This window comes from Sturnira hondurensis, unplaced genomic scaffold (assembly GCF_014824575.4).
Source record: "Sturnira hondurensis isolate 20B ecotype Veracruz unplaced genomic scaffold, ASM1482457v3 Scaffold0015596, whole genome shotgun sequence".
Taxonomy (NCBI): Eukaryota; Metazoa; Chordata; class Mammalia; order Chiroptera; family Phyllostomidae; genus Sturnira; species Sturnira hondurensis.
The window spans coordinates 22,849,307-22,921,395 of record NW_028088227.1 but is presented as its reverse complement, the minus strand read 5'-3'; the positions used below and the strand labels follow the sequence as shown (position 1 = coordinate 22,921,395).

The 72,089-nt window shown below is 37.8% G+C and overlaps 1 long non-coding RNA gene across 1 annotated transcript; it reads right to left on the bottom strand.

Annotated features, from left to right (window-relative positions):
- Positions 1-24,282: 24,282 nt before the first annotated feature.
- On the bottom strand, positions 24,283-43,921 carry LOC119000317 (uncharacterized). Its single transcript, XR_005069292.1, has 3 exons — positions 43,839-43,921; positions 24,369-24,374; positions 24,283-24,293 (listed from the first exon to the last, which is right to left on the bottom strand). It is a non-coding gene; the product is annotated as an uncharacterized LOC119000317 (long non-coding RNA).
- Between the last annotated feature and the right edge of the window lie 28,168 nt (positions 43,922-72,089).

The window sequence follows — 72,089 nt, the reverse complement described above, 5'->3', positions numbered from 1 at the left end:
CATTGTGGGGTTATTATTCTATTCAACACAATTCACATTCTGGTCTCCCCAAATTTACCTTTTCTAAAATGCAAAATTCACTCCCTGAATCCAAGTTGCTCAAAAGTCTAACTCATTAATATATAAACTAAGTGTCCAAAAATCTCATCTAAGTCTCATCAGTTCAAAAGTCCCAAATACCATCATCTAAATGATCTTATTTAGGTATGGATGAAGCTCTGGGTATAATCTACCCTGGGGCACAATTTCTTTCCATTCATGAATCTGTGAAAATAAAGAAACATGCAATCTGTTCCTGAAATGGAATCACAGGACAGGCATAGGGTAACAGAGACATTCTGGTTTAAAAAGAAAGAAAATTAAACAAAAAAGAAGAAAAGGGAGGCACACTGGTTTCAATAATTTCTATACCCATTTGGGTAAACTCCATTAGGGTTCAAGGTCTGTGAATGACCCTCTGTGGTTTTCAGCTCCTTCCAGGCTCCTGGCTTCTTTCCTTTGAATCATCCTTCCCATTTCCTGAAATATGGGACGTGTTTGCAGCTGATTTTATCAGCTTGCTTCCTGCCAGTAAAATTTTAGGGGTCTGATAACCCCCTCTCATTTCATAGTTTATCCCTTTTGGTCCAAACTGGAAGTGTCCATTGTAGTATAAAATTTCCAAGAACCGTGTGGATCTCCCATGTGTGCCGTAGAGATTCACTCCACTGGATAAGAGGTTTCCACAGATATTTCTTAGATAGTTAGTTCTCTATTTTTGGCTTCTGTTGAGATAACTGAGGAACAACACTCTTAACCTTCTAGATGTTCTCTGTGATTGAGGGCATCCGAGAGTCACGCTCTCCACCTCTCCCAAGAGCTCTTCGTGGGACTGTTTGAGTGTTGTGACATTTTGAGCCGTTGGCAGGAGGTTCTTACAGCCACACCCTCAGCGCTGTCTTTAGATCATACATTACTGACAGTGTATCTCTTCATTTCAGCATCTTGCGCAATCTGGATAAGCTGAGAATTTCCCAAGTCATCACCCACCAACTGGTTTGTGTTGAATCGTTCTTCTCCCATTTTATCTCCTCCTTGCATTTTACTCAGCAATAAAAAGAAATCAGGCGGCTCCCTCACCCCTTTGCTTAGAGATCCCCTCAGCTAAATAACCTATGCAATCACTTATAAGTTTTGCCTTCCGCGTAGCGGCAGAAGGCGAGTCTGCTAAGATTCCTGCGACAATAGTGTCAGGAAAACCTTTCCTCCTGTTCTTAATGATGTGGAGCTTGTTTCCTTCCGAACCCTCTGCGACAGCCCCTGTTCCATCTCTATTTCCAGTAATAGTCTGTTTGCGATGATTTAGGCATTCTCTAAGGCAATCCATGCTTTCTCTCCCACGCACCTCACTCCCTTCTAGTCTTCACGAACAAAGCCACTAACATCCACATTTCTGCTAACAGCCTGCTTAAGGCAATCTAAGCTTTGTGAACAGGCTCCTCAAAATTCATTCGGGCTTACTCACTGCCCAATCCAAAGCTACTTTGACATCATCTGAAGTATTTGCTACAGCACTCTTTCGCTCTTTGTTGTGGCCCAAACAACTTGAAAACACACAAACATATTACCTTGCAGCCAGCAACACCCTCTTCCTAGCAAAGCTCCCTGAAGACTTTGTTCCCTTAAGGCTTCAGCTGATGCCCATGTTTTCTGAGGCACGGAATTAACAGTGACTTTTCTCTTCTCAAAATTCACGTTTTCTCATAGACTGCACACTATTCAGCATAACTTACCATACGTCCCGCTGTTTCATTATTTACCTTTATAATATATGTCCAGCTATTTTAAGGATACAATAAGGTATCTCAAGACAGGAACCTCTGGCATCCCTAGCACGTGTGACAGTGTTTTTGTAGGGCAGCCACCCTGACTCCCGTTGTGAACGAGGACGCAACGTGTGATAGCTAACAGGATAGAAATCAGGAGACCTTCCTTTGTGCCCTGGGAGCTTTAGAAAGCCACAATGCTTTCCTAACACGGAGCGACTATGTGTGTTTTAAGTAGTAACAGCACTACTCTCTGATTTATAAGCACAGCTATTATTTATAAAATAATCTTCTGATTGGAGGGTAGGTTGCAATAGATGCTTCTCTTTTATGAAAATGTACTGGAAATCTTAGCTTTTCCGACAGCATGGATGGATCTGGAGATTACTATGCTAAGGAAAATAAGTCCTTCAGAGAAAGAAAAATATTGTACAATCTCACCTGCAGGTGGGATCTAATCAACAGAATCAACTGACAAACAAAATAGAAACTGAGGCATGGATACATGAAGAAACTGACAGCTGTCAGATGGGAGAGGGTGGGCTGACTGGTTGAAAAGAAGGTGAAGGGATTAGTCAAAAACACACAGAACACGCAGACAGAGGGATGTGTGGTGATGGCCAGAGCGAAGGGCATTGGGCACTGGGTGGAGGTGGGCAAAGGTGGGGAAAATGGGGACATTTATAATAGTTATAAAACAAAAATAAAGTTAAAAAAAGAAAATGTGCTGGGTGGCCATAAGTCACCCACAGCAAACCCTTGCAGTTTTATTGCTTGATAATTAATACATTTGCATTCACTTCTACAAAATAATCTCTTGTGAATTTTTTTGCTAAGTCAACTATTGCCCTCAAGGAACAGATATTGTCTCCAGTTGGCTTTGCAGCCAAGCTATTTCTTAGAATCACATGCAGAAATGCACTGATGTGAGAGCCAGACTCCTAAAATCACCAGTGCTCCAGGGAATTGAGATGGGACACTTCTCTGAGATGATTTCTGGCACCACGAGACTCTCGATGCTGCCAGCATGGCTGTTATAAATAATTGCTTAACTGCACACCGTGTTCTCAACTGCTCTGTGCTTCCCATTCCAGAGTCAAAGTTCTAGGCAGGAACATCTGATTGGCCAAGCCTGTCAGGAGGTGAGGAGAGTAAATCTCTCAAAGGGAGGAAGTGTATTTGCCTGCTGATGAGCCAAAACACGACAATTGTCCATGAGACCAAGGTAGACTTTCTGCTGTGAAGTGAGGTCAACTCTCAAGTATCTGGACACATGCAGTTTTTTCCTTTTTTTTCTTTCATAAAATGAGCAGTTCCCCTTGATGGAAAGGCTTTTAAATGTTATCTAGTCTGATATTTCTCCATGCTTCAGTTGAATATGGAAGGGTAGTAATGACAAAGAATTTCCCTGGTGAATAGTCCATTTTAATTTTTTTTTTTTTTGCAGAGGGTACAGAGTGATGCAGATCCCTTTGTGAGTAAAGTGATTCTTGTATTGACCTTCTAGCCTTTCATACCACTTTGAGAGCTACAGAGGGAATAGACCCAATTATTCTAAACAGAACCTTCTCTTTAAAATGAAACATACGTGTGACTTTTTAAAAAGTCATTGTTTAAATGCTATTAGCTCTAGTTTGTTTAACAATTCTTCACTTGACATACTCTTGGCTCAATACTCCTGCTTCTGCTGTTCTCCTTTGACACATACAGACACACCAACATACACCGATGCCCCACCACAGACACAGGTTCACACACACACACACTGCTACCCAAACGATGCCTCCCCCCTGTCCCCCATTTGTGATACTGAGAAATGAAAATTTGTTCTGGTCTGACAAGTGAATGGTGTGGAGGGGCTAGCATCCCACATTTCTTTGGTACCCTATGACTACTCAGGTTTTTGGGGGGTCATATAATACTATTCAGTCATATGGAGATTTTTTCATATTTGGGGTTTTTTTTTGGTGGTGACTTTGAAAACTGTACTTGAACAAGAATTAAATAAAAATAAAAATTAAAAAAAATATTTTTAATTATATTTTTTTCCATGACCATTTAATCCTCTTCTATCCCCCTTTCCCTACAATCACCACACTGTTGTCCATGACCATGACCCCGTTCTCCTTTTTAGGGCTCAGTCCCTCCACCCCCTAACCTCCCCCACCGCCATAGCTGCCAGCCTGCTCTCTATCTGTGAGTCTGTCTCCGTTTTATCTGTTAGTTCAGTTTGTTCATTAGATTCCACATAGGAGTGAAATCATATGGTATTTGTCTTTCTCTAACTGGCTCATTTCACTTAGCATAATGCTCCCCAGGTCCATCCATGTTGTCACAAAGGGTAAAATTTTCTTCTTTGCGGTCAAGTAGTATTCCATCGTATAAATGGCCCATCGTTGTTTTACCCACTCATCTACTGATGGACACGTGGGCTGCTTCCATAACCTGGTGATTGTAAATAATGCGGCACTGAACATAGGGGTGCCTGTGTTCTTTCAAATTAGTGCTTTGGGTTTCTTCAGATAAATTCCCAGGAGTGGAATCACTGGGTCATAAGGCAGCTCCATTTTTGATTTGGCGAGACATCTCCATACTGCTGTCCTCAGTGGCGGCACCAGTCTGCGTTCCCATTTGTTCTGAAGTGTCGTCTTGTGAGATTGTGTCTCTCGTGGAATGACGTCTGAATCTCAGTGCATCACGTAGGCTGCACCTGTGAATTAGGTTTCTGGTGCGGGAGCTTTTGGGCGTGGGTCCTGAACCTGCAAACCAGCTGGGAGGCGTTCTTTCCTTAAACGTTATCATCGTTTAAGTGTGAAGTCCTGGGACGTCCTGGGAATCTCTCTCAGATGCTGGGATGACTCTGCAGGATGCGTCGGAAATGCAGATCTGTGATGCTTCGTGCAGGTCTCTCTCGCAGAGAAGCCGACATTCCTCCTTAAGGATTTGGACACACGTTTCCTTCACACCTTAGATGTCAGAGAACCATACTCAGAATCTCTGTGATTTATTTGGTGTAAGAAATGGCTTGGTCTAGGTCTTTTTTCTATTCAAATTTATTCATTAATTCATTCTAAATCCAACCTTGAAGTTCATATTATGTTGCTGGGAGGAGGGTCATCTTGTCACCAAATTAATACTTCTTTATGAAACTATAAAGGGGGATGAGAATTTTCCCTTAATTTAGAGCCAGGTAGATCTTGTAAAATAAATAAAATTAATATGTGCATTTACTTTTCATCTAAGGAAGTACTCTCATTTTTTTAAACCCAAGAGCCTGTCATTCTGTTCTATCTTGCTTTTGATAAATCATCCTCTACCAACTAATATTTCTCTACGTTCTAAAACTATGTATTTTACACATAAATGGCAGTTGACACTCAAGTTCAGGCATGGGGAGTATTAAGGAGTGGTGGGGACTGTGGTAAAGAGAAGAGTATAGTTTTTCCTTGTTGGAGAGCCATTACATATACTGAGCCAATTGTTGTCATATAAGAATGTGAGGCCAGTGTTGCTATATCTTTCAACTTTTTTTTCAGGGGAAGCCAGAAATCTGGGTTTTTATGTGAAATTTCCCAGTTTTAAATGTTCAGAACATTAAAAAAAAACATATAGGAGCCAAAAGAAACATACCTCTTGGCCAGGTTCAGCTTACAACAGTTTGCAACCTCTGTTCCAGAGACCTGGAGCTGGGGCCCAACAACAACAGTGATGGCTCAGTAACTGTTGCTCCCCCCCTACTGCCCCAGGGACCCGTGGCTCTTTACAGAAATGGAAGCTTGGTAACCCTCGTCTGGCAGCCTGCCCTCCTCTATCCAGATTCCAAAAGGGGAAGCCTATCATGGTCCCTGAAGGGGTCTCACCACATCCCTTTAACTATTAACTTTCCCACCGGGTCCTATGTTCCTTAAAAGACGGGGAAGTCTATTAAGGCAAATTATATAGTAACCAAGATGTGTTAATTGCCATGAATAAGCCCCACTTTACCAAGAATTCTTCTATAATAAAATTTCCTGTCCTGGCTGGTGTAGCTCAGTGGACTGAGTGCCAGCCTGCGAACTAGATGATTGCAGTTCGATTCCCAATCAGGGCACATGCCTGGGTTGCGGGCCAGTTCCCAGCAGGGGACGCATGAGAGGCAACCATACATTGATATTTCTGTCCTTCTCTCCTTCCTTTCTCCTCTAAAGATAAATAAATAAATAAAGAATCTCCAACATTTCCCCCCATATTCTAAGAGAAGACCCCTTCAAAACACTGACTAACTTTTTAAACATAAGGGAAAGATAATTTTTGATCTGGCTAAGCAATCCTTCTGACTCACTCAGAAGAGTTAGTTCTTTGCTGTTAGGAACACAGCACAGCAGAGCAGAGAACAAAAACAAACTGATAAGATGTTGCAAGATCGTGTAATGGATATTGAGTAACTACCACGTGACCCCCAAACTACAGATGCAAAAGTAAGCCTGCATGATGTGAGGAACAGCGTCTGTTAAAAATCCACACAGGAGTGTGGGACCTGGTCCCCCTGGGTGGCAGGCACCCCAGCTGTGCTTCCCTGGGTCTCCTGTGAGGGTGCTCCAGAGTCAGGTCTGCCTGTGCACCCCTGTCACTCCCAGGGTCTCTCTCTTTTTGTTTTCCAGTTTCAAATCTCTCCACTCATGCCATGCTCATAAATCCCAGAAAGGACTTTGGACCACGTATGTGCTTTAAAATAACATAGAAAGAGAAGAGTTACTGAATGCCTGGGAGTCGCTTATACAATGTAAGCTTCTAGAAATTATAATGTTGCACTGGTGTCATTTCAGGAAAGTGATTATAGAGTTACTGTAATAGTAATAGCTGCTATTTATGGAGTGGGGACTACATATATTAGGTATTATTCATGTGTTTCTCTGTTGAATCATCACAGAAAATGATCGAGGGATGATTAAATGTTTTGGATGCTTTACATGTGTTCCCAGTTGATTACTCACCAAAAAAATAACTAAATACAATAAAACAAGAAATGTATTATTGCTTTACCCAATATTGGGGGAAAATGAGACTTAAAGAGCCTTAACTACTTTGCTTAAATGTGTCTGGTTGGTAAGGCCTGGGCCTGAACTTGACACCCATGAAAGGTCATGCGTTTTCCATCACACCACTACATCTCTTTTGCTGGGATCGAAAACAGTTTCACTCAGTGATTGCTGTTTGAGGAATGTTTCACCAGTCTCCCAATTGCCTCGAATACTTATGTATAAATTAGAAATAATTTGATCACAGGTAATGATTTCTAACAGAAAGCCTCACAGTGGATTAAACAATGTTGCAATTTGTTTTTGGCTAGACACTACTCTGAGACAGAGACCAGCATCAGAGGTTCTCACAAGCAGCGTTCTGGAAATACCACCTTTGGGAATGTGAAGGAAACAGGAGTCTGGGTAGAGGGAATTGATGGAGGTTCAGATTCAGGAAGACCTCAGACAAGTCTGTGGGAAGCTCCGAGAAGGGGTGGCTCTTCAGAGTTATCTTGTGTTGAGGGGAGACCCCCAGGACCTTAACCCCCTCATAAACCAGTCTCTGGACACAGGCTTCCCCAGGAAGGGGACATATGCTTGGGTGAGAAGGGGTTCTTCTGCTGATGCTGTTCTGGAAGCGGGTTCTTGACAGCTTGAAGACACCAGCTCCTAATTTTTCTAGAAGCCGGAGGAGTAAATCCTGAAATCTGACTGGGGATGTTCAGCCATTTGATAATGTCGAGACTTCTGTATAACTGTTTCTCTCGGTCCTTCTTTATGACCGCAAATGGCAACTCTGACTCTAGGTGCCAAGCTCAGAGCAAGGGAGAAGGGCATGGTGTGGGCGATCATGGCTCCCTGTATCAGAAATGGTAAGGTCCTTCCCTGGACGTGGCTTTTTCATTCTTGTAGATTAGAATTGGTGTGAGGGCCAGGGAGATTGACACATTAATATCTGCCGAAATGACACAGGAGTATATTGATGAATTCAGATTAATTCTCTGAGGCTGGGAATATTACTTTCTGATGAGGCTTACTAATTAAGGAGAAGCAGAAAACGGATGTGTCATAAGCAAAACACCAGGATTGTCCACAAGCCATTTTATCCTTTTTTATTATTATTAAATTTATCGGGGTGACATTGGTTAATAAGCTCATATAGGTTTCAAGTGTATCCGTCGTCTGTGTATTGCGCACACCCCCAAAGTTGGATCGTCTTTCATCACCATATATCTGCCCCCCTTTACCCTTTGCTGAACTGCCGACCCCCTTCTCCCTGGTAACCACCGCACTATTGTCTGTGTCTATGACTTTCAGTTTATACCCCACATATGTGTGAAATCGTGTGGTGCTTAGCTTTTCTGTCTGACTTATTTTGCACAGTATTCTCAAAGTCCACCCATGTTATTGCAAATGGCGGTATTTCATTTTTCCATATGACTGAGTAGTATTCCATGGTTTGTATGTACCACATCTTCTTTATCCAATCACCTACCGAAGGACACTTTAGTTGTTTCCATGTCCTTGCAACTGTGTGTAGTGCTGCAATGAACAGAGGGGTGCATACACCTTTGTGAGTTAAAGGCCTTCAAGTTTTTCACATACATACCCAGAAGAAAGGTTCCTGGGTCATATGGTAGCTCTATTCTTAATTTTTTAATAAAGATTTTATTTATTTATCTTTAGAGGGGAAGGGAAGGAGAGAGGGAGAGAAATATCGATGTATGGTTGCCTCTTGTGTGTCCCCTGCTGGGAACTGGCCTGCAACCCAGGCATGTGCCCTGACAGGAAATTGAACTGTGATCCTTTGGTTTGCAGGCCCATGCTCAATCCACTGAGCTATGCCAGCCAGGGCTTATTCTTAATTTTTTGAGGAACTTCAGTACTGTTTTTCATAGTGGATGTACCAGTTCACATTCCCACCAGCAGTGAATGGGGTTTTCTTTCTCTCCACAACCTGTCCAACCCTGGTCTTTACCTGCTTGGTTGATAATAGCCATTCTAACATGTGTGAGGTGGTATCTCATGGTAGTTTTGACTTACATTTCCCTAATAGCTGGTGAAACTTTATTCTTCATTTGTAATCACATGGATCCTTAACCAGCATATGCTCTACAGCCTACACAGAGCACATGGGCATTTGAGTGAGGAGGACATGAGCTGAGGGTCGGAGGAGAGCAAGGAATACCCCTCACACTGGTGCTTTTCTCACCTCGGCCCTTCTGGATCTGCAGAACATGACGGAAGATGACGAATGAAGTGGAGATAACAATGGAATAAGGATAACACACTGATCTTCTGGGAATTCCCACCTTATAAGCAATAGGTAACTAAAAGAACGAAGAAATCTGGTTCTATCTAATGAGAACTAACCTCTGCCTTCATTTATGTCAATATCTGTTTGCACCATCAAAAACATTTAGCTTCTTATTAGCTGTTGCTCAGTGCTATTGCTTATTGGCATTGACATTGGACAAGAGTACATCTGCGGTAAATTATCCTAGTAAGTCTTGTAAATGGGGTTGTAGAGTCCTAGTAGTTCAGGGCTGGAGAGTCTTTAGAAATTATGTAATGCAAACTCATCCTTTTACACACAGGAAACTGAGATCAACAAGGGGTAAGTTGTCCAAAATAAATAGAGTTATGAACTTTCTTATAAATTATATTTAATTGATTACACTATTATAGTTACCCTCATTTTCCCCCTTTACCCCTCCTCCACTCGTCACCCCCTATTCCCTCAGGCATTCTCCACACTGTTGTTCAAGTCCATGGGTCATGTGTATAAATTCTTTGGCTACTCCACTTCCTATACTGTAATAGCCTATAATAGCCATGTCCTCATGGCTATTATCTAACTACCAATTTGTACTTCTTAATCCCCTCAGCTCTTCCCCCATTTCTCCACATTCCCCTCTCATCTGGTAACTATCAAAACATTTGCTCTCTTTATCCATGATTCTGTGTCTATTCTTCTTGTTTGCTTAGTTAATTTTTTAGATTCAATCATTGATAGATTTGTATTTTTTTGCCATTTTATTAGTCATGGTTTTGATCTTCTTCTTTTAAATAAGTCCCTTTAACATTTCATGTAATAATGATTTGGTGATGATGAACTCCTTTAGTTTCTCATATCTAGGCAGCTCTTTATCTGCCCTTTGATTCTAAATGATAGCTTTGCTGGGTAAAGCAATATTGGCTGTAGGTCCTTGCTTTTCATGACTTTGAACTGAATATTTCTTGCCAGTACTTTTGAACCTGCAAAGTTCCACTTGAGAAATCAGCTGACAGTCTTATGGGAACTCCCCTATAGGTCACTAACTGCTTTTCTTTTGCTGCTTTTAAGATTCTCTCTCTATCTTTAACCTTTGGCATTTTAATTATGATGTGTGTTGGAGAGGGCCTCTTTGCATCCATCTGTGCTTCTTGGTCTTGAATATCTATTTCCTTCACCAAATTAAAGAAGTTTTCTTTCATTCTTGTTTCAAAGAATTTCCAATTTCTTGCTCTTTCTATTCTACTTCTGGCACTCTTATGGTGAGGATGTTGGACCTCTTGAAGTTGTCCCAGAGGCTGCTTACACTATCTTTAAGGTTTTTTTGGATTTTTTATCCTCTTGTTATTCTGATTAGTTGTTTTGTGCTTCCTTATATTCCCTATCTTTGATTGATTCTCACCTGCATCCACTCTACTGTTGTTTCCCTATAAATTGCTTTTTTATTTCAATTAGTGTATCCTTCATTTCTGACTGGATCTTTTTTATGCTGTTGAGGTCCTCATTAAGTTCCTTAAGCATCCTTTTAACAAGTGTTTTGAACTCTGCATCTGATAGATTGCTTATCTCCATTTCATTTAGCTCTTTTTCTGGAGTTTTGATCTGTTCTTTCATTTGGGTCATGTTTCTTTGTCTCCTCTTTTTGGCAGACTCCCTGTGTTTGTTTCTATGTATTAGGGCTGGTTTCAATCTGTGTCTCGGTAGTGTGGCCTAATGTAGTAGGTGTCCTGTAGGGTCCAGTGGCACAGCCTCCTTTATCACCCAGGCTGGGTTCTTGAGGTGTGCCCTTTGTGTGAGCTGAGTATACCCTCCTCTTCTAGTGGCTGTTGTTGGCAGGTCAATGGCAGGGAGTTACCCAGGCCAGTCAGCTGCAGTGATTGGCTATGACCATCTACCACCAACCTCTGCCTTCTGTGGAAGATCAGCTAGCAGGGGCAGAGTGGTGGTGCTCTTACACGGTGTGTAGCTGTCCCCTGGGTGCACTGGCTCTAAAGTTTCCATGGTGATACAGGCCAAGGTCAGCCAGCCCTCACTCTGTTTTGCCCAGGGCCACCCTGCCTGAGCTACATAGCAATCCGACATGGCTGCTGCTTGTGCTAGGTCCAAGGCCACTTAACAAGAGGTACAGGGACTGGGACCAGGGAGCTCACTGAAGCCAGTTGCCGCTTGTTTGAGAGGATTTAGGAAGTTGTGGAGTATGAACCAAGACCAGCCATTCATATGGAAAAACAACTTGGGCAGGCCCAGAATTTGGGTGGGGCAGAGTCTCTGGGGATCTTCAAGGTGGGTCGAGCAGTGTTAGCCAGTTTGGTGCAATCTCAGGTATGGCACCAGCTTTCTGGTTCTGTGCCGAGAGGGTTTAGAAAAGGGACAATGGCTTCTGCTTCTTGATGCTATATATTTCAGTTTCTTCCTCTATGCCACTGGTGCCTTTCAAGCTGCTACCTTGGTACTGGAGCTCAAAGAGAGTGAGTCTGAGTAGCTGAGTTTGTATATGGATTCTTTAAGAGGAACTGCTTGGGGCTCTAGAAGTTTCTTCCACTGATTCCATGCCTACTGATATTTGCATCCAGAAGTTGTAGGAACTTATCTTCCTGGCACTGGAACCCTGGGCTGGGGGCCTGGTATATGGTTGGGATTCCTAGCTCCTGAGATATCCCTCCCAAATTTTTATCCACCACACGTGGGGGAGGGGCCAGCCTGCTCCATGTCTGTGCCCCTCCTACTATTCTGGACGGATGTCGTTTCTTTAATGCTGTAGTTGTCAGACTTCATTCAACTTGATTTCTGACAGTTCTGAGTGATGGTTGTTCTATATTTTAGTTGTAATTTTGATGTGGTTGTGCAAAGAAGTGAGCCATATTTAGGTATGAACTTTTAAAAAGTCCTCTATTTTCCTTTTCCATTAAGCAACAGTTATGTCTTTTGACGGTCTTAGACTTTTCTTTGGGCAGTTTGAGTGGAGTAATTGTAACACATGCAAAGAGTTGAAATGACTCATTTGTATTCAGGGAAAAGAAATAGAGATAGCTTAAGTGATTATTATGAGATTGAAGTCTACTTCATGAGCCAAAGAAATCAAACATTAGAACCACCACCTGTTTTTCTACAAAGTAATTATTTAAAAATAATACTTGGTGATTGTTGCTTTATTTACAGCACAATTAATATGTTTCTGAATCAGCAAAATACAATGGATATTTTAACAAGCATCTATTCAACTTGGTGATTTCCCAACAGTCCAAATCTAAACATAGATGTCAATGTGAAAGTTTGTTTAAGGGGAAAACCTATCCAAAGAGAAACATTTGTTTCATGTGTAGTGGGGAAATATTGATCTGCAATTAGGTTTGTGCAAAAAGCTAAGAGTTTTATAAAAGTTTCCACTGGCTGGTTGTCTCATGTGATCCAAGTGAAGGAACTATTTGAAAAAAAAAAACCAATGGGATGGGTTAATCACTTTTCAAAATGCTACTTTGGCCCCGGATGGTGTTGCTCAGTGGACTGAGTACCAGCCTGGGAACCACAGGGTCACTGGTCAGGGCACATGACTGGATTGCGAGCCAGGTCCCTAGTGAGGGGCACAGGAGAGGCAACCACACATTGATGTTTCTTTACCTCTCTTTCTCTTTCCCTTCCCCTCTGTCTAAAAATAAAATAAATAAAATGTTCTAAAAATGCTACTTTGGCAAAAAATTTTAGTTTTTGCTGGGGATTTAGTTTCAGAAGTAACATTTTCTATGGTTGGATGTGCTACATGGGGAGTATAAACAGAGTTTTAGCGTGAGTGAATTGGCTCAGGTGAATAGTGCGTTCTAAACAACAAAAGCGTGTGCAATAGTGATGCTTATCAGATGGACTCTTAACATGTGTGATATTTTTCTAGGTGCATTTTTAGCTTACAGTAATTAGCAAATTATCCAAATGATTGCTTTGTTTCTTTTTTCATTGCTAAAATGTGTATTTCACTGAGATTTAAGTTTACATCACAAAAGTGTGTGTTTAAGAGGGTACTTTGGTGAGATTGTTGGTTAAACTTCTTTATTTTACAAAGAAATGAAGGCCAAATGGGGATAAATGGCTGTCAAGATCACAGAGCTAGTTAGTGACAAGCTCCCCGATTTTTTCACTGAATTGAGTTAGTCTGTGAAGAGAGATGGGGCCTCCCTCAGGGAGACGGGTCCCCACTGTCTGATCATAGTCTACAAAATTAGATTCTTTGAACCAACATGGCTTTTTATTTTTTAGAACAGGATGGCGTATGAGGGGCAGACTAAGGAACAGCTATTAAAAATTACCATATGAGAGAGGACAGAAATGCTACAAAATAAGGAAGTTTAATATACTTGTTGGAGGAGCAAATAACATACATCAATGGACCTTAAGGACTGAGCTATCGATACATGAAACATTTTAGTAGTTGAAGCTCATATCGCCATTTTGAATTATCAAGTCATTTCAGTGTATGTATATCACATATTGCGTACACCCAAAATCTTCAGGGAAAGAAAGTCTACAGGGGAGATTGAAACCTGAATTGGACAAATTTTGCATACAAACTGGAGCACTTAGAAACAAAATGCAATTCAGCAATATGCAAAGATTTCTTGGGACTTCTGATAGAAAATACTGTATTGATATAATTAAAATCAATGCATTGTATAGCATATAGTTGAATTATATTTTATTAATTATCATATTCTGGCTCTTAGAAATTTAAAGTTTGCTACTTCTCTCTAACTCCAGTTAGAGGTGGGTTGATGATTACAGCAATGAACTATTAATTCAAGTAAGTATTTTCTTCCCTCTTTCAACTTATAACTAGAATGTGTTTTCAGTCATAAAGTCATTGTAGACATCTTCCATTACTCTGACTTAGGAATTTTCAGTGTAGGATATTTGTGATACTTGTTGCTTATAATCATTGTTTCATGGTAAAATACAATGTAGGCTCTGGTCAAACTTGACAAGTAGAAAACATGAGTGTCAAATTATTTTAAATGCAATATTTCATGATTTTTATGTAACTGATAAGTAAAACTCCATATAGCCATGGATTACAAAAAATACTCCTTAAGTCAATAGAGAACTAGAAAGGTTTATTTATTCTAATTGTCCTGCCTCCTTCCTTTCTCCAAATTAGACAAAGCTTGGCATGATTCATTTTTCTTGTGAGATAAAAGTTCAAACATGTAATCTTTGAATTGTTATAAATACTAATAATTCTGAGTTAAAAATGTTCCCTCAGTGGCCCTGGCTGGTGGAGGGATGGGGGGAGAGGAGAATAATGGGGGAAAGAACAGAAAGGGTCATCAAAGAAGATGTGTAAAGGACGCATGGACGAAGCCAAGGCAGGGTAGGATTGAGGGTGGGAGGTTGGGGTGGAGTGGTGGGGGAAGGTGGAGACAACTGTACTTGAACCACAATAAAAATAAATAAATAAAAATGTGCCCTCAAATCTTGAAACTGAGATTTCCAGAGTTGAGAAAAGCAGTGTTTGGAAGGATCCTTGTGATCCACCATGAATCCCTGACTAGACAATAAACATTGTTGTCGTGGGCACATAAATACTCGTAAATATCATTTGTTCCTTCAAGTGATTTAGAAATATGCACTCCTTTACTTTTGATTTTTTCTTTTATTTTTTAATTTATTTTATTTTATTTTTTAAAAAATTCTATTTATTTATCTTTAGAGGGGAAGAGAAGGAGAGAAATATCCATGTATGGTTGCCTCTCCTGAGTCCCCTGCCAGGAACTGGCCCGCAACCCAGGCATGTGCCCTGACTGGGAATCGAACCGCAATCATGTGGTTCGCAGGCCCGCACTCAATCCACTGAGCTACACCAGCCAGGGCTGATTTTTTCATTATAAAACAATTAGATCAGCCCTGGCTGGTGTAGCTCAGTGGATTGAGCGTGGGCCTGAAAACCAAATAACCACGGTTTGATTCCCAGTCAGGGCACATGCCTGGGTTGCAGGTCAGTTCCCAGCAGGGGATGCAGGAAAAGCAACCATACATTGATATTTCTCTCCCTCTCTCCTTTCCTTCCCCTCTGAAGATAAATAAATAAAATCTTTAAAAAATAAAAAAATAGCATGCATGTGCTAAAAAACCCCCAATTAGATCAATGCACTCTCATGCCATTCTCTGCTCCATTCTGTTAAATCCTTTCCCTGGTCATGTCTTCCATAGTGACACGCAGGATCAGAATGGAGAGAGGGGGAACCATTTCTTGTCTGTTACATTCTTTATGATTGGTCTCTGCTCTCAGTTGCATAAGACACAGTCACCTCAAACGCCTACCCTTGACATTAAAATAAAATGTTAAAACAGTCAGAAGTTCATTCTCTAATATTAGAGTTAGAACCTTGAGATTATTTGAATTGAGGGTTATACATGGAAACTGGTGTTACAGAAGCCTCGAAGGGTAGTGGACAGTCTATGAGCAACACAGCCATGTGACAAGCCCTCTGCCCACAGCAAAGCAGGCCAAGGCGTCAGATGGCTGCCACTTGGAATATAGCTCCCCGGTTCTCTGCATGTACCACCTATGAAAAGTAGAGCAGTGACAACAGAAAGGCAATGAAAAAAAGCTGAATTAGTGTACCCCTTAATTTAATGATTTGCATGTCTGAAATAATTTATTTAAAAAGGACACCTAATGTAAATAGATTTCCACTGAAGGCCTTAAGACTGATTTGTCAAGATTACTGTGTATACTGTAAAAATAACTTATACGTATTATGTATGCATACATTATTTTTATAGTATTCAGGTAAATTATCTATCTTTGGTCTCTCAGTAACTATTTTGAAAATCACTGCATTTATACCTCCTCGGAGAGAAGAGAATTAGAAATGGCTCTATCTACCCTGTGAAGGTTCTAGCATGGGCTATAAGCCATGGGATGACTTACTGCATATAAACAGGTGACCCAGGAATTTCCTGCAAACAATGCAGACTCAAACATGGATGTGTGGAATAATTTATTAAGATCTCTGGCATATTTATGTCTTCTGCCTTCTATTTTTGTAGGCCTGGTAAAATTCAGATGCTGTCGGATGTTGCTGTTGAGTTAATGTGGCCACAACAGGGTAAAACAACTGTGATGCCCCCCTCAAATGGAACAAATAAAATAGCTATGCATTATTAGAACTCAATAGTAATTTAGTTTCATGTTTTTTTCTCGCTTTTTAACTCACATTTACCTTAAATCCCCCTTTAAAAATTGGCAAGTTGATAGAAGATTAAATATTTAAAGAAAAAAGTGAAAAAAATGAGTGAAAGGATTATAAATCCTAAGCTTTACACTGTAGAATAAATAAAAAATGAAAATATCCAAAAAAGTAACATTGCTTTGCCGATCAATGGCCAGGCAGCCCCCTGCCCCACACCGTGCACACACTGTTCGGGCGGCATTCAGTGGGGAAACCTCCTGAGTTGCTCACTGATCCCAAAGTCATGCAAGGTCTGACAAGGTAAGAAAGTCAGGGTATCAGTCCCTGGGAGGTAAGTCCTGATCCCATGACCGTAAAGCTTCTAAGCTATAAGATCTCACAAGAGTCTGCCCTCTCCAATAGTCCTTTGACAGAACAGAAACTTAGCTCCACTTGTGCATTGTCAGCCTGTCCCTTGGCGTGGTCAGGATTGGGGGCTGTGCCTCTCAGACAACCGGAGTTGATGGCCTTAATCACAGCCCTGAACTTTGTGGGGCTGCAACCTTTGGTCTGTCAGGTCAAAGGGAAGGGCTCAGTTACAGAGAAGGTAAACTTTATCTATCAAACCTGTGTACCCATTATTCCACATGAATATGGACATGATCAATTATCTGTGATATTTCAGATAAATAATCTTCTTGTATAGTTTCTATCATTTCACTGAATGAATAATGTGGCTATTGTATCTGGTTTATGTTTCTGGAAGGAACTATGACTCAAATACAAAATTAATTGTTTTTTTAACAGATTATAAAATGAGGAAATGGTCATTTTAAGCCAATTAATTAAAGATATATTTTGCTTAAGACAATGTTTGAATTGTAGCAAATCTGGCTTAAAATTAAATTTCTGCTAAAGAAGTCTCATTTGTCTGTACTTGAGTCAGATACTAGCTATTTCACAAACTTTCTTCTTTTCCCTTTCTAAATGCCCAGCACGACTCCCCTATCCCGTCTCTCATGAAGCTGGGTGTGGCCCCACAACTGAGTTTGTCAAACAGAACGTAGATCTTCATCCTTGGTCCACAAGAATCTACCGCCCACCCTCATTTCTCTCCCTCTGCTGGAGCCGGCCAATCGGATGTCAATGCGTGGGGTGTCTTAGGATCCGTAAACTCTGTGTTGAAGGTGATAGAATTTCCTTCAAACTGAAGCCTGAGTCACTCTGGCACAGACCCTCTCCCTCAACTGCTGGGGGAAGTTTCAATGAGCAAAACATAAACTGCTTTCTAGGCCGAATCCCTGCCGTGTTGTTTATGTGTTACGGCAGCTGAGGTTACCTGAAATACCACATAGACGCCCTTGACAAAGTATGGGCTTTAGGTCATTATTTAAAATAAGTTAAAATATTTTAATGTGACAAACTTAGGGGGATAAGTTTCTAATAATGAGTTACTCTATTCAAATCACTAGTGGCATTCTATACTTCCTTATGGCTCATAACCTAGGAAAGGTTTTACATTCTTAAAGGATCGTTTAATATATATACATATGATTTCCTTTTACATAGACTTTGTCCTCTAGAAAAGTTTTAGGTTCACAGCCACATTAAGTGGGAAGTACAAAGAGTCGCCATAGACCCCTGCTCTCACACAGCCACAGCCTCCCTCCTTATCGACGTCCCCATCATTGTGATGTGTTTGCTGCATGTTGCACCTGCTTTAACCTCATCGCCCAGAGTCTACATTAGGATTCACTCTTGGCATTGGATTGTCTACAGGTGTTGACAAACCTGTGTTGAGCTGTGTCCATCAGTATCGTGGCCCACAGAGCCACATCACTGCCCTAAAATCCTCTGTGCTCCACCTACTCACCTCTATATCCCCACAGAGCCCTGGACATCACTGATCTTTTTACTGTTTCCACAGTTTTACTTTTGCCTGAATGTCGCTTATTTGGAATTATAAAATAGGTAGACTCTACAGATTGGCTTTTCTCATTAAGAAATGTGCATTTAGGTTCCTCCATGCCATTTCATGCCTAGATAGCTCATGCCTGTTTTACACAGCGTATTTATCACAGTTTACGTACCCACCTGCTGAAGGATATCTTGGTTTCATCCAGGTTTTGGCAAATACGAATAAAGCTGGTATAAACATTGTAGAGAGGTTTTTATGTGGACTCATGTGAGTTTTACTACTAAAGGCTAGTTTTTCTGTTCTAGGATTACATATATAATATTTATGAAATCCCTAATTTTTGTGTGCATTTGTGCCTGGTTTCTGCTTGGCATAGTGGTTTGAGATTCATCTATAAATCAGTTGCAAATGTCAACAGTTTGGTTTCTTATACCTAAGTAATATTCTATTATATGAATACATAAAATATATACAATTTGTTTATATCTTCACTTGGTGATGGACATTTGGGTTGCTTCCAGCTTGGAAATATTATGAAGAAAGATATTATAAACATTTTTTGTGGGTCTTTTGATGGATACATTTTTATTTCTTTGAAGTAAATGCCTCAGAATGGTATTACTGTCATGGGGTATGTTTATTATAACTTTTATTAAAAACTGTCAAATTGTTTTTCAAAGTGAAAATACCATTTTTCACTTACAATGGAAACATAAAAATTTCAGGTGCTAATCATCCTATCTAACAGAAAGGACTTATTCTCTGTTGAGTTATGGAAGATCTTTGAAATTTTTAGCCATTCTACTCACTATGTATGATATCTTTTTGTGATTTTTGAAAAAATCTCTTTCTTTCTTCCTTCCTCCCTCCCTCCCTCCCTCCCTCCCTCCCTCCCTCCCTCTCTCTCTTTCTTTCTTTCTTTCTTTCTTTCTTTCTTTCTTTCTTTCTTTCTTTCTTTCTTTCTTTCTTTCTTTCTTTCTTTCTCTCTCTCTCTCTCTCTCTCTCTTTCTTTCTTTCTTTCCTTCTAGGAGGGGAGAGAGAAAGAGAGGGAGAGAAACATCAATGTGTGGTTGCCTGTCACGTGGTCTGCACTGGGGACCTGGCCAGTGCATGTGCCCTGACTGGGAATTGAACCAGCAACCCTTTGGTTCAAAACCCGTGCTCAATCCACTTAGCTACACCAGCCAGGGCATTTTTTTTAATTTGTGATTTTTAAAAAATTTAACTTTTTGAGGTTTAATTTACATACAGTAAAATGCATCAGTTGGAGGGCCATTTGTTGACTTTTGTTAAATGCACATATATTAAAATCCCCACAATCAAGACACAGGATATTTTTATCTCTCTAAAATGTTTCTTTGTTCTTTTTTTCCCAGTATAACATCTCCACTCTTTAACCTAGACAACCACTGATCTGATTTCTGCCATTGGAGATTGCTTTTGTCATTCTAGATGCCATATAAATGGAATGATTTAATATAGTATGCTTTTCTGTATCTGTGTGGCTCCTTTTGCTTAGCATGATGCCTTTGAGGTTTATCTATGTCATTTGGAGTACCAGTAATCTATTCCTTTTTATTTCCAACTAGAGGTAATTGCATGATTGTATACTGTTTCTTTTCCCAAGGTGTTCAATTTTATCTTTCCACCAGCACTGTATGAGCATCCCCATTGCTCCGGTCTGAGAGCGAGATCGAGCCTCTAACACAGTTTGAAATGTACATTACCATAGTGATACTGATAGAGATGATCTTTCACAACAGCTCTCTAGAACTATTTAGCTTGCCTAACAGAAAATTTATATTCATTGAAGAATAATTTTCCATTTCCCCTTCCTGCTAGCCCCTGAGAACCACCATTATGCTCTCTCCTTCTATGAGTTTGACTATTTCAGACTTCTAATATAAATGGAATTATGCAGCATTTATCATTCTGTGTATATATTTCACTTAGCATAAAATGTCTTTATGGTAAATCTGTATTGTAACAAATGGCAAGATTTGTATATTGATCATGTACCCTGTACTCTTGGTAAATTTACATGTCAGTTGCAGGAGTTATTTAGTAGGTTATTGAGGGTTTCCTGTGTACACACTTATCATTTGCAAACAAATCTGTGTTATGCTCATTGGCTGATTGGTTGATTGATTTTTTACCTTATTTCACAGCCAGGTCTTTTAGTACAGTGCTGAGTGAAAATGGTAAGAATGGACATGGGTGCCTTGTTCCTAATCTTAAGCAGGATGGGGTCAGTCTTTCACCATTGAGTGTGATGTTAGCTGTAGTTTTTTTTGTAAACATACTTTATTGGGTTGACAAAATTCTGTACTCTTACTATCAATGCCATAAGTCTCCACAACAGCTTGTATTTTCCATAGTATTGTTTCTCTTTTAACTTGCTTCTCTACAGGTTTCAGGTGGAGTCTCTCAGGTAGTTGTGGCCAGACGGTGCCTGTGGTGAGAAGCAGGGGAGGCTCAACTGTGGCGCCAAAACGGCTTTGCTGCCCCTCCTTCCTGCGAGCCCTAGGGCATTTTCACACAGTCTCTCCAACGGGGCAGCTGGACGCCTTTCAGGGTGGCTCAGGGTTCCCAAGATCTCAAAACTGGAAACCAACAGGCTTTCTTAATGTATCAGTACAGAGTTGTCTCAACATTCTTTGTGGGTAGGCATTACACAGGAGTTCAAAGTTGGAGAGACTGGTTGTTGGGGACCACCTTAGAAGACAAGCTACCACAGCCTGCTAATGTGTGTTTAGTTAGTAGTATCTTCTCTTAGCTATTTCTGTAGTGTGAATTTCAGGAAATATCCTTTGTATATGACCTAACAACTCAAAGTTTGTAGATAATGAACTCTTCTACTTAGGTACATCTCACTGCTATTTCTTAAGTATTTTTTTAAATTTATGTATCGTTAGAGGGGAAGGGAAGGAGAGAAGGAGAGAAGTATCAATGTATGGTTACCTCTCGTGAGTCCCCTGCTGGGAACTGGCCTGAACCCAGGCATGTGCCCTGACTGGGAATATTTCTTAAGTATTTAAAACTAAATTACAAAAGATGTAAGATCATGGTTTTGTACTCCTTTAAGTTATATTTTAAAATATTAATGCAAACAGTAAAACTATAATGTCACCCTCCCACACCAATATTTGAAACAAATATCCAATTAATTAATTTATATAAAACTGTACATGCATTTGAAAGATAAATACTAAGATCCTCCAAAAAATAAAAGAAAAACTGGAGAATTAATTTAAAATGTTCAAGTCTACATGTGTGAACATGAAAAAGGTACAAAAATATGCCTAATTTTTAAGTAATGTTATATTTATAAAAATCACAAATGAACTGACAAAAAAGACAAGCAAGTATTTCCAAAGCAAGATTCTGGACTTAGCCTCACCCCACAGTGTGTTTCTGCAGGTGTTTGCCTTTAGGAAATGTGTGTGAAATAGACACCGCGTGTCACTGAAGGAATTCTTCCTAAGTGTATAATTGATCTCTGGTGAAGTAAATACAAGAGGATTATATAGATAAACAAACTCACATAATTGATGAATATCATATTTGCAGAAGTGAAATTTGGGACAAAAAGTAACTAAATTCATTTCTTAATTATTTAAAGATGATTATTCGATTGTGCATTAGTTTGACTGAGACCTGGCTCACCACTCCACCATTTCACCCCTGCCTGCTGTTCCCAGTCTCAGTGCTCGATTTATTTATGCGTTCTCTTCCCTTCTCCGGACATGTACATCAGATGTTGCCAAGCGTGAGTCAGAGCTCTCCGATAAAAGCTTCCTTGGGTATGTCGGTACATAGTCAGCTCTCCCTTCTTCTTGCTCTAATAACTGTCTGGTGTATCAATAACTTGGGGTTTTTAGTCATATTGCACTGTTATTTCATTGTTACTCTGGTACTGATATTTTCTCATCGAAATTCTTCATACCTATATTACTAGAGACCAAGCCTTGTATCTATCATGTCTCCCATATTTCAAATAGTAAATGCATGTTTTAAGGCTGTGATATTCATTTAATTAAACAGAATGTAATCTAAGCTTTTTATTTTCCCTTTTATGTTACCCCAGTTTTGACGTATTTTCACTATCTGCTCAATTAGAAGTCAGTAATTCAAAAAAATCATTTGCAAAATAATTTGAACATATCATGCAATCCTCTGATCTTCAAAGGTGCGGATGCTAGAGAATGTACACACACACGTACAAGCCACATCACAGATTCTTTACACTGGAAAACAATGCACTGCTCTGTGCATCACTTAACCAAACCATCCGTCATGCTCATCTTAAACCATGTTCTACAAAAGTACTGTGTTTAGACCCTCATCACAACAATAACATCTACTACTAGTTCTTAAGGACTCAGTCCCATTTGGCATCACTATATCATTCGGCTTCACAAACTCCGTGAATTTTCCAGGCTGAGCTGGCGAGAGCACTTACCTAGACTTAACAGGTGGCTTTGAGAGAGCAAAGGGCGTGTGTCTGAGCATCGCTGCACCTTTTCAGTTAGCAGGATCATTATCGAATGAGTGCTCTAGCAGATTTTGGGAGCCAACATCAGTGGCGTTCACTGGTCTGTTTGCATATGTGTACACACCCCGAAGTCATTTTCTCTACAATGGTCATGATGTTGACTGTTATCATAACTCAACAAAGTCGTTAAGTCAATGAATAAAATCTGACAAAATAAACTTCATTTTGATAACTTATTTAAAATATTTCTATAGAAAGGACTTCAAGTAACTCTTTATCTTTGAATGAAAAAAGAAACACTTCGCCAAAAACCTAAATATTCTTATAAGCAATAAAACAGTCTTGTTAAAAATATAAGGAGGTGAAGCTCGAAAAGTGGAGACCCCAAATGAAGCAGAAAGCACTTATAAGGTAAATATACAGCCATGTTTTTGCTTACAATTGTTTTAAACAAGCAGTTACAGTTTATAGCAGAAGAATGTCAAACCTACGCAATCATTAATGAGGTGCCGTGATGGTTTCGCAAACCTACTAGCAACTAATAAGGTCAAAAAAGAACATTTCTGGCAAAGACTCAAGGTCTGAATTTCAGTGATGAATTCGTTGCAGTGCCTTACCTTCGGGCCACGTAAATAGCAACACCCAATAAAAACAAAAGTTGGTTCATAGGAAGCCAGAAAATTAACATTGTTAAATGCAGCTCTACTCTTACTACAGAAAATCACTCTTTGTTGTTGTACCACTGACCTCCACTGGGAGCTTTCCATTTGTTATTCAACAATAACCTGCACTGAACTCAATTTTTGTCTTAGAAGGAAAAATCCGCACCGTGAACCAGCACATCTCTGGTTGCGGAGGGCAATCAAAAGTCCTTGATTAGGTTGCATGCCTTCAGTGTATGTGCGTGCATGTGTGTGTGTGCACACAATGCATTTGACCCAGACTTTTAAAGTATTGCTTTTGAGGTAGGAATTCAGATTTGGGGGGAATACGGTATTTTTGAATACATGTTTAACTATGTCTTAGATAAATTTAGAGAGTCAGGAGTCTTCAAAATGTTGACCTCTTATTTTTGGTTCTTCTCTCCCCTCCCACTGTATTTTTCTGCAATTCAGGGCATTTTAACCTTTCAATTTGATCTTATTTTCTTTTGAATGGATAGCACGGTACAGGTAAGCCATAAATTGCGTTATTGCACACTAATTACTTTTCTAAAGCATGGTAGGAACTAGCTATTGCAAGAACTATTATTTATCCTAATTGATCCCAGCTGAGCTTGGAAGGGAGCCTGGCCTGAGAGCCTTCAAAGACTCGCCAAGAGACTGTCAGATTTGATAACTCACACCACTCTGAACTTGGCTTAGGGAGGTCAGTTACAGAGTGAACACTAAGCTCTCCCCGATATTCAAGCCTGCTGAAAAATGCAGATATACTGCCAGCTGACTTGCAAGCCACTAGACTTTCAATGTTGTTTTAAGAGGCTCATGTGTTCTTGGAACTGGGGATGGGCTGCTTAACAACGAGTAGACATGTGGGGCTACAGAGCAGATGTGACTGCCCTGTGTGCTGCGAGGCATGAGCGTCTGCTAAGACATGGCTTATGCCTTGGTCTAAAGATTTAGGAGAACCTGGGACTATAACTAAGCCTTAAATTATGCTTCTTGATTGGATAACTGAATGCACCCATGAATTGGTATTTTCTTGTTTTATGTTACAGTCATCTTTTCTTACATAAAATTCCTCATGAACAGATTATACAAACACTGTTGTTGTTTTACATTATCTAAGCTCCAGATGAATGATCTTTTCCCTTGATTTATTACATTAAGGTGTAAGTACTTGAAGGAAAGAAAACAATATTTGTCTTTTCCCTGTTATGGCTTCTTTGCCTAACACAATCCCAGGATACATGATGGGCCCTCGAGAAATAAAGATTTGTTGGACAAATGAATACATAAACAATTGTATGAGTGAGGAAACGGGGCAAACTACTTGAAGGCTTTTTTTCTCTGAGTTCAATAAACTCCAGCAGTTGACGGGTGTGTTAGATAACTAACTTCCTTGCGCTAGTCACGTTGCCGTGTAGAAAACCGTGTTATACACCTGAAAGTTACACAGGGCTACGTGTCAATCATAACAATAAACCTGGGAAAAATTCAGTTGAAAGAGATATATAAACATTTTCACCATTGCCACTTTTAAAGACATTTTGGTAGAAATATATCATTTATATCAGATATTTCTGGCAGCTTATTCAATTCCTCCAGGTTTTTGAAATTTCATATTATTCATGCAGAATTTTTTAAGTATTAACTGAAATTGAGAAAATAGTATATTGAATGTTTCTTTTCCTTTTTCATTTCCAATTTATGGATATGTGCAGCTTCTTTGTATTTCTACCCTCGTATCTGAAATGTGGCCTTATTGTCATAATGGATTGCATTTTTTATTGTCATGATGGACCTGAAATTCTTTTCCCCTCCTTGAGAAGAAGGGGATATTTTCCTTCCCCTTGAACCTGGGTAGACCCAGTGATGCACTCTGACCAGTAGATTGCACCAAAATGACACCGTGTAACTTCCAAGCTTAGGCCTTAACACACTTGAAATTTGCTTTGTCACCTTTGTTTCTATGTCCCCTCTTGGAAGCCAGCTGCCGTGTAAGAAGGGCATGTGAACACCCTCTTGTGGGGAAAGGCCAGTCTTGGCAAATGGTGGGGAAGGACATAGGTAGGAGCTCATGGAAGCTAGAAAAATGAGTGAACTTCTTGGACCTCTGTGCAGAGTGAAGGGATGGAGCAAATGATATCAGTCACTTTCTTCCCAAACTCCTGATCCACAAACATGTGAGCAAATAAAGTGACTATTGTTTTAAGCCACTAAGTTTTGGGGTACTTTTTATATAGGGCAGTATACAACAACATGTACTTTCATCATTTAGAAGTCAGGGTCTGCCAAGAAGTTATCCAGTTATGTAATATGGAAAACAGAGACATTTATTGAAGAAGATAAAAGGTACAAGAAACACTGTACACAGAGCAATGATGTCCTAGTCTCCCTCCAAGCAGACACTTTGGGACCTCACACAGTTCCAGTCACCATCAGCTGCCATGTCTTATTTTCCTGACTCTCATCGATGGTCTGAAATCTCTTCCCTCTCAAAGGTGATTTTAGTTTTGGGAAAAGCTAGATGTCTCTGGGCACCAAATCTGGAGAGTAGGGGGCATGGAGTCACCTGGGTGAGTTGATGTTTCACCAAAAAACTCTGCAGGAGACGTGATGCATGAGCAGGTGCATGGTCATGATGAACCTGCCAATCACCAGTTTCCCATAGCTGTACCCTTCTGAACCATCTGAATAGCTTCCACAGAGGAATGTTCAAGCTTAACACAAAGTTTGATGCAGATTTGTTGCTCTACTCTCTCAGTCATTTTGAACGTGATGGCCACACAGTATACATGCTCACTCAACAATGTCTACTGCCCCCAGTGACTAGGACAGTGCAGTCATCCTTGTTCATGCATGTGCGTTGCAGTCCACTCTCCTTGGCTGCCAGGTCACATCGATGTTGTGCAAATTGTTCTCATTCTGTTAACAATGGCTGAACTTTTCCGGGATAAACCTTCATATTCCTTTCCTAAATAGAAGAGTTTAAGTAGGGTCACAATAATATTTTGAGGAAAATGAGAAAAAATTTATAGCATAATTTTTTTTGGTATGAGCCCTTGAGATAGATGCTTTATTCCAATCTATACCTTTAATGTTAACTTTTTACACTGATGATTAGAAATAGAACCGATCGAAGCTTTACCATGTCATTATAATACTTAACACTCAAAACTTCAACTNTTTCCCATGGCTGTACCCTTCTGAACCATCTGAATAGCTTCCACAGAGGAATGTTCAAGCTTAACACAAAGTTTGATGCAGATTTGTTGCTCTACTCTCTCAGTCATTTTGAATGTGATGGCCACACAGTATACATGCTCACTCAACAATGTCTACTGCCCCCAGTGACTAGGACAGTGCAGTCATCCTTGTTCATGCATGTGCATTGCAGTCCACTCTCCTTGGCTGCCAGGTCACATCGATGTTGTGCAAACTGTTCTCATTCTGTTAACAATGGCTGAACTTTTTCGGGATAAACCTTCATATTTCTTTCCTAAATAGAAGAGTTTAAGTAGGGTCATAATATATATTTTGAGGAAAATGAGAAAAAAATTTATAGCATAATTTTTTTTTGGTATGAGCCCTTGAGATAGATGCTTTATTCCAAACTATACCTTTAATGTTAACTTTTTACACTGATGATTAGAAATAGAACCGATCGAAGCTTTACCATGTCATTATAATACTTAACACTCAAAACTTCAACTTTACAATAAAATGACTTTCAAAGTAAGATGTTTATTAGAGTTTATGATATGAACATTTTAACTAGAATATAGTTATATCAGATTTCAATTGGTTATGCTCTCTTTACTGTAAAGAAGTACCCAAAGTTCCTGGGTTTTTGGAAAGGTGCAATTAAATACTTAATTAAGTAATGGGTAGAAATTCTTTGCTGCCAAATAACTGCAAAATATTTTTCATTATTTTCCTCTATGACTTTTTATAAAATAATTTGACAACTATTGACTTAGCAATTACTATAATACAGACAGGTTAGAATAAAGCTGTAAAAAATGTCATACTTCACCATGCTTTGTTTTCTTCTGCATAAGTTAGGATTTAAATTTGGTAGTGAGCAGGAATCCAAAAGGAATAAATTAAACATGATATAACTTAATTGCTGTCTCATAAAATTCCAAGCAACTTTCTGACAGCTCCATTCTACGAAGTCAAAAGGAGCCCAAGTTCCCTGTATCTGGTGGTACTTTATTACTTCCTAGGTTACTGTACTAATCTTCAGGATTCATTATATACCAGCAAAGAGAGCAAATGTTGAAAGGGTGTACTCTGGTGTACTATGTCCTCTAATGACACTACCCGGAAGGTGAGACCGTGACTTCCGCCTAGATCCCAGGGCGTCTAAGTCATACGGCCACACCTAGATGAAGGGCTTGAGATATGTTCTTTCTTCTGAATATGTATTTCTCAGGCTAATACCTTTACTACTATGGGGAAAGAAGTGTATAGATTTTTAGATACAGCTAGTGTCTGTCACCTTTTTCATCACTTATTCAATCTTCACGACTCTCTAGTCAAGGTGCCTTCATGGTCCTAGTCAAAATGCTGAGGCTAAATACTAATGAAACACTTTTGTTTAGTGAAAACCTCTCTGTTTCATGACCTCCTTCTGACTTTCGCCTTCTTGACTTTCTCCACTGACCCACACACTGCAGCGATGAGGCTCATTAATTGCACCTGGATAATGTTCAAGCTCCATCCTCTTGCTCCCACTCTCACATCAATTAGACCAAACAGATTAAACAAACTTATCATTTAATTGCTAAAGAATGTTTTACTTTATTAGGTGATATTAGGTAGAAAAAGGTTACTTTTTAAAAAAATAACCCTCTTTAAAGTTAAATTGTCAAGATAATGATAATAACTCAGACACTGTATTACACAAGGGACAGAGAGTTTTCGTTATAAAGAACCTTTGGCTTTCTTTAATTAGACCATATAGTAGATGTGTAATGCAGTGAGTCCTGTCAGTAACCCTTCCCCTTATCATCAAGAGCAATTCACTTTCATTTTGGATTCTTCTATCACCTATTTATCTGTCATCTATCTATCTATTATCTATCTGTATCCATCCATGTATTGCCCACCCATCCATCCATCCATCCTTATATCATCTATCTGTCCATCTCTGTCACCTATCTATCTACCTGTAGCCAAGGTGCTATGGGGAACGTCAATCTTCAGGACAGAAATCTTTTATCCATACTAGCCTGCTCTCAAGGTGAACCTCATGTCAAAGCCATGTTCATTTGCTACCCCAATGAGTTCTGCAGCATCGAGTCTGAGCTAAAAACCCAGCCTTCTACTCTCCCCTGCAGCAGTGAGGCAGCAGCTGTGCAGAGATTTTGGCGGAGAACTCCCACATCCCCTCCACTCCAGGGAGGGGAGGCACACTCACCTGGTGAAGCCTGTGGATGGTACTCTGCTCTCCATGTCTGCCGTTCCTCATGAGCAGGTGCCTTTTTTCCATGGACATGTGCAGGGATCTCTGAATTCCACTGTCCCCCTGTGGTAGTGAGGTGGCGGTATCCCTCCCTCTCCTAAGCTCATACTGAGGAGAGGGTGGGCATCGTCCCGTCACCTGAGTGACATACAAGTTGGGGGGTCCAGAAAGATCATTGTAGAGGATTTATAGATTAAATTGATGTTTGATCAACATACCACAAAAGTGAGCTAGAACATGCGTTTGGAACCTAAACAGGTTGACCACCAGCTTAAATAAAACATAAATACAGAAACCTTAATCTTATTACGTAATACTCAAGTTGTCCAAGATAAAGTCCAGAGTTACTCAACATACCAAAAACTATGAAAATCTCAAATGAGAAAAGACGAATCAATAGAATTTAACACCAAATGATACAAATGTTAGAATTGGACAGAGTTTTAAAGAAGACATCATAAAATATTTCAAATAGTAATTATATATACAGTTTAAAAATAAAAACAGACAACCTCAGTAAAAATAGAAGTTATATAAATTCAAATAAAAATTTTCTATATAATCAAAATAAAAATCTAATGAAATGGGCTATATACAAGAGTGAAAATGACAGGAAAGGATCAGTAAGATTAAAGATAGATTAATAGAAATATAAGCAACACAGGGAAAAAAGGCAACAACAAAAACAAACGGAACCTAAGGGACTTCTAGGACAATAAGGGCACCTAAGATTTGAATCATTGGAGTCCCCAAGTGACAGGAAAAGAATGCAAAGCTGAAAACTTTGCATCCTGTTTGAGAAATAATGACTGACAACATTCCAAATTTGACAAATCTACAGATAAAGAAACCAAACGAAGACCAAACAAAATAAACTTACAGAACTCCGTGCCCGGACATGACACTGACAAACCCAGGAAAATCAAAATGGACATTTCACTAATCATTACTTTTATTTGACCAGAGTGAGGCTAGACCAGGCTACCAACCATTCTTTAGTAGGCTAGAATCCCAGTAGAAAGACACAACCCAAAACAGCCTACACAACACATAGCAACTAAAAAAAAGCTATATTTTGGGTTTTGCTGGTTGACATTTGACCCAGCTGAATAGGGCAATCAATGCACAAAAGATGATTCTTTTATTTTTTAAGTCAGTTTGATATCATTACAATTATCTGTATTTACTCTTATTTTATAAGCAATATTATCTTTATGTTTCATACTTTGGTTTTACTTATTCTTATTAATCTTATTTTTTCAAATGTTCAAATACTTCTTTAATTGTTGAAACTCCTTCAACACTCTCTATCCAATTAATCCACATATTTCATGTTAGAGCTGTTGTCCTATTTTTATAATAATAGGTAATTTCATGAAAAGTATGGGTCAGTTTTTAAAAAATGTTTATACCTTCTTCAAACATATTTCAATTAATTAATAGAAAAGATTGAAAGACACTAAAACTAGATATGATTTTTGAAACAACATAAAAAGTAAATCATGGTGAGTATCAAAGAAACAGAAACCTTGAGACTTAATCAATATGATTCGAAAGTAAAAATTCATTTATTTTGCTAGTGATCATTATGAAACCAATCACCTCTTCTGTTGTAGGTAGAAAGTGCCTGTTCCACGGGTGCCTGAGAAACGCACTCCACGGGCCCACGTGTGGGAGGTTTCTACTTCAGGCCTATTATTAGTTTCATCATCCACGCAGATGACCTTCTCAGTGCACTGGCTCAGAGTCCTGTCGTTTCTGTGCAACCAAAGTCCCTCCATATTATTTGTCACCTACTGGCATATACGAAACCTTGATTGAAATTGTCTTTGCTTCATCTCGCTCCACAGCTTTGAATGTTAAAGTTTCTCTTCCTTGAAAATGAAGGATTACAAGAAAAGTAGTTCTTAACATCTATCCCGTGCCCATAAACCTAGTAACCCTGCTTTTTAAAATCTTAATTCTGACTCCTAGTACTATTCTATCCTCCAAGTCCAAAGCCTACTTCTGATTTTCATTTCCTTCATTGTTAGCCAAGAAGCCGAGAGCAGCCCTGTCATCTGCCACATGGAAGCCTCTAAAGGCAGACATTCAGGACGCGCCACTGTGATGATGTCGACAATTTTTGGTAACGTGTGCTGTCTGGTTTTACTACATCTGCGCTCAAAACTGCGTTGTTGAATTAAAAACAATGAAAAACATGCTGGCCATACTGCAAGTGACTGTTATCCTCATCATGCCTCATTACTTTAAAAATCATTACGTTCCTTTCAGCAGGTGTTTTCAAATGCTCTTCCAACTAACTGCCAACTCCCCCATTCCTAAGGAAGCCCATTTTCCTCATTCTCAAAAACAGTGAAATCCTATGACAAGAATCATTTTACCTCCGTTGATCCATTTCACAAACATATGCTGAGGAACTTGCGAGGGGTCAGGTGCTAGAGGTAGAATAAGATTGAGCCGGGGGTCGTCTATTACAAAGTTTTGACGTCTATTACTTTCCTCTGCAACGAGAAACGCATTGGTTTGATGCGTTTGAATCAAACACAGTGAGTTTGATTCAGTGTGATGAAGGTTACACCTGTGGTGGTTCTTTCTCCCCTTCCTACTTCTTTTCTTCTTCATCTGTATCTGCTTTCGCTTCCTTCCTTGGAGGAGCAAATGTCTCTGTTCTTTCCAATGGTTTCTTTTTTAAGTGACACATATATGCCATTATCATACAAGTACATGGCTATTTTGGCTCACTGTTTAAAAGGGTTTTCCGCCTTCACTGTGCTTTTTTTCCTCCCAATCTATAAACGTCAAGTATCAAGATGAAAATTGTCTTCCTTGGATATAATTATTTCTTGACAATGTAAGAATAATTTCCTCCGCTTTGGGTATAATTTGTTTTTTATATACTTAAAATCCACTTCTATCTTTACCACTGTAAAGTTTGCCTTACCAATTTCCAATCCAATTATCTTCATTCATTCTTCATCTTGCCAAAATACCTAACTTTCTGAGATTCTTTTCCATTCTTCTTTCAATGATTGCTCCTAGCAGGTAAAAAAATCTACTCATCTTTCACATAGTGATGTTAGTACTTTTCTTCTGTGAAAACATCTGACCCCTTCAGCCTCAGAATTAATGTTTAATTTCACTTACTGCTCGCTCATGCATTCTCATGTTTAATTCATAATTGTTTACACTTTAGGAAAATATCAGTAGTAGAGCAAACAAACTGAGACAAGTCTTTAGAGAACAATAAATCATCACGTGTGATATATGTGAGTTGCTGGGTATGACAGGTGAATCAGGGAAATGCAGAAGACTGGTTGATTACTGTTGAACTAAGGTCCTGGAAAGACACACAAGGCTTCTGAGCTCGAATCCTACTTGCAGTTCTTCATGGTGACAATACCAGCCCTCCCCCTTTTTTTTTTACCTTTCAGCAGAGAACTTTATTTATTTTTTGTTGTTCAAGTGCAGTCGTTTCCATTCTCCTCCCACTGCTCCCACCCCACCTGTCCCCATTCAGCAGAGAATTTTTGGTAGAGGCAAGGGTGAGCTGAACAGAGTTATTTGATCAAATGTTACATAATCAACTTCTGGAATACTTGATATTTGTAATACATTTACTATTTATTTCATTCTGCTGCTTATTACTATTTATTAGATTGTGTTACAATTTCTAATAACACTGAGCCGAATTATCTAACATATTTATCTCTACCCTACATGGATCCTGAGATAGCTGTAATCAATTTTAATAGCCTTCAGAACTTCACATATTCATGGCTGCCAGTAAGTGAAACTAATTTGCTGAGCACAGTTTAATGTCAGGATGACTACGAGTATCCTGAAGCTTCATCCATAGGAAATTTGAATGACGAGGATTACTTCCTTATGCACTATTTCTCTAGGAATGGTTGGCTAAATGAAGGAACAAATGTCAATGTCCTTTATTGTTATAGTTATAATCCTAAACAGCAACATATAACTATGGCTTAGGAAAAATTTCAAGTACATCATTAATTAAGCACCAGCCTTGTTGAATGCTAATCAACATTTATTTTATTTTTTCTTACGCTTAATATGTTTTAGAACATATTTTCCTTAGACCAAATTGAAAGTCTCTTTCCATACCTACTTGGACTATTCACCTGATTGGGGGAAAGGGTGAGATTACAGAAGTGATTCACTCTCTTCAAGCGCATGAGTAAATCTGTCGATGTCAAGAAAGACATACTACAATGGTCTTTTGGGCAGGAGGAAGCTTTTAGTGAATTACTTGCAACTGGATTTTATGAAGGTTTAAATCAGCCTTGCCTACCACATGTCTGGGCAACAGTCCGAGCTATATTCTGGATCACTGAAGATGGCTGGGAAGCAAGATGAAAGTTTATCATGGCAAAATTAGCAAAATAACACCGTAGGATGATGTCAGATGATGTCAGTATAAAGGTATTAAATTCAAGCTACTCTCATTGTAGCAATATACTTTGAGAGAGGGAAAAAAGGGGATTTCCTTAGGAAACTGTGAGCTGAGCTATCAGAACTAAAGTGAACCCATGTTCAGAGATGTCATAAAAATGCCCTGGCTTCTATAACAGGATAAATAGTAGCATTTTCTATACTGGTGACTGATAACACAGTTGACTTGAGTTTAAGTCTTAGAAAGTTCCATCGGCATTTTATATGGTCAAGATGACTCTATCCTGCAAAGCTACCATCTAGAATGGAAGGGCAGATGAAGTGCTTTTCAGACGAAGTAAAGCTAAAGGAGTTCATCATCACCAAGCCTTTATTACAGGAAATGTTAAAGGGACTGACTTCAGAAGAAGATAAAAACTACAAATATTAAAATGATAACCAGCTCATAACTATCAACAACTGGATCTAAAAAATAAAAATAAAAACAAAAACAAACTAAGCAAACAACCAGAACAGAAACAGACTCATATGTATGGGAATCATTTGGAGGATTATCAGCTGGGAGGGGGAATGGGGAAAGAAAGAGAATGAAGAGAAAGGGGGAAATGTGTAGGGAACAAGAAGCATGATTAGGAGGAACAAAATAGACAAGGAGAGGCTAAGAATAGTATAGGAAAGAGAGAAGCCAAAGAAATATGCACAACCTGTGGCATGAACTAAGTGGGGGGATCGCTGGAGGGAAAAGGAGTACCAGACAGAGGGGGGCAAAGGGAAAATTGGGACAACTGTAACAGCATAATCAATAAAATATACTTCAAAATAATTCTAAGATTCTATTCTAACTATATCTCACAAGTCACTGAAATGAAAATGAAATTCAGGAGAACTCTTTTCACCAGAATAGTTTATAGTCTGCTTAATTTGATGGGCCTCAATTGTTAAATGTCACCATCAGTCTACTGATAAAGTTTATTAAGCATATGACATTAAGGGAAATGGTCCTGAAAATACATTGAGAGTCAGTAATTCCAAGTGCTGTTTAGGATGTGGAGCAACTGGAACTTTCGAACATTGCTCAGGCAGAATGAATTTGTGTAATTACTCTTGAAAGGTTTATCCATTTCGTATAAAGTGAAACATACGTTTTACCCTGTGACCATGCAATTTCACTCCTGGGTGTTTACCCGAGAGAAATGCTAGTATTTGTCCCAAAAGGTCTTGTAGAAGAATGTGCACAGCAGTATTATGCAAAATAGCCCTACTGGGAATAATCTCGGTGTCTATCAACAAGGGAGTTAATAAACAGATTGTGGAATAATCCTCCATATTGAAAGGGCTGGCATCCTGATGCACAGAACAACGTAGATGACTCTTGTCAGTGTTGTGCTGGTAAGAAGAGGACGTTCACAGAAGAGGCAACAGTGAAAGGCCATCTTCGCGACATTTCAGAGTCGATCAGTGTTTTCCTGGTGCTGTTGGTGACAGTGAAAAGATTGAATACTAACTTTTATTGTATAGTGGGTATAATTGTATATGCATTTGTTGAAACACATCAGCTATACAACTATACTATCCATTTTATTGTATATCAACTATATATAATATTTTGAATGTAAATTGATTTATAGTATTAACACATTAATATGAAAACACAACAATAATGTTAGAGGAATCCTCTATGAACATTTCTTTTTTTATTGTATTTTTCCCACGGCCATTTGTCCCCCTTATACCCCATTTCCCCTGCAATCACCACACTGTTGACCATTTTAATAGGGGTTCAAAAGTTGAGAGAATTTTAATGATCATTTTGATTAAAAATCAAAACAAAACAAAAGAAAAACTATATAAATGTAACCCTAGAATGTTATTTTTAAAACTATGGCTAAGAATAACTGCATGAAACAATAGCCATATTTAATTATGAAATATAAAGGCTTTGCAACTGAAATTAGTTTTAAAGAAAAGAAGAAGGAATTCTATCACTAAGAAGGTGTGATATTTTGGTACTGGAAATAAATCATTATTTGAAGATGTTTTGATTAATCCTCGGGAACTCAAGCTGACTAACTAAAGCAAATAGGAGAATGCAGAGGGTTCAGTTAGGAAGACCAGGATAGACACGGAAACTACTTCTGTGCCCTGTGTAAAGGATAACTCAGAAGAAAACATCTCCATACAGATCGAACATGTAAAAAGAGTACATCTCTGCAGGACACATAATATATAAGACCTGTGCAAAAATTTATAAGAATTATATACATATATATTATCTTGTATACATAAAAAATATTTAAATAATTTATTGGAAGTGTAAATATTGTATTCCGTTTTCCCTAGATTAACTTACACCTTTGTGGCAGGCAGGCAGACAGCTGGAGTGTGAGGACTTCAGTGAGACAGCCGCAAGAAACTGATTCTGCCAAGAAGAGAAATGAGCTTGGAAAGGGATCTCTAGGGCCAGCAGAAAAAGCACCCTGCCGTCACCTTGACTTCAGCCTGAGTAGACAGCCCAGCCACAGTGGGCTGGACTTCTGACCTTCAGAACGGTGAGCTGCTAAGTTGGTGATGATAAATTACACAGCAATAGAAAACCATTGTGACATTTAAATATTCCTGGACAGAATCCTGACGGAGCATTTTCAATTTTGGTACAGTAAGTCTAGTAATTTGGAAGAATGAGCATTTTTTTTTAAGTTATGAACACCTAAGTAAAAGTTTGAACAGAAATAAATGACCCCCAAGATCTTATAGACATAATTAAATGTATTTTATTATCTCAATAATTCTTAAGTGTATTGTGAAAGAGATTAGAAAGCCCAAGGAGAACATCTGTTGTTCTAAGTTATTTTTAACTTTATTTTTATTGTTGACACTATTACAGATGTCACCATTTCCCCCCCTTTGCAAAAACCATCAAAATCAATAAGACAGACATTCATCACTCAAAAAAGTGCTAGGAAATTAATTAATTAATTGGTTCCTAATAATACAAAGATAAATCACAGTTTGATTCAGTATTTAAAACCCAAATAATTAAAACCCACAATAATCTAAGAGAAAATAAGCTTAGAAGTGGCAATGACCTTCTATGTGTAAAATAATGCAAGAAAAGGAGAACTTCCTACATGACAAAAAGATAGCATTAAAAAGACTAAAAGATACAAAATGTTTGCAGGGCACATGTCTTTAGTACAAAAGGAACTTTAGGGATTCATCGGTAGTCATGGGGATGTTAAGTACTGCATAGCAAATGTCGTCGGTAACACTATTAAATACTCATGGTGTAGCTGGGTAATGGAAGCATCAGGGGAAGACTTTGTAACGTATGTGATTGTCTAGCCACTATGCTATACATCTGGAACTAATACAAAATAATTTTGAATGTAAACTGTACTTGAAAAATATTTTAAAAAAATCATTGAGATCAATGGGGAAAAATGTGGATGGGCATAGAAACCTGCAAAGGTTTCTATGCAGTAGTAATGGAGATGCTTAGAAGTACATCAGTAATAAAAAAACTAAATAAAGCACACTAGTTTCCATTTATAAAATTGGAAAAATAATTTGAAAAGTAGTAATGCTGAAACAGATACACAGTATGCAACTTGAATCGAATGTTAAAGTATTCATATGATTTAAAGAAATAATCTAACTTCTGGGAAACCTATCATAAGAAAATAATCAGAAATGTGGAAAATTATTTATCTACATAATACTTAAACTAATAAGATACTGGAAAGCATCTAAATATTTCACAGTGGGAAAACTAGACTAATGAGTTATGGTATAACTACATGGCAGAATGTTGTGTCTAAGATATCTCAGAAAAAATTAATTACATGGGAAAATGACCATAGTTTTTAAGTAACAAAGTTAGATGTAAAATTCTGTATCTATTTGTCAATTATATCCAAACAAAAATAATGGGAAGACAAAGCCCCAAATATGAATTATGAATTCAGAATTTGAAGACTACAGGACTTTTATTTTCAAATTTTTCTTCTTTAGAGTCTTCTTTCTTTCCTAGGTTTTGTGGGAAAAATCCTTATTAACTTTTTAACCCATAACTGATCTACATACATTACTATGTCAGCTGTTGCTGCATCCTTGCTGCTAAGAGTGTGAGGTGGTCCATTGGCACGGGCATCACCTGGATGCTCCTTAGACATTCACGCCGGGGAACGTGCATTTCAAACTTAAATGGTCTTCGGGGGTCACGTGATCCCACTGAGATTCAGAGATTGCTTTGCCTCTTGCTTCCTCACACCACACGTTGTTCCTTGGTTTCTGCTATGCGTGTTAGTTTAATATCTTCGTGCTTTAATTATTCCCAGGTTTGAGCAGAACAAAACTTTTTTTTTAAAGAAAAAACATATCGCTGTTTTGGCCATGGCCTTTAGATAACAGTGGTCTTTTTTATGAGTTTCTTTTTTAAAATAGCAATGTTAATAGCATTATTAGTGGGCTTAATATTCTAAAAACTAATTTTGTTTTGAGTGGGAATATAAAATATGGTCTTCATAGGCTCACATAAAATTCATTTAGTGAGGAATTAAATGAAATGTCACAGTGTCTAAAACTTCATTTTCTGAAATGGAAAACTTTATAATTTACAAAGTTGAAAGACTCCATTAATTGTCAATTACTAAGGATCCATGATATTAAACTGTGTGTTAAAATTAATGTCTTTGATTATTCACTAGTGTGCTGTGTCCCTGGTTTTACAGAGATCTTAAAAATGAACTAATCTAATGACGCTGACCATAATGTTATGCAATCTAGCATAAACACAGTTTCTCAAAGTACATATCTTCCTGCTAGAAAAAAGTCTGCACAAATGAGGTTTTTATTTTCTATTATAAAACTCTGAGCATTGTTGAAAATAATACATGTTGTGCATTAGAACACATTTTATAGTTTTTTTAACTCAAAGCTAATTCAGGACTAAAAGCTCAGTAACGTACTCATTTTAGATGTCTTATACGCATACCATTCTTCGCCAACATGCCTTTGACCTTTTTTGTTTAACTTAAGCAGATTCCTGGTGTATAAAACGGGAAAAACCGTCCTTGGCATGGTGGGTTATAAGAATCAAATGAGATCACACATGTTCCTCATGAGCTCATAACTGTCAAAGCCACGGTAGCATTCTGTGTCTAGCAGCTACTATTGCTAAACAGGATTGACTTTTAAAGTATTTTAAAATATAAGTAGCAGAAAATTTTGGAAGTAGATGTAAATACAAATATTTCATAGAAGTTATTTTAGGGACTTCTTAAGGAATTTCCCTCTAAATATTATAATATGTTTTTAAGCATTCATAATATCTTGAGATTTAAGAACACTTATTAAAACAGGCCTATTAGTTTCTTGACCATTCATCTTAAAACTACTTATTTACAAGTTAATGATAAACCACAGATTGCATTTTAACCACGTGTAAGCCAAGGAGAATGAAAAAGCCTATGCGCACAGCGTGTCTCTAATTACGTGCTGCCACAGGGGCTGGAAGGGCAGGGTTCTTCAATGAACCAAGCCGTTAACTGTCTCAGAGACTTAATTCCCTCATCTGTACAAGACAGAATGACACCAGGTTCTTTCTAACCTTCTTCTGACTCAAAAATTTCCAAAAATGTTTTATATTCCTCTACTCTGAATTTGGCTCCTTATAGTCAAAAATAAGAATTTTTGTCTCTTTTATATTATTCAAAATTTATATTAAGAGGTTTAAAATACACTTGTAGTTTCAAAGCCCATGTCCTAATAAGTGTTCTTAAAGAATATTTTGGGAGAACCCAGCTATTCATGATCAACTGTTCCAGGAACACCCAATATTTTTCAAGCTTTGGTCAGTATCCTCAGAGGTATGTAGCTCACGTATGATCTTAGACCTGGTTTTCATTTAACCATTTTTCTTAAGAATCTGGGAACACTAAGGCAGTGTGACTCTAGGTGGGGGGTTTAGTCAAAAGCATAGAAAATCTTCAGTAGGAAGCTAGATTAAGTTCATCCAGGAAACTAGATTAAATTCGTAATCAGAAGCCTGGCTTCATGTTCATCTTTCATTAATTTTTATCTATCTATCTATCTATCTATCTATCTATCTATCTATCTATCATCTATCTATCTGTCTATCATCTATCTATGTATCTATCGTCTATCTACCGAATCTGTCATCATCATCTCCCTATGTTCCATCTGTTCATCTTAGTAGAGTACCTAATTTGTTAGAACACATACAGGCCAGTGCATTCTACAGAACTCATGTTCACAACAATAGCATGTGCTTCTGTTTTCTTGAAATAAAAATACTGAGATTGATATCATGGATCTATCATGGTCATACTGGCCATGACTGTTTGTAAGGAATATTGGATGGCAATTGAAACTGGGATATAGTCATGCAGAATAATGAAGTTCTAGCTGACACACTAATAATTTATTTTCTACTTAAATGAAAAAGCAACATATTGAATCACTTTGTGAATGAACGCATTTAGAGTAAGTTGTAGACCACGAAACTCATACTAGCAGGATGGTGATGATTATATTCGGACCAGATGGACCTTCTGGGTGGTCTTCAGAGTGGAGCCCAGTAAGAGAGCCACTGCAGCAAGGTAATTTGAAGGCATTCAGAAAAACCCTGGATTGATATTGTGTGGTCCATATTACATTAAAAATAAACCTTAATGTTTTCGCAGAGATACCTAATACAAGTGTATTTATTTGGCATACAAAAACCCTGTTTATAAGATAACTTAATGGACTATTTCAAATATTTCAGGCTATGAATTTAGTCTAATCAGGTTTAAAACTTGGACAAAAATCAATTTCAATTTATATGAGCATTCAGTTTCCAAATTTAGGGATAAACCATATGTTATATGTCAGATTTATTCTTGGTTCTTTATTTTAGTAATTATGGACTCATGCCATAACTTTTACATTTAAATATCATCATTATCAGTATTGCATATAGATGTTATTTGTGAAAATGTTTAAAAGTATGAATAAGAATCTTACATATGGACATATTGAGTTCTTTGGCTAAAATGTTCTTTTCAATGAGCATTATCAGAAAACTTTTCTTGATGAGAAGATCAGGGTACCACTCAAATGCAGGTACACAGTTTTTTCCTCTTATTTATATCACATACACATTAGACAAAAGTGTAGCTGATGTTTTAGAGGTAAAATTGTAGTTTCAACAACACTACTACTGAGAAATTGACTTGGTCCTCTGGCCCTAAATTTCTTGCTCTGTTCACCAAATCATAAGATGTACTCTTAGAGTCTTCTCCCATTAGTGCAGTTAATTGAGAAAAAAAAGAATGACAATTCATGTAATCAAAGGAATTTCAAACTTGACATATTTCCCTGATTAATTGGCAGAAGGGCTTCAAATTTTAGTCTGACTGGGAGCATTTTTGTTGGTGGCAACATTTTCTTCATCGTGTCTGCCGTACAGTGACAAAGTGGGGTTTGCACAGGTGAAATAATACCATGGTCTATCTGTAGGCAGTAGTGGATCACAAGTTTCGCAAGTGGTTTCGGGTACTTTATGCCCTGATGGGTGCAGGGGTTAGTCGCTGGCTTTTGGCTATGGTACATTCTCGCCAATACTTACTCTTTCAGAATTGCACAGCTTAGTCAGCGATCTCTTAATTGTAGGACTTAGAGGGATAGTAATCAAGATTATGATCTTACCATTTTTAATTGGAACAAACTTAAAAAATTATTTTAATAGTGACTTTAATAATTTTGTAATAACTTTACAGAAAAAGCATTTGAGATAATATTGTCTATACGCCTAAAAATCTTGACACGTGATGAATAGTTTTCACATTCTAATGCTAATTTACACTCCCTGCAAAGTAGCACACATTTTACAAGATGTGCTTTAAATTTCTGTATTAGTGCTTTTCACTGCCAGTATGTTTATTCTGTAGGGTATTTTTTCACTGCATATTGTATTTCTTAAGTGCGTTATACATAATGTATACAAGTGGAATAATGTAAGTGATCTTTCAGGCCTGAACGTCATTTTATCATCACCAGCAGATCTGGAATGTCTGATTCACCGTGCCAAAAACTGTCTGCCCGACAGGAGCTCTGAGACCAAGCAGAGATTTTAATTTAGGGAGAACTAATTAGCTCCAGGATGAATCTATTAAATGTTGTCAAGTTATCAAAATTCTGTCATTGTCTGTGCATTTGTGCTGCTTATTTTATATTCCATTTTTCCAGGAAACCTAGTCAGTATGAATTAACGTTTATACGATGACTTCAATAAAGTCTTTGAACAATGTCATTATATAAAACAGACCATTTAAACAAGCTCTCAATTAACAACATCATTCTTAGTACAAAAACAGTATCAAATAGTTGGTCTTAATTAAAAGTAGAACAATTTACCAATGAAACCAAAGGTATCATTATTTCACTTAGCTCATGGTGAAGATTTTAGTAAAGCTGAAACTAAAAACATTTGGAAACACGTATACACAGAAAGATAATGATCATTCACACTGGATTAGTTCCTTTTGAATACATTTTATTATCTTTTAAAAATATATTTTATTGATTATGTTATTACAGTTGTCCCATTTCTCCCCCTTTTTCCCCTCTGCCCTGCACCCCCTCCCACCCACATCTTCCCCTTAGTTCATGTCCATGGGTTATACAAATAAAGTCTCTGGCTTCTCCATTTCCTATACTATTTTTACCTCTCCCTGTCTACTTTGTACCTACCATTTATGCTTCTCATTTCCTGTACCTTGTCCCTCATTCCCCCCTCCCCCTCCCCCTCCCTGCTGATATCTTTTTATCTCTTAAACTTGCTGTGGACCTAAACCACCTATTTGGAATATAAAGTAAATATAAATTTAATACATGTTTTAAAACAATAAATTTGAGTAAGTCTTTTAGTTTTTCTTTCACAAAATGTGTGTGTTGAAAAAATATGGAAAAATTCCTACCAAACTATTAATTGGTTATCTATGAGGATGGAAGTGGCCTTTGATAGGAGAGGAAAAGTTAGAAGGGATTTTTTTTCTGAACATTTGTAATTATTTGTTATTTTAAATAAGGGGAATGTATTTGTGCATTACATAGTACTTTAATTACATGGTATTTTAAAACAATGAAAATTAAATATAAAAATTAAAATTTACATTGACCTCTCACTAAGACAGCCAGTGTATTTCTTTACTCAGGACAGAGCACATGTGGTGAGAAATGAAGACACCTGCGCAGCTGTCATGAAAAGTGCATCCTTGCATTTCTTCTGTGCGAAGATATACTGGTGAGTGAGGTCAGGATAGGGAAGCCTGACCAGGGGTATGTGCCGCTTTTTGAGGTGTAAATATTCCTGACGTGATCAACTCTAAGCCAGCAACATGATGTTGCTGAATGTCAAATCAGAGGTCGCGCACAGTGGCACACAAACATGACATACATTAGGACTCTCCCAAACAAAGCAAATAATAGTTAGTAACATAGGAAGGGATAAGTTTGGTATTTGTAATATAATTCACTTAACTCTGAGTTTACACAATTTATTTTTTTAATAATGCATTTCATAACCAACTTGCAAAAATTCTTAGAAACGTAACAAATGGCCTTTAGAAGCCAGTACTGGTGGAGCTCAGCAGACCACTGGCCCTTTGCCTCCGTGCTCCCCATGGTAGCTGAGTTTCCTCAAAGGGACACGTATCAGTCTGCGTTAACACCCTGGTCCTGAGGGAGGTGGAGAAGCAAACTAACCACATGAAACTGTATGGGCAGAAGATTATTTCTATTTTTATTATCTAATTGTTATCAATGTGATCTTTGATGGCAGAAAAATCAACGGCATAAATATTTCAGAATTATGTGATCATATTCATAAGCTGGGGCAAAACAATAATATACATTATGTTTTATCTATCATATATCTATGTATGTATCATCTGTCTATCTATCTATCTATCTATCTATCATCTATCTGAACATTTTGTTGATATTGTTTTGTGTTGTCCTAATTTGTTCTATCTTGATCCCAGTCTGGAAAATCCAAACTGAATTTCCAAATAGTGATAGAGGTATAAGAAGTCCAGGTGGTCTTCAACCTACTGTGGGGTTTTCTTCAAGGCAAGATACAGAGTGCAGCAGTTATGCACCCAAATGGACTATTTGGCTAGGTGGTAAACAAAACAGAGGAGCCTGCCTGCTCCGGAAAGACCTGTGAATGCATGAAAATACTCAGATGTACCTTCTTAACGCCTCTGGCCTAATAAAGTCTGCTAAGAATTCACTGGAGTACAGGAAATAAAATTTTCTTTGTTTTGCTTTGAATACAACCATTTTCTTGTAGAGTTATACCATAGGTTTGGGTCTAGGTTTAGCCCCTTGAAATACTTCAATCTATGTAATGGCATACATCAATATAAAAGTATGTTTGATTATGCCATACACAAAAATAAACTCAAAATGAATAAAATGCTTAAATGTAAGTCAGGAAACCATAAAAATTCTAGGAGAAAATATGGGAAGTAAAATCTCAGATGTTCGACATAAAAATGTTTGTGATGATATATCTCTTAAGGCACTGGAAACGAAGCAGAAAATAAACAAACAGGACTACATCAAATTACAAAGCTTTTGTACAGCTAAATAAACCATCAGCAAGATGAATAAGGAACCCACTATATGGGAGAACATTTTTGCCAATGATACATCCGATGGGTTTAATCTCCAAAATATACTTAAAGCTAATACAGTCTGATGCCAGAAAGACAAATAGTTCAATTAAGAAATGGGCAAAATGTTTGAATGGACACTTTTCCAAACAGGACCTACAGAGGGCCTATAGACACGTGAAAAAACACTCAACACCATTAATCATCAGATAAATGCAAAATAAAACCTCAATGAGATATCACACTTGTCAGAATTGCTGCCATCAATAAATCAACAGACAATAAGTATTGGTGAGTATGTGGAGAGAAGGCAGCCCTAATGCACTATTGGTGGGAATGCAGACTGGCACAGCCACTGTGGAAAACAAATGGAGTATACTTAAAAAATTAAAGATGGAACTCCCTTTTGGCCCAACAATCCTACTTCTGGATACCCCAAAGATCCCAAAACACCAATGCAAAGAATATATGCATCCCTGTGTGTACATAGCAGTGCTATTTACAATAACCAAAATTTGGAAATAGCCTAAGTGCCCATCAGTGGATGAGTGTACAAAAAATCTGTGGTATATCTACACAACAGAATACTGTGAAGCAGTCAAAAAGAAGAAACTCTTACATTTTGCAACAGCACAGATGAATCTGGAGAAAATTATGCTAAATGAATTAAGCCAATCAGTGAAAGGAAAAAAACCACATGATCTCACTTATATGTGGAATCTGATGAATACACTAAACTAACAAACAAGCTAGTAACAGAAGCTTAGCTACATAGAAGAGACTGATAACTGCTGCAAAGGAGGAGGGGAACGGATGAGAGATGGTGAAGGGATTAGTTGAGGAACATTTATGCATAACCCATAGACATGGATAATAATGTAGGGATTGGCCTGGGCTCTGGAGAGGGTGGGGCTTTGTTGGGGAGGGAAGAGGGGCAGTGGGAACAACTATACCAGCTTAAACAATACTAAAAACTAATAACACAAATTAAAAATAAAATAAAATAAAAATGTCATTATTAATAAGACAGGATTTACATGTGCCATTTGCAATTTGGTTTCCATATATTTTATGTGTTTTTGTTTCACTATTCAATTACTGCCTTCTTAGCCTTAGGTTGATATTTTTCTAATTTACCATTTTTATTTCCTTGTCATATTTTCCTATGTTTTTGAATAATTTTTATTAGTTGCTATAAGTGATGAATATCTTACTTTATAACCATCTAGTTTAGATTAATGAAAACTTGATTTCAGTAGCACTCCAAAAATAAAATATGGATGATTTGGCAACATTTAATCATCAAGATTTCCATTAGTGTAGAAAAGTGTCAATGACATCACCAATGTGCACTGATATAGATTTTACTTTTTATTTCAAAAGGATTTCTGTATTCTGTAGTTAACTGTAAAAGAACTGTTCCAGTTACATTTCTTTTTTTAGCAAAATGTAGTTTTTTCTCAAGTACAGTTTACGTTCCCTATTATTTCTATTTCAGATGCACAGCGTAGTGATAAGACAATTATATGCTTTACAAAATGGCCCCCCTGATATTTCTAGTACCCAACTGGCACCATGCATAGTCATTACAGTATCTTGACCATTCTTTTTGATGCACTGTGTTCTCTGCCCAGAGAGAAAATGCAAAAAGACAAAGTCGTAGAGAATAACCCCTCCAAGCTGGGGAGTCCTGTCCCTTTGTGTGTCCAGTTTAGGAAGGACATGAAAAAGGCAGGACAGGTCATAGAAGAGGTGGGCTGACAGACAAAATACAGACAGAGGCAGGGACGCATAGCGCAGACTGGCAGATGTCAGAGGGGTGGAGGAGCGGGGACTGGATGAAAGAAGGTGGAAAGAGTAGCCAAAAATCGTATATATGTATATTTACGTAGATGACACATAAGCAAAGATAACAGGGTGTTGATTGCAAGAGAGAGAGAAGGGTAGGGGGCTAGGTAAAGGTGGGCGAGGGGTGCGGAATAGGGACTGAAAGAGGCTTTGCTTGGGGTTGTCAGTGCACCATACAGTGTGCAGGCGCTGTTTTGTTGAGTTGTATGCTTGAAACCTGCATGGTGTTGTGAACCAATGTTCACTCAATACATTCAATTAAAAAAGGAGATACGGTACATATTTATAATGTCACAGTATTCAGCCATGAAAATGAAATATTGCCATTTGCAGCAATATAGATGAATCTTGAGCTTGTTGTGCTAAGTGAAATAAGTCATGAGAAAAACAATGAAAACAATGTAATTTCCCTTTTACGAGGAATGCAAAACAAAAAAGAAACAAACTAACAAAACAAAACAAAAACAAACTTTTATAGACAACAGAATGGTGGTTACCAGAAGGGAAGGGGGTTGGGAGAAGGGCACAGTGGGTCAAGGGGGTCAATGATAGGATAATGGAAGGAATCTAGACTTTCAGTGGTGAGCAGAGAGTGGAGCATACAGTTTTAAAATTATAATGTTGTACACCTGAAGTTTATTTAGTGTTGTTAACCAATGTTAACCAGTGCCTCATAAATAAATAAATAAATAAATAAATAAAAAACATTCTATCTACAAATTAGGAAATGAGTTGCTCAAATAAAGGCAATCAAGGACATGACCTTTAAAAAACAAAGAAAGAAAGAAAGAGAAGGAAAGAAAGAAAGAAAGGAAGGAAGGAAGGAAGGAAGGAAGGAAGGAAGGAAGGAAGAAAGAAAGAAAGAAAGAAAGAAAGAAAGAAAGAAAGAAAGAAACAGGAGATAGGTTTGGGAAACATCTGCTTTTTGTTCAATATAAAATGGCCAGAAATTTGCTGCTGATGACATTTCTGGGAAACTTGCTTGGCTTCCGTCCTTTTCACAAAAAATTATAACAAAAATTCATTTTTATTTTTTAAAACAAATTTATTATTGTGACATGGTTAACAAAATTATGTTTGAAGTGTACAGTTCTATAATACAACATCTGTACATTGTGCATTTACCTCATTTTTTATAGTGAGAAAAGTCGGCCAAAGAAGCCCTTCAGGGAAATTTGTTTCTTCATCACTTCAAAAAAGTATGTGATTCGAAAGGTGACTTGTGTTTTTTATCATCATAAAAATGAACAGTAGAACGACCAAAGGAGGAAACATTTAAAGTGCTTACTCAATATAATACAACTGAAGCTAGAGTGGACTGTTTTTCTAAGGAGAGCTTAATTGGATCATAGTAAGATGATAAACAATCCCTACAATTTAAAAATTAAATAAATATGCTGAGAAGTTCATTCTCTCTTTAATTGGAGCGAAAGGAAAAATGAATAAGTCCTCAAATGAATGTTATTTCTGCTAGAACTTAAACCGATACTAAATTCAAAAGTGTTACTGTATCCAGTGGCTCTTGAACTCCAGCACGCATTGGAATGACACAGATGCTGGGCAGCAGTCCCAGAGTTTCTGTTTGGTACATCTGGGATGGGGTCCGAGAACTGGTATACCTAACTTCTTCTCAGGTGCTACTGTTACTGTTGGATTGCAGGCCACACATGGGGAACCACAGAGACGAACAATACTATATGTTCAATAGCAGTATGGCCACATGATATAAAATTCTAAGGAAATGCATGGACATGAAAATTGCCAGATTTAGAATAGTGTGTGTGTGTGTATTGGAGAAACTGATGAATACTCATAGTAAATGAGTACATAGGCAGGAATGTGCAACTGTATCAGAAAAAAATATTTCCAAGAGTTAAACAGAGTGGATAGATGAGCATATGCTGTTCATAGCTTTTGTTTGTCTTGAACATCTCGCAATTCATTTTTTAAAAGAAGAAAAACATCTTAATTACTAAATTGTTTTAAATTACTAAATTTGCATAAAGTGAAGTGCTGCTGGTACATTCTATTTGCCAAAATATGCAGAACTGTTAGCTTTTCTGGTACACTTTTATTGGTATTTATTTAGTGCCCAATTTCCTCCTGGGTCATGTTTTTGTGTCTTCAGTTCCTTCTGGGACATTTTTGTCTTCTGTGCAACCTCCTCTTCTGGTTTAGGAGCAATCTGCTCTTTGTCGCTAAGGATCACCTCATTGAGGCAGGGAGACTTCATGTGCGGGTTAATCCACCTGTGAGCTCTGCAAACTCTATGCCGCGTCTTGGGAGCTTTGTTCACCTGGATGCGCTCAGTGACCAGCATCTACATCCAAATGCTTAACTTTGTCTTGGCTCCTTACATTTTTAAGTATGTGCAATAAAATTTCAGCACTCTTTTTGAGCGAACGACCCTGTGTACAGCCCATTGTTTGGCCTGGGTACACCTACCAACTCCGCCATTGTACCAATGGGATGGCGCACATTGCTTCTGTAAAGTGACCTCCTTCGGATACTTGGTGGCTTTTCGGGCATGCATACCCTCGATGGCCTGGGCAGTTTCACGAGTATTCTCAAAGCGAAAACAAAGATTTTAACTTCTTGATTTGCATGAATAGTGAAATATTTTCAGAGGTCACTTCAGACTGCTTATGGAAAGAGCCAGAACTATTAGCTTTTAAGTTTCTTTTAATCAAATGGTTTAATATAATCTGAAAAAACTTAGAAATTATTCAGAAATGTAGTTGTATAAATTGCATAGTAGAGAAATACATTGGTAATGACTGGGTGAGGGAGCGCGCAACCGCCAGCAGAGGTAGCCTCGGGGAGGAGCCCCGAAGAAGTGGGCTGACATCTAAGCAGCACGTAGGGATTAACCCGGTAACCTGCGCGTGTCCTGAATGCTCTGTTCTGTTTATTAGTTTATTAAACAAATACTTATTGAGGACCTGCCATGTCTTAGAAAATATATGCATTGGGAGTACAAGCAACCAAAACAAAATCCTGTTCTCATGAGGCCTAACTTATATAAAAGTTATTTTATTTTCACTCAGTAACAAGCAAAACAGGCAAACAAATAATATATCACTGAAGCTGACCTTGGTAATAGAAAGACTAGCAAACATAAATTAAAAAAAATAAATCCAGTTTTTAAATCCAAAAACAGCAGTGAGAAAATGAAGGTAATTCTAAGGTATGAAATCTGTTCAAGACATGCTGATAAGGAAAAGCAAGTCTCACTGCAAATATACAAAATTAAAACTATAAGTTTAATTCAATTTTCATGGGAAATTTACATTAACACTATAACTAGATTTTCTTCCTTTAAAGTAACAATTTTCTTGTAGTGTTTTTCTTCCAAATTTTGAAATCAGTAATATGTAATAGTTTTTTTCCCCTCTGAGTATTTCACTTACATATACTACACATTTTCCAAGGTTAACATCTCTAAGTAGAGCCAATGTTTTGGGAGGGAAGGTCAATTATTGGGATGAAACAAGCATTTTTTTTTTCTCTGAGAATAATGCTCCCTTTCAGTTGGGAGTAAATAAACTAACTCAGTAATAAAACATGAATTTTACATGTTTGTTTACTACTTAACTGATTTATTACTCAACAAGCATGTTTTGGATGTTTAATAGGTTACTAGCATAGGGTACAGCACTGAACATAGAACGATTAGTTCAATATGGTCCTGCTCTCAGATAGCTTTGAGGTAGATGGAGGAGATACGAAAACGGACAAGTACAATGCGGGCAGAGGAGAGGTCTGATAAAATTAGGTAGTGGAAAATCTTTGAACATCAGCGTACACTAGACAGAACAGTCAAGGGTTCCCAGAGGGTGTGCTGCTTTGAGCTCAGTCTACAAAGTGGAATAGAGTTGTTAAGCAAAGAAGGTAAAGACAAATTGAAAAGTGATTGTAGCAGTATAGAAATGACTACAGCAATTGCTTTGGTCATGTTTGTGACCAAGAAAGTTGAGAAAAAATGATTAAAAAATACTGATTTGTGTTTGTGTGTGTGTGTGAAATCCTCTTTCTGGTTTCTGCTAAGCATTAAAAACCTAAGACTTAATTCAGACATTTAAATCCTCTATTGAAAGTCAGGCACTCTCATAGTTTCTAGGTGTTCAGACATGCATGAGGTGTGGTCTTTCTTTCTATGAATTTATTCTCTTCTAGGAGATATGTCAAATTGCTCTTTAGGAGCATTAAATATATAAATTCTACAAGGTGGAAAGGGTAAAATAGACCTTAGCAGAACTATATGTGCCTTCCCAGCTCTTAAATTTTGTGATTTAATACTATGAAAACTCAGTTTATACATTTATTTTTTGTAGGTCAAGTATGTAAACCTTAAAAAATAGGCAATTATTTTATCAGCAGAAATGAGTTTATTCCAGAATGGAAGATGAATTACAATTCAGGGCATGGAAGCTATGGCAAACCATAGGCATGTCCAAAGAGCAAAGAAGAAGAACACTGCTGCGAAAAGAAAAGAAGCCGTTTGGGAGAAGCTGTCATAAACGAAATGTTCATTGGAGAAAATGGGAGTGTGAAGTGGAGTGGCTTCCTATTGGCTGAGTCATGGTGATTTCTCATTGGCTTGCTCTGTTGCTAGGCAAGAAGAAAGTCTTCCTCTTGCTGGGATAATAAATTAAGCTTTTTCCTCTGGAGTAATATAAGGGACACTTCCTGTTGGAGTCTGCCAGGTATGGTGAATGGCAATGTCTGAGAGGCAACCTCTTCAGGACATCCAAACTCCATTTGAAATGAGGTTTCCTTTATTTTTACAAGTATACTTCCTTATGTACATATTAAATTTGTCTGTTGGATGATTTTGGATAATTTTTAGTAGACCTTTAGTACACTGTCTTATTTGCATATTATCTTAAGGGAAATGCAAAACAACACCAAGCAGCCATCAAACAAAACAAATGAAACAAAAATGCTTGTTTTGATCTAACTGTAAAATGCACCAGTGTTCTTTCTTCTTTCTCTCAAATAGAAAATCTCATGTCATGATTTATTGTTAAAAATACCTATTAGCTATTGCTTTGGGTTATTTACAGCTCTTATATATTAATCCAGATAATAATATGCGAGTAAAGGCAAGTCTTCTATTATACTTTTATTAGCTCTAAATGGAATAGTAGCAACTAAAGAGAGGTTATTCACCCAAATATATTATGAAATTGTGTATATAAAACATACAAACAGTCTAGGGATGTGGTTTATAACACATTTCCCCCTTATAACAATTTATATTCCGCTGGTGTGCTGCAGCTCATGAAAAAGTCTGAGTGTGTATTAAAGTTTTGTGTTTTAAATGCTCCCAATTAAAACACAACTAAATCCTTTAAATCTTAAATTATTGTTTCTTTGTTAGCAATATGTTAAAATGAATAGTATTCATAATTTTCTTAATTAAGTTTTAAATCTGCTGAAACTGGAAACTATGTCCCACATTCTTATAAATTTTTACTTAGCTGTCATTGCAGATAGTTCTCGCTGTCAGCGTGGAGAAAAGAGTGAAACTTTCTGTGGGGGCGACTTTCCTCGCAAGTCCCCCTGTGTGCCATGGATGAGAGTAAGCATGACAGAGACATCATGTGATCTGCTTGGGGAGGGGAGGTGGCCAGTTTCCCAGAGGAAAAAGGCCATGACCAGTGGCTAGTTTCTCAGGGGAAAAAGGCGTTGAGCCCCCTCCTCTAGGAGCTTTTATTGGGTTGTAATACACAGGAATACAGGGCGGCAAGGGTCAAACAGTAGATAACATTTCAAAGAAATCTGAGGGCTTAGTCTGAGTCAGAGTCTGTCAGGAAGAGGGTTTGCAGAAACTTTAGGGTTTCCTGCTCAAACCCTTAACATATGAATGAAAGCACTCTTAGCAGAGCAGATTTCACAGGTTTATCAGGAAGTCTTTGTGATGCCAGATTTTTCCCCAGGACATGCTCTAGCAAGGCAAGGAGCTGCACCCCTCCCCATCAGGTATTCAGGTTTAAGGGGATTAGAGCCAGGAAGCGCTTCTCCCAGAAGGCATGGGGACTCCAGCTTTGTCAAAGCCGTGGGCGGGGGGGTTGGGCGAGAGTCCATTGCTCTTTGTTGCAGCCCCCCAAGTCCCTCCATGATGGCCTCCCAAGTGATCGTGTCTGGCCTAGGTTGCCCCTCCTCTGAGGGATCTTACCCATCAAAGACTTCCGGCCATGCTTTGGGGGCAGGGAGAGGAAACTGAGGCAGCATTTGCTATCAGAGACAAGTTTTGTCACCTGCGGCTCCTATTCCAGAGGTCACTGACTGAGCCACAGGGGGTAGAGTTACAACTCCTGAAACCAGGCCGAGCAGTCCACAACAACTTTCTTTTTACTTCTGAAGTTCAGTTTTATGTTGTGTAATATGCTCATATGGCAAATTTCAGAATCATGATGAGAAAGTACTGACGTGATTCTATGATTAGAACCATACTGACGTGAAGATTCCATGTACAATTACTTCACCGGAAGTGTACCATTTAAAATGGTGTTTTGATAGGATAATAAAGGAATAAGGAGGATTATGTTGGCTTACTTCTATAAACATCTTCATTTTATTCTAGTGAGGAGGAAGATTTATCACAAAGAAACTTTCAAGTCACACTGTTACTTATTTAGTAGAATACTTCAGGTGTGGACACGCCATTCAGAAAGAGCCACCCAGAGCTCCCGATGCCTATTGCCCCAGAACAAAAGTTGTGATTTATAACTCATCTTAGCAATTTACTGGCAGTACCAATACTTGCTATGCTAGATTAAATGCGAGCCTAAGACATTTCTTGATGTATTAGTACATTTATAGGATAAAATTTGCACTTTTAGTTCTATATCCTTGACTTGTGCACATCAAATAAACTGACTTACATATGAAAGAAAAAACAAATCCTATCTTTTCTGTGTAAGACCAGCCACATCAATTCGCAATGCCGACTAAAATGCATTCAAGTGCATATTGAGAAACCAAATGTGTGATGGTTTTGCCAAAGACAGAAAATCCCTCCCAAGACCCTTTCTTTTTGCATTCTCATCCCAAAATAAAGAGGTTTGTAAGAAAATGAGTTTTCCATCAAGACTTTTTCCAGATTATTCTAGGCTGGTAGTTTCATTGGTGACCTCTTGGTACCTCCTGTTTAAATACAATGTGTGACAATTCCACAAATATGAATGGAAGCAGGTTCTCATTTGATTACCCTTCCCAACATAATTTTTTCTTTTTGATCTGGTTTGTAAATATTTTCTGCGTCAGCTTCCCCTTCAAATTACTGTAAAGTCTGTTGAACATTAGTGTACTTGTGACCTAGGAGCTTTACCTGTGATTTTCTGATGTTTTCTGTTTCTCACTAAAACTGCTAAATTGCATTCTTCAGTGAAGACTGTGAATTCCACACTGCAGGGGGGTGGGGGTGGTCACATGACTCAACAAGAAAGGTGGACCAATGAACCATCTCTCTTCATGCCCAGTCCTAAATAGGATGGCAGAGGCCTTGGCTGGTGTAGCTCAGTGGATTGAGCACGGGCCTGTGAACCACACGATCGCAGTTCGATTCCCAGTCAGGGGACATGCCTGGGTTGCAGGCCAGATCCTGGTTCCCGGTTCCCGGCAGGGGACACACGAGAGGCAACCATACATTGATATTTCTCTCCCTCTCTCCTTCCCTTCCCCTCTAAAGATAAATGAATAAAATCTTTAAAAAAAAAAGAAAGTGGCTCTTTTTATATAAATAAATAAAAATAAATAAATAAATAAATAAATAAATAAATAGGTGACAGAGATCCTAAAACAAGCCAGTATTTAGTTCTACTCCTTTACACTGATGCTTAATATTTAAAATGTCATCTGTCTTGGTAAATTAGAAGCATTTGAAAAACTTGTTAAATGTATGTTTTACAATTAATTTTGAATTTCCCAAAACAGTAATGCAGATTATTGGAGCCTACTTGAACTGTAAGAACTTTCGACCCAGTCAAGTTTAAAGGTACGTATTTCACATTTGCCTCCGAGAATAAGCCCTGAAACATGTTTGCTTTTTGAAATTCTTAATTCATAAACTTGGTTGGAAATGCCCTATGTCCACTGAGAGTCTAAGGTTCTAACCTTACACCTTCCTGCGCCTTCTCTAACAGAGCTTCCTGCTTTCCAGAAGGAGTTTCATTTCTTCACCCTCCGATATACCAACCTTCCTTGTTCTATTACTTTAGCCAAAAGCAGTGGAAATTAACTCATTCAAAACCAAATTATAGCATATTTTGAGGATATAATTTTGCTTCTGAGAATTGTTTTGGGTTTTGAATTTCAAATATCTGAAACCCAGACAATGTTAGAATTTAAGATTCGGCACAAGAATCTGGCACAAGATTACATATAGAAGTGACAGGTTTTCAGGTAAATGAATAAATCAATGATATACTATTTTATTGAGTACAATTTATCTTCTATTATCCCTCCTCTCTTTTTAATTCTTTTTTAAAGATTTTATTTATTTATCTTTAGAGAGGAAGAGAGGAGAGAAGGAGAGAAATGTCAATGTATGGTTGCCTCTCGTGACTCCCCTTGCTGGGAACTGGCCTGCAACCCAGGCATGTGCCCTGACTGGGAATCGAACCGTGATCGTGTGGTTCACAGGCCCAAGCTCAATTCTTTTTAATTCTTATGGAGATATTTTTGAGGCCAGATGCAGGCTAGATAGCACTATTAGCAATAATCAATATTTTGCAAATTTATATTATAACAAGATTAGTAGGTAGCAAGTTAGTTGCTTGCACATTAGAGAAAATGATACAAGCTCCGTAAATTTAGACTCTGGATATCAAAATAAATTTTGAATTATTTTTATAGCTATACCTCTTCATATTTCATATATGTCCCTCATTTGACACAATGTAAGTTTACTTTTTTAAAAAGAAAAACGTCTTAAGCCCACAAGATATTTTGAGGTAATTACATGCTGTCATTGTATTTTGCCAAATTTCAGGAAGAAACATAATAATGTAAGAAATAGATTTATTTTCGCACTGACTCAATGTTTTGCTTTCATTGTGGTGTAGGGCTAATGTAGTTTTCAAGAATTTGAGATATTTATTTTGTGTGATTTCCCTGGACCAAACTGTATCCTGTTTGAATTGTGGTACCTTAGAATGGGAAGCAACTTTGCAGCAAATTCAGCTGGCTGGATGTTACAGTTCTTCTTTAGAACATCTTCTTCCCCACCCCCATCTTTTCTTTCATCAGCCAGCAATTACCCACAGTACACTCACTATGTTACCTGATTTTTTATGAGACCTTCTAGTCACAGAGAAAAAACAATTTTCCTCCTAAATGTTCTGTTATAGAATTTTCCTCTCACAAGGCATCTATCTATGTTCCCTATTACAGTGATTAAAATCAGTTTCATGTGGTGCCAACAGGAGGATCATTTGTCTCCCTCAAAGAACTATTGTAAACACATAATCTCTTTTATTTATATTGCTCCTACTGTATAAGGCCTCTTTTATAATATCGCTGATTCTAGGGTCACACTGTCATGTCCTGGATCTTTATAGGTACATAAGATCTTTCATCTTGCTCCAATATTTGCTTTAGAAATAGATGAGATTTGAATTTTGACTTGGGGAGTCCACACTACAGAGAGCAGCAACTGACTTATCGGGATCCAAACACCCTCCCTCCCATCTGGAGGGAGTTGACAAATCCAAAGTAGACAACAGATCGGATTATAAGGTCTTCTCTGACCACACGGACTGAAAATATAACTTGAGTTCTTTCATAGCCTTCATCACATTCAGAATGTTCCAGAATACACTGCTTTCTAGCTCTTTCTCCCGATTCCCTATAATTAGTATTTAAGCCAATGGTTTAAAACATTTAAAAATATACTTCATTAACTTTCCATCTTGGGAAGAATGCTACAAACAGTCCCATTCATGGCACCAACTTTGCCTCTCACCATAGAAAGTCTTTGGGAACGCTGTCTATTACCATCCCTACCAAGTAAATGTATTTAGAGGGTAATGTTTCTGTATCAGAGGATTGTCTTCTAACTAACTAGGTAGAGTCAGCTTTGTGGTATGTGCATCCTTGCTTTAAAAGCACGGGCCGACTCCAGTAGAAGCAGACATTCCTCCTCCACCAGTTAGGAATTCTGAAGGGTGAAAAAAAGAATCTGTCAGAATACCAGAGTTCAAATTCAGGTTTAACTGTATATTAATTATGTGATTTGGGACCCATTTTATCCCTTAAACTTCTGGGCTTCAGTTTTCTTCTCTTTAAAATGAGACTAATATATTAGTTATGTCATGGTGTTAGAAAAAAACAACGCTTGGTTAGAAATAAGCAATCAATCATTATTAGCAATTATTGCCTTTTTAACATATTAACTCTTGAGTTATTCATCCTTTTTCTTCCTATGGAAACCAGGTTGAATAATAATAAAGCTGTCTGGAAAAATGATGGTTGCACTTACCTGGATAAAGTCCCAACCTAGGCATATCTTTAATGTATTATTTTATTGTTATTTACTTCATAATATATGTATGTACAGTATAGAAGTAAAATATAATCAATCCAATATCGTACAGTATTTTTGTATATCACTCAAATATGCCAACTGAGTTTATTACATGTTAAATTATTAAGCAATGGAATGTTTTTAAATTTTTAATTTATTGATTTTTTGAGGAAGAGAGGAAGGAAGAAGAGGGGGGGAGAGAGAGAGAGACAAAAAGTGAGAAACACCGACTTACTGTTCCACTCAGCCATGCACTCATTGGTTGATCTTTATATCCGCCCTGACCAGGCATCGAACCTGCAACGCTGGCTAATCGGGATGACGCTCTAGCCAATTGATCTACCCGGCCAGGACTAATTTAATCTTAATCACCTGATATTGTGTAGAGGTTTCTTTTTTGCTTTTTGTTTTTTTTCACTAGAACATTATTTTGTTGCTGAAATATGTCTTTGTGATCTTTAGAGATATAGGTTGAAGGTCTCATAGAGCTAGAATATTTTGGTTTTCTCCCCCCAAATAAAAGAATGGAATCTGAGTTTTTTGCTAACTGAATATTCACTGTCTTAAACAATTTTAGAGATGGGTTATATGTAGTAAGGATTGTATTTGCTGGCTCCTTTAGTCTCCCTTAGGCTATTATATTCTCTGTTGATTTTCTTCCACCTTCAAGACTTCAAGAAATAAAGTACTGCTTTTCACTTGTTCACTAATTTTACATTCAATTACACACACTGTGACTACTTTTGCACTTGCCCCTTTACTGACTTGCTTTCTTCAAGTTTGCCAGTCCCCTGAGTAATGGTCTTTTGTTGGTCTCATCTTTACTCGTGGGAATCTGTGATATTTATCCTCACTGATTTCTTTTGTTTTTGACATTCTCTTTTCCTCATCTCTCCGATATGAGAAAGCCTCTGTGAGTGTGAGTCTGTTGTGACTAGTTCCTCGTCCTTTGAGTGTTCTCTAAAAATAAGCATTCAGTGATGCTCTTTCCTCGACTGGTCTCCTTCTAGTGGGCCTCCCCCTCTCACAGTTTCAGCCTTTACTTTCCAGGTAGATGCCCCTTAAAACTAGCGTGAGCCAAATTCTAGAGTTCTCATTCAAAACTTTTGTATACTTACATGATGTTTCCAAGATGTCTCATTGGCATCTTAAATTTAAACTCAACAAACCGGACTCACGAGTTCACACTCCAGCTCTTATTTTTGATGTTCCTCATTGTATTCCCTGTACTTTTATTCATCCAGGGACCCTGGTTGGAAACCTGAGTCTTTAGAACACCTATTTCCCCTCATTTCTCACCAATAATCAATCTCCTCATCCTACCTTTTAAAAGCATACTAACATCTATTGAATTTATTACTTAATTATTATCTTAGTTTTTATTACCCTAGCTCAAACCCTAAATGCACTGCTCTGGGTACTATAATAATACCACAACTGGTTTTATTATATACGAAACCTGGTCAGACTTGAACAGTTTAAGATGAAGGGAAGTGTTAAGCACCAAGGGCATACATCTGTTTGAAAATCCAATGCCTGTTTTAGGAACTTTAAACCATAGTAGAGAGATTTATACAGATAGAAGCACAAGATCTGAAGGGTAGTTACTAGTGAAATCTTAGATCCTAGACCATTGAGAACTATTGTTGAAGATGCTTTATCTCTCATGGTTAGTGTTTTCTTTAGTATCCATAGTGCCTAGCAATTTTTTTCATATTTAAGATATTCAAGATATCCTTATTTCAGAAAACAAAGGAAAATACCATAGGTATGTTAAATTGCTAAACACACATCAAGTTTTATCTTTTAAAAGTATCTAGGACACAAGAAATATATTCCTTTTGCTTCCATAGTTTAAGTATTTAAACAATGATATAAATTTTAGCATTTTCTTAATTATTATTAATTGCTACATATGTGCACCTATACATGTGTATTTGCTGAATCTATTATACACAGACACATACAAGTATATATGCACTATATTCAAAGGTAAGTTGATAACTGAATTTTGCTTTGCTTTTGAATTTTTATTTTTGGTCTGCTCTGTTTACAGAATGTCTATCTCTGTACAGTCTTTGATGACCCTCGTGCGCTAAAAATAGTAACTTCTGGAAAAGAACTCAGTCTCAGTACTTAGCCATATAATTCATCCTATATGGCTGATACATTTATCCTGGAATGATTCACATACATGTGGCTTTTTATTTTTTTTCAGATATACGAGGTCATACATCACAGATGAATATTCCTCTCATGCCCTCCTTCCCACATCCATACACAGATATTTCTTGTGGTTAATGATATTAATCCATTCCTGTGGTTTTGCCGTCCAGGGGAATACAGTGTGGTGAGCTGCCTGATTTGAGACAAAAAGGCTATGGTGTTCTTTGGCTTCCTGTCCCCTTGGCTGTCTGCAGAGCCCAGTATCCATGGGGAGGATTTGCTTTGTTTTTCTAATTATCAGCAGCTGGATGGAGCAGCGTTCAAAATGGGGAAAAAGCAACGCAGAGAACTTCGAGCCATACAAATAACAGGTGTTCCCGAGGATCAAGTTCTTAAACAACCCTGGGAGTCAGATGAGATGCAGCTGAACTGTCTCTGACAATAGACTCAAAATGTGAGAAATTTGCATACAATAGCTCCAGTTCCAGCATTAAATAGATTTAACGATTTTTCAGATGGCAATTGTGGGTAATGGGAGTGAAAGGTGTCATAACATGGAGCATCTATACAGAATACTTTTAGTTTGACTTGGTTTGTTCCTCTTCCTCTATCTGTCACATTTCCACTTCAGCACACACCCACACTCGTATGTGTACATATTCATGTGTACACACACATGATCACAGATAACTTTGTCTAAAGTGTTGCAATGGTGTACAGGGTCATCTGTTGTAGTTTAAGTTATGAATTAAATAGATTTCAAAAGAGAACAAGACCACATCATGAAATAGCTCCTTGGGCTAATTGAGTTGCAAATCATTAAATTATTTAGAAAACTGTCTTGAGTTTATGAAAGCTGACATAAATGGTAGCATGGTAAATTTAAGCAAAGAAAGATATAAACTAGTAAGTATCTCCTCATGAAAATAGTCTTAAATGAATATAAGCATATATCAAATTTATTAAAATGTCATGCTCTCAAAAGATGTTATCCCTTCTAGAAGAGCCAATGTTAAACTTGAAGCAACCTCTATGTTCTACCAACATGTTTAAAAGGTGGGTGAACTAGCCCTTATGTTTCAATTACCAGCTGGGTTCTTTCATTAACACGTCTCAATGTGCAATCTTACAGGGCTCAGTGGACCAAAGGTTGATCGGTGTAGAGAAGCAGTGCCACCGAGGAGAGAGAGAGAATGACAGGGGGACACAGTTAGATAAAGATGCTCTTCCTTTGACTCACGCTGCTCCCCACTCCAGCACACTAATGAGAGCCAGGAGGAGGCAGCTCGGAGCCAGAGCTTGCCTCACCCCGCCCCAGCTTCCTGAAAACATCTGGGTCTCAGATCAGAGCCAGGATGGTTTGAGAGAAGCTCATTCTTACACTGAATTTGAGATGAAACTTGAGAGGGTATATGTTTCAATAACCAAAAGTTGTGAAAACATTTCGGAATCTGCTCCAAGGACACTAAAGGTTCAGAAAGGATGATTGACAAAGCGTAGTTGAAAATAGCGATTATAAGAAAATGAAATAAGATCATTGAGTGGAAGCTGTGTACCTCTCCACTCTCGTGTGGATAAGACTGAACTGGTCTTTGCAGAAGAAACCTTGTAGAGTCTTGAAAAATTCCTGAAATAACCTTGTATTTCCTCTTTTACCTCTTTGATGTAAATGTAAAAGAAAGAATAGAAAACTGCCTCCATTTCTGGGCAAAATGCAAAGTCTGTATTTGAGACAATTATTATTCTATGAGCAGATTCAAGTTTCATTCATTATGTCATTTTCAATATCATCAGCTCTGCCTGGGACACTCAGGTTTTCTGTGTCTGTATCATGTGTACATTGGTCTTCTATATGAACTCTGCCTTTTTTGTAACCTTTCTTTTCAATAACAAAGCATAAAGACAACATATAATCTTCCCAAAATACATGCTAATGTATTATTATTATTATTATTATTATTTTACCATTTTTTTCCTTTGAGACTTGTTTCATGGGGAGGGTTGTTACTGGTGGCAGGCACAATGTCACAGTACAGTTTCAGTGAAGATGTTCACGTTTACCCTTTAACTAAGATCTGTGTTTATATAAATATTGTTAAACAATAAGATCAACTATCTCAACACTCTTTCCTATATCATTGGAATAATGTCTTACTCCCCTTGGAGTAATAGGAGATATTGACAGGTAATATATCAATGAAGTCTTTATTACTGACACTTCCTGGGAAGAAAAAGAATTTTTTATAAAGACTTCTACCAGACTAACTCTGCTTTGCAAAGTGTTTTATTTTAAATACCAGAGTTTGGGGAAAATGTGTTTCAAAAAACCCGAAATGTTTATCTCTGTTGAGCTAATACACCTACAGAGAGAACACGAGTGTCCTTTTACACTACGGTGGTGCTGACCCCTCTTCACTACCTGGCATCTTCAAATCCTCTCGCGACAGCTCTTCTCTTCAAATTCAAAATTTTCTCTGCCAGGAGTCTCCATCTCCTAGATTTTCTCAATCCAAATCCCTTACTCCACCAAGATCCTGGGTGTAATATAACTGAATATAAATGAATCTATGAAATGCAGCATGCAGGCAACAAATCACTTTAATGCATTCATATACATGTTAATACACACTAACTTCAACAGTTTACAGGTGCGAGTGCAATAATACGGCGTCCACTGTGCAAGCTGGTGAGGCCAACCTCTCATGTTTATACTTGTGTTAAAATTGGTATTCCCGGTATTGCTCTGAGTATTCTCATTTGCCCTGATTTTTCCATCCTAGAAGTTTTCCAGTGTCTATGCCCCTGTCGAATTGGGGCCATTTCTAGCTGCCACTCAAGATTTTTCAGACTTTGCAATTTCTCTTTTCCTTCTGTCAGCCATTTCCTTGTACCCCTGTTCTTCCTCTCAGAAAAGAGATTTTTCCATTCATTTCAGCTTTCCTCAACGTCTGCGCCCTGGTCCTGCGAGGACTGTTTTTCTAGCCTTTTGTTGGGTCGTTAGCTAACCAGGCCCGGCAAGCCTCTGTACTGAGGCTCTGCTTGGTGAGTGAACTGGAGAGCGCTGTGTTTTCTTTACTTCGGCTCCAATGAACTGCATCTGAACTGCGCTGCTTAGCTCTTCCTCCAACGGCAGCTTCTGCCCTTGCAAAAAAGATGAGCGTGATTCGAGGCTTCTGGTTAATCAAAATGTTACTCTACTTAAAAAATGGTCTAACAAATGGATCCCACACCCAAGAGGAAACATAAAATTTCGCCTCCAACCTGACTTTTGTAGAATTAAATCAATCAATCAATCAATCAATAAATAAAGGCCACAGCAGTGCGCTTTTGTTCAGCCAACCAAATCGAGGCTGCTTTCCTTTTCTTTCTTTTTTTTTTTCTCTAAAGGCTCAGCTCAACAAAATGTACACGATCCTTTGCCAAACAATTAAGGAAAAAATTTTTAAGCCCATGGGTATTTCAAGGGAAATCCAACCCACATGTTTCTGATTCATTTACACTTAATTCATTAAAACGTTGTTTACTAAAAGCTATTTGATGTCCAAGTGCCTTATGAGTCTCTTTATATGACTTTTTATGCCATTTTTTTCCTCAAAAACAGGAAGTGGTATTTTGCTATTAACTCAAACTCAAAAAGGGTTGGATTTCATACGAATCCCATAGAGCGCACCAAGATGATTGTATCTCTCCGGGGCCATCTTTGCCAAGGGACAGCCCTAAACACACTAATCTGAGGAGTCTGTGTGCTGTTAACAAAATGCCAAATTTTTCCAACATAACGCCAAAGTTTCCCAAGAGAAGGAGACTTCCAAAGTCAGTCTTTAAAGGGAAACACAGATGAACCCATTTCACCTACTATTCTTACGGATGTGATGTTATTATTTCAGAGGCAAAGTGTAATAGCAGGGAAATCTCACATGTGAGAGCCTTAGGACATTTGCACAGTCTATTTATTTTAAAGGGTTTATTAAACCCAATTTTTCCTCCTTTCCTTTCCATCTCACCCCAGAAAAGATTGTATTTTTTAAAAAAGGAGAGAGAGAGAGAGAGAAAGAGAGAGAGAGATTGTAATGGAGAAAGCAAACCAAAGGAAAGTGTGTGTTCATTGACAATAAGAAATACTCCAGCATAAAATGTCACTTATGTGTGCTTTTTAAGTTACGGAAAGACTTCTTTAACTAGAGGTATTTAGTAGGGGTGTGCAGCATTTTCCGCGTGACCAAGAAATATTAGGATGCTTGTACGATGAGTCTGTACTTGCTTTACCAGCACAGCGCTGAAGACTTTTCTCTAGAACTCTACAAGGGCAGCTCTTCAGGGTCTGAGTACCATCTAGCACCACCACACTCCAGAGTGTTCTGATCGGTTCAGTTTCCAGTGTAGAAAAATCTCACGAAGGGAATCCAAGGGCCCCTGAATAGAACCTACACTATTAGTTTGGATCAGGTGTCCTGCAGCCTGAATTAAAACTGTTAGAAACACTAAATACACAGAACACTCTCATACTCAAATGGCTTGATTTATCCAGGCTGGACCCAATCCCACAAAATACATGCGGGATCCCTAATGACTTTTAGCGTCCCCATTATCTTGTAAGAGACTTTCAAGGCTGTTCTTGGTGTTTCAATTTGGAATAGTCTCAAATAGTTATTAGATGATAAAATAAAGCCACAAATCAATCATAAATAATATTATGTTGTACATACAACCTTTAAAAACACATGAAAATATGACCTTAATTCTACACTATTCTCCAGAGATTCAGGAAATTAATTAAAAATATCTAATTCTAAGATCCAGTTAGAGTATTAAGGCCATCCTTAACATATGAGCTGAAATAAACACTCATATTCCTCATTGGAAAAGGAAGCTAAAGTAAGTGCCCTTTGTAGACTTATTAAGCTTCTCTGACATCAAAATGTGTCAGGTGTGAAACTGTTTGTCGGTGAAAGGTACTACCTTATCCCATTCAGTAAATAAGCTCATGAAAAAGACAGGACTGAGTTTTTTCCTTTTATATATATTGCTTCCTTATTTAGCAATGCCGTGTAACAAACAACCCTAATGTTTGTTTAGTGGTTATAACAGTATTCTCTTTTTTTCATTCTTTACAAATTTAAAGTTGGCTTGGTGGTTCTGTTAATCTGGTTAATCATTTCTGTTAGGTTTGCTCATACATCTGAGGTCAGCTGGCAGATTGGCGGTGAGCTGGCTGGTCTGGAAGGACTTCTGCTAGCATGAATAGAATCTCCTCCTGTGGTCTCTTGGCCTCCAACAGGCCTGTGCTGGATTGCATGGCAATACCCGAAGTCCAAGGGAGAGAACAGCAAGAATCTCCAGAGTGTTTTTTCAAGGCTCTGCGTGCATGCCATTTACTAATGTCCTATTGGAACTCTTAGGGCCAAGCCTGGAGTCAGAGTGAGAGGAATCTGCTAAAGTTAAAATGAAAAAAGAGGGATTCAGATATACGGTTAATTTGAGCCACTAATATAATTCATCTATTGTAATTAGCTAAAAAAAACTTAAAGTATTTTTGTCAAGGAAATTCTTCCTGGGCCTTTGCTGTGTGAGTTAGCATGGTAGGCGATGCACCTAATTAGCATGAAGACAACAGATTTTTCCACTTTCATTTTTAGCATTTGCTGTATCTTATTTTTTCCAGGTCATAAAGTAAAATTATTTTAAGTAGATATATTAAAATGCAGTAAAATTAAAGGTCTATGCTCCAGTTTCCTTGCTCATAGAACTTTTCTCTAGTTCTCTACATGAAGTCATCTTTCTACATGCTCTCTCACTTTTTTCTTCATTGCCCCCCAAAGTCATCTCTTTATGTGAGCTTTAGTAAATGGATATCTTTACTAGACTAGCGTGACTCTGTAACATGGAATGTAGCTTTGGTTTTTTTTTTCTTGCTTCCTCACTACTTAGCTATCTCTGGTACATACCAGGCACTCCACACAAAACTGAGTCAACATTAAAATCATTGTTGGGAGTATAAAAGGTATGGAGAGCAAACAAGGAAAATTACAGAGAATGTGTAAAAGTAACCAGCTGTGATGCAAAGGAATGAGATTCGAAATTTGATATAAAACCCCAACAAAAGAGGATGCAATATGCAGAGAAGGAGCAGAGAGGGACAAAATACTAGAAATAGACAGTGCCTGGAGCAGAAGATGGCATTGTAAAAGAGAAAAGAAAGAAACAATGCACAGCCAACAGTATGGTGTTGAGTAACACCTCTGTGTTTGGATATAGCACAGTTTATTTACTGAAGGATGCCTTGGTTGCTTCCAAGTTCTGGAACTATGAATAACACCAGCTACAAACATCCACGCAGGTTTTTGTGTGAATATACATTTTCTACTCCTTTGGGTAAATTCCAAGGAGCACTATGCTGTATTAAATGTTAAGAGTATGTTTACTTTACCAAGAAAGCACTAAACTGCCTTCCAAAGTGGTTGTGCTATTTTGAATCCCCAACAGCAATGAGTGAGAGTTTCTGGTGCTGCACATACTCACCAGCATTTAGTGTTGTCCGTGTTTTGTGTTTTGGCTATTTTCATAGTGTGTGGAGGAATCTCACTATTGTTTTAATTTGCATTTCTCTGATGACGTATGATGTGGAGTGCCTTTTCATATGCTTACTTGCTATGTGGATATCTTTTTTGGTAAAGTATCTTTTATGGGCTTTGGCTGTTTTAAAAGAGGCCAGGGTCAGGTTTGTTTTCATATTGTTGAATTTTTAAAGTATTTTATGTATATTGGATAACAGTTCTTTATTGGATTTATCTTTTGAAAATATTTTCTCTCATTCTGTGGTTTGTCTTTTCAGTCTCCTGACAGTGCCTATTGCAGAGCAAAAATGTGGAATTTTAATGAAGTTTGCTAATCATTTATTTCTTTCATGAATTGTGACTTTGGTGTTGTATCTAATAGATTATTGATGAACCCAAGGTCATCTAGGTTTTATTCTATATGATCTTCCATGAGCTATATTGTTTTGCATTTTATATATAGGTCTGTGATACATTTTGAGCTTTTGTGTGAAATATATGTAAAGGGTGTAAGGTCTATTCTAGTTTTTTGCTTTTTGGGTTTTTTTTCTTGGTATGTGGACATCAGTTGTTCAGTATCATCATTGAAGTGACTACCTTTGCTCCACAGTATTGCCTTTGCTTTTCTGTCAAAAATCAGTTGACTATATCTACGTATGTCTATTTCTGGGATGTCTCTTCCGTTTCATTTATCTGTCTATTCTTTTGCCCAAACCACACTATCTGGATTGCTATAGCTTTACAGTAGGATTTTATGTTGGAGTGTCTCAGCCCTCCGTATTTGATCTTCTCCTTCAATATTGTATAGGAGATGCTGAAGGGCTTTTGCCTCTCTGTATACACTTTATAACTGGTTTGTTAACATCTCCAGAATTGCTTTCTGGGGTTTTGTTTAGGGTGGCATTAAATCCATAGATCGAGTTGGGAAGAACGGATGTCTTGGACGATGTTTGTTTTCCTCTCCAGGAACATGGGATATCTCTCCATTTATCTAGTTCTTTGCCATTTATCAGAATTTGGGGAAGCTTTGCTTCTTTAATCTGTTGCTGTGGTAAATTAAACTAGCAGCAATTAAAATATTCTGAATTTTCTTAGATAAAAATGATTTTTTAATTTTTCTCATATAAATGTTGTACATATTCTTTTTAAAAATTTATACCTAAGTGTTTTGGTCTGGGGAGGTGCTAATGTAAATGGTATTGTAGTTTTAATTTCCAATTTTACTTCTTTATTGCTTATATCTGATAAAGCAGTTGACTTTGGCATATTAATGTATCCTGCAACCTTGCTATCATCACTGATTGGTTCTATGAGCCTTTTGTTGTTGCTGATTCTTTCAGATTTTCTATGTAGGTAATAATGTCACCTGTGAACAAAGACAGTCTCATTTCTCTTTTCCAATCAGTATAGTTTTTGTTTCATTTTCTTGTATCATTGTAGTAGCTGGGACTTTCAATAGGATGTTGAAAGGGAATGGTGAAAGACATCCTTTCCTTTTTCCTGATCTTTCTGAGGAAGTGCCTAGTTTCTCACAGTAAGTATGAAACCAGTTATAATTTTTTGGTAGATATTCTTGATCAAGTTGAGGAAATTCTCCTCTATTCCTAGTTTACTGAGCAATTTACTTTTTAACAATATATTGTGGTCTTAGATAATTCTCCTGATAAAACATTTATTCTTTGAAGATTAAATACTCATGTAAAACCGTGGTTTTTAAACTGTGGCCCTCCAGAAGAATCATTTTGTTCTGAGAACTCATTAGAAATTCAGCTTCTTAGGCTCTGTCATAGGCCCTACTGCACCAGCCCCCAAATCTATGTTTTAACAGACTCTCTACGTAATTGTATTGTCTTAAATTTTCAATAAAAACTGACACAGAAATTTTAATGTTTTATACACTTAACAAATTCAAGAAAATTAAAGAAACTGAAGTTAAAAATCTTACTAGGATAGTAAGGGAGGTCAACAAAGTGATTGGACATGCAGTTATAAATTTTATGAAACTTTCTTTAAATTAAAAATTAATTTATTAGAGAATAAAATATGAAAATACATTAGTTACACAATAACAGAATCCATAATATGACCCACTATCTAGCCTTTATGATTAAAAATATTGACATCTTACTTAATGTCAGAAAGATGTATAGGGTGAAAATATTTCTAAGATATGTGGGATAAAATATCACTGTAAGTAATATATAAAATACATTTGAAACAAATAACTAAAAACACAAATGCATAAATATATGGACAAAATTAATATAGATGACAATTTTGTGTGTGTGTCATGTGTTATATATAGATACCTTTATATATAACCTGTTAAATCTCAAACATAATCATGAAATACAATACAAGAGCCAAATATTTTTATATATTATATTAACAGCATCGAAAGGCCTAATATCCAGTATTGTCCAGGTTGTAGAAAAACACATGTCTCTTAAATATTATGGGCTTGTAGATTGTAAAGTTTTTGGTAGGAGAAGGGAAAATTTGGCTCTACCCATCAAAAGCCATTCTACATTTGTTGTTTGTCCTGGCATTTATACTATATAGCTCTGTTGTATAAGAATTCTTGAACACATGAAGAAAGATACAATTACAGGTGTATTCAAAATTTGGCAGTAAGTTAAATAACTTTTAAGGAAAACAATATGATAGATTTGTGTCTATGCAAATATGTAGAAAAGTTCAAGCAGAAATAAACTCTGATAAAGGAGGCTTTATTGGTTGAAGGAAGAAGGAAGAGTAGAACCAATTAGAGAAAAAAAACCAAAACGCTTCTTTTCCCAAGGTCACTGAGCAGTTTGAAATCCCCGGCTCTGCTCATGTGCTCTCGGGCAAGTAGGCTGCACTGGCCCCGGAGATGGAGGTACGTGGATTAAGCGTGTTTGCTCGTAACAAAACAGGAGAAAGTTCTTCTGAAGGATTCAGAGAGTTACCAGGCAGACACACTCAGATGTAGCACATTACAACCTGAGATGGGATATTTCCATCTCCAACAAGTGTCAAAAAAGTAAAGAGTTAATTTAAAGTGAGACTTAACTGTCACTGGAAAAGAACAAAATGAATGGTCTTGAAATGAGAGCACTTGGTAAAGAGCCTTGATAATGAAAAGGCGTAGTTCAGTCTAGGCAGATGTCAAGGCTAATGTAGCATGATTAGGCTAATGTAGCAGATGTCAGGAAGCTAAAGGTATACTCCATGGGCACCAGTCATTAGTACCCCTCTTTTTTGCCCTTGACCCATGGGTGGCAATGACTTTTTGCTATTCTTACACATAGGGGGTCATACGAACCCTTGCTCATTTCTTTTAGCCTTATCCATACAACTTTTTCTTCCTGACAGTCTTCTTCTGAATTATGTCTTAGTGTGTTAAAATGTGTGAGGACCTAGAAAATAGTATCAAATGATAAAATTCTTTACATCGATTAATACTGCCTTAGCGTTTTCAATGCTAAATATTTGAGGTCCTAAATCATAAACTATACTAATTTACCATTCTTTCAAGGATTTAGCAATGTTAATGCAAAGCACAATAAAACAATATGTAATACTCTGCAATGTACTGAGAATCATCATTTTGAGAAATTTTTTAGTGCTAATATAGTTGGGAACTCAGAGTCTATGAAAATGTCATCACGAGTAATTCTGCACTTGTCTTTCAATAGTCGGCTACATATGTAAAGTAAATAGAATAATTGGTTTTGGAGTAACAAACTGTTTTTAAAATTCCATATTAACTGCAATTCAAATGAATCCATATGACATGATTTCATTTGAGAGAGGAAATGCGAGGATGGAATAAGTATCAGTGAGTGATATGTAAAAGCAGGTCATATTAAAGTATTACTTATGCTTTGAAATCTCCAACATACCAGTCAATTTTACAATAGCCTGTGTTGAAAGTCATTCTGACTTGCAAAGAAAATCAGGGGTAGAACAGCTGATGTTTCCTTATCTTTGTGTTTAGTGTCTCATACATAAACCAGTTATTGAGTGAGACAGATTTTGTGAGGGGTCAGGTTACTGTAGAACAACCTCTTACAACAGAGCATTTTAGTAATTTGAAAATACTGTGCTTTTATTTTAATTGACTGTACTTTCCATTTTATTTAAAATTCTAAAGATACTGGATATTAAGGAAAAAGCATTTGAGGGTATACAGAATTTTGCCTTTGAATAGTATCCAAATGTTATTAGCATCTCAACCCCAGCATGAAGATATTTTTCCATATAAGGTAAAAATATTCCCTTCTTCTGTTGCTCAGTGCTATTCCATATAAGAAGCTCAGGCCCTCCAACACTTGCCTGCTCTACGAAAGTCACTCTATTTTTCCACTATTCAAAACTGAGTCCGTTTCATTCCCTTTCCCCCACCTCTTCCCCTAATTCAGCCTACAGAGTCGCGTTCCTGGTCTGTGGAACATTAGCCTTCCACACAGGCAGCAATTGAACAGGGATCTGTATTCCTTTGCTTTGATCTTCCCAAGGTCAAAGAATGCAAATGCCATCATTGGGGATTCCTTTGGAAAGACCTTAAATCACGGGCCGGGCCATGGTAACTGGCTGTGTGAAGAGCGATTACCTACAGAAACTGGGAAGGCGAGGAGAATGCATGAAATTGGGTCCACGTGTGTTTATCACAATAAGCTTGAGGGGTCTGAATGCCCAACATGTATTTATGTCTCTAGATGATGATAAAAACATAGACCACTTTATAGCTTCCGCAATATGTTCCATAAGCAATTTGATATAATAGCCACACTCCCCCCCTTTTTAAAGAGATTTTATTTATTTATCTTTTAGAGGGGAAAAGAAGGAGAGAGGGAGAGAAATATCAATGCTGGTTGCCTCTCATGCATCCCCTGCTGGGAACTGGCCTGCAACCCAGGCATGTGCCCTGACTGGGAATCGAACCACAATCGTCTGGTTCGCAGGCCCGAGCTCAATCCACTGAGCTACATCAGCCAGGGCTACACTCCCCTTTTAAAAAACAAGACAGTAGTTGCAAAACTTGTCCCCCAAATCACACATACCCTCACTCTCACCATTCTAAAAGTAATTGCTAGACCATTTGTTTAAGAAGAATGCCATTGGATGACCCCAAACCTACTCTGCTGACATCAGTACACTGCCTATTACATAAGACAAAGGACCGAAGCAGGCAAGAAAGTGGGGTTTATTTTGAAGGCACATCATTGTGACTGGCATTTTACTCATCCGTCACCATCAGTGGGAGCCTGGAAAATAACATTTTTTCTTTAGCCTAAGTCAAGTGTTAAGGGATCTTTCGGGGGGGAAAAGGGCAAAAAACTGGGAACTTGACTTGACCCTCGGACGTCAGGAGACAATGGTAATGTTATCGCATATTGAACAAGGATGGAATGAGCTACATATTCTTTTACAATGGCACAGGGAATAAACGGACTTCCCAAGATCTCAGAACATGCTTAGCTTGTGCTATTGTACGAAGGATCTTGGTCAGGGTGACCACCCGGAGAGCAAATGCAACTCCAACAAGAGGGAGAGAGAATCTGAAATCTAATCACCTGTTTCAAAGACTAGTAGCTGAAAGACCCCAGAAGGGGTCTGTGAGGAGCCTTCAGTGACACCACACTGAAGAACAAGTTGCTTTCAACATTCACCAAGTCCAGGGAGCACCGAGGCCATGAAACAATTGTACCTCACACAGAACCTATGCTCGGTGTTCCAACATTGCCTCGCCTGGGTGCTACTGGCTGCCTGGGAAGAAGAGAGGAAGGTGAGGTGAGGAGAGGGAGAGGAAGCCGCTGCAGGCTTCTACGACTGCTGGCCTGAGTGAGAGGGGGCAGTAGTGTTAAATAGATTTAGGACAGAGGGGAGGAAAATAAAACTCGTTTCTTCTCCACGCTAATAAATTCAGGATATTTTACTTGTATCTTAGAGAAGCAATACTTTTACAACTAGCTGTTCAGACAAACTCCCACAGACCCACCCTTCGTAGAATAAAATATGTCTGTGTTTTCGCTATTGCAAACACTGGAGAGTAGTAACTTATTTTTTATTTTCCTCATCATATGTTTACGGCTTTACCCATCAGTTGATCTGTGCCAGACACACCAAACAGAAATGCTTGCTCAGTCCAGGTATGTAATGCCTGATTATTCTGCAAGTCAGACATACTGAGAGATAAACATTTATAAAACGTGGGACTTTCCTATGAGACCCTGATTTTGTTATGTTCAAAAAGTAAATGTTCCTGAAAATTTGAGGGATCGTTATATTTTGTTTCATATAATATCTTCTAAAATTAAAATTTTGTTATAAACACTCCTATTGTTTACAAAAGGAAAACATACAAAAAGAAACTATCCATGAAAAGGCATTTATATGCTATTAAGATATGAACACACTTAATGAAATGCTGAGTGTATTTGAAATATTTAATTCTACCCGTGTGTTATAGTTTGTTTTCAAAGAGTCAAGGAGGTCAAAATCCTTCTTGTATTTCCTTCCTGTACCAGCAGGGCAGGTAATGGATATCCACAAATTTGGGTCTAGTTATTTAACAGAAGAAAAAAATAGCAGCATAAATTAACATGGCAAGGCAGCTAAAAAGACAGTACCAAGTTTTAACATGTTAGTATTATTATTTGGTTCAAATTTGAAATTATGTTACATCTTCCTTTTGAGCCTGTTAGTCCCCTAAAAGCAAACATTCCCCCTCTTTTAGAATAATGCATCAAATAAACATTTTTTGAGAAACTATCCTAGGCCAGACAGTATATTCAGGCTATAACTCTTCCACTATTTAAAATAAGGTTTAACGAGAAAGTTTACATGGAGTTAAAAAGTGACCAGATATTGACAATGACTCAAACCGAATATGTTTTGTTTAGTTCAGGTCTGTTAAATATCAAGGGTGGAGTTGCCCGGCTTGCCCAAGGTCAGCAGCTAAGTCGGTCAGCTATCTCATAGACATGAACACCAAAGAGGCACGGATGACGTTTCAAACTACATGGCCGTGAGAAAGTGAAGGCTGGGCCCTCTGGAAGCGAATCCATAAACACACACACACACACACACACACACACACAGACACACACACACACGCTCCAA